The sequence below is a fragment of the Lagopus leucura genome, unplaced genomic scaffold, assembly GCF_019238085.1.
Source record: "Lagopus leucura isolate 7727_CA_CO unplaced genomic scaffold, USGS_WTPT01 Super-Scaffold_100015, whole genome shotgun sequence".
Lineage (NCBI taxonomy): Eukaryota > Metazoa > Chordata > Aves > Galliformes > Phasianidae > Lagopus > Lagopus leucura.
Genome location: NW_024962269.1, coordinates 2,616,117 through 2,677,064, shown reverse-complemented (window position 1 = coordinate 2,677,064; position 60,948 = coordinate 2,616,117). Strand labels below are relative to the sequence as shown.

The window sequence follows — 60,948 nt, the reverse complement described above, 5'->3', positions numbered from 1 at the left end:
CCTCTGTGTTCCAGCAAGAAAGTGCAAGAAAAACGCAGATCAGTTCCAGAAACCTTTTTTCACGAGAGCATCCCACTAAACTCCAACAGATCAGCTACATGCACAGCGATGCCCATGTGATTAAACACTGCAGTTTATTTCTTGATGTGTTTGCAGTACTCTATGAGATCTTCTTAGTTTGAAAGATTTAAATAGTGTTTTCACAGAGCCAGATGTGCCAATAGCCACAGGATCGCCTAATATAGGGGCACTAGACATCACAAGGAAAATCACATATTGCATTCTGAAACGCATTTTACTTGTGGTCCCTCACGTTGCAAAGATAGCCTAGGAAGTGCACATTGAGCATCATCAGTTATCAGATGGCATTCTTCAACAGCAACTGAGCGAGGGGATTCGCTGCAGTCAACGTCTGGTATATTTGATACATTCCACTTGTACAGCAGTGTGCCTCCTTTTAATGCCAGAGCTTACCATCTTCATGGGGTGTGCCTTCTGACCCCAGGACTGTCTTTGCTGTCTGAATTCTAGATAAGCATTAATTAATTTTTTTTCCCCAGACTTTTTTTTCCTGATATTCTCACATTTTTTTTGCTGATACAGGAAAAAGTTATAAAAAGAGCAGGTTTTCAAATGCCAATAAGAAAAATAAGAAATAGATGCTTTGACTTACAAGGGATGAAAATTTGTTCAGTGAAGAAATGATACAAGTATAAAAAACCTAATCCAAAAAACCCACACACAGATACTGCTAGGATCTCATTTTGCACAAACTTGAACCCGTGCTCTCAGATCATTTAGTTCTACTCAATTACTTGCCTTGCACTTCGTGAACACTGGTGTAGTTTTTCTACAGCCTATAGCAGCACAGAATAACCAATACTGAACAGTCACACCAATGTAATTACTGAATTACTATGATTACTTTTTTTCCTGAAGCTGTAGTGCCTGGCACACATGAAGGTACAGCACTTTAAAAGGTACTTATGAAGTCTTTAAATACTTGGAGTTTTGTTATGGGAATAAGCTGCATCAGAGTAAAAAAAAAAAATCATCAGATCCAGAAACATTATGGGTTTTGCTTCTGTTTGGTTGGTTTTTGCTTTTTTTAAATTAACACTTTAAATTAATCCATTATAGAGTTGCAAAAGCTGGTTGGTTTTTTGTTTGTTTGTTTGTTCTTTAAGCTAGGGAAATGGTCTAAATAAGGACTTTTTTTTTTTTAAACAACATAATTTTAATTACATTTAATTTTAAATAGGTAAACTTTTTTTTTTAGAATATGCAAAGTGAATTTTGACAGGATGATAACATACAGGTAAAAAAAATAAAGATAAGGAAATACTGACATACAGCTTTTAAGAGATAGCACAACATACACTAATGTGAAACAGAAGCAGTTTCATAGCTTTAAGAGCAATGTTAGGAGACAACCAAATTTCAGCAAGACAAAAAAAATCGGAATCATTACTGCTCATATGCTCCCTTCAAACTAAAGCCTTTCCACACAGTGATCAAATGTTAAATAGGAGAGTAGTCAGAATTGGCAAGCTGTAGAATATGTGTGCTTGAAAGAGAAAATACAGAGATGTACAACTTAATATATTATTTTAAGCCTGACCAGGATGGAAAGAGGTGGAAAATACCAGCAGAGACCCTGACAAATTTCAACAGTAGTTTAAAATGTTTCTCATTCTCTGATGGAAGGAATTTAATATATTGCACAAGGAAAATACAAACCTTTAATAAGTTTATTTTAAAACTAAATCTTTGTTCCCCAAGTTGAGGAAGTGCACAGGCACAGCCGAGCTGATTTAAATCATAAGAATGATAATCAGGGTCACTCTTCTCAAAAGCCCTTAATCGAACACTAACAAGTCCATAGCTTGAAATACCTGGCTAAGCAATTTCCTGCCTATTCCTGAAATGTGCCTTACTAGGTGCAAGCTCACACCTGGTGATCGTATGGGAAATATCTGAATCATTTCATGTTGTTCGTAGTTCAAGTAGGCACAAATTCGCAGTTCTTGCTCAATTTTCGCATATAAAGGAATCCAAGTAATGATGGGTTTCCTGGTAACAGGTGGAATTTTTTTTCAGCCAATGATACTTGCATAAAAAAGCTTAGGAAACATCATTTACTACAATGTGAGGTCTTAGAAAATCTGTTTTCAAAGTGCCATATATGCCCAGAGCATCTTTGAATGGAAATCAGTTGGTGGAAAACAAAATTGAAGAATGTCTTGTAGTGACTATAACTAGCTAATACTACCTAACTTAAAAAAATAAGGTAAAATAAAATAAAATAACTTCTTTCACACTTATTAAAAATTCTCCTGGCAAGTGTAAAAGGTAAAGTCTGTTACATTTATGTTGATGATATGCTATTTTCTCTTAGAACCTGGAACATATTAAGGAAATATTAGCTGTTATATATTACACACTATAGAATATAGATTAAATAATCCGGAAACAGATTGATTGCAGCCAGATAAGTTGTCTTTGGTTGCACCTTATCCATGCCCTGGAATATGAAACAAATCCAGCCATCTTGATTTTACACATGGGCATCATCCACACAGAGTAGCTGTCTACCTTTCAAGAGCCTCTTAATGACGTTATTGGGGCAAGAACATCCGATGAGCATAGAAACACTTAAAAAGAGCCCAGTTATCTGTGAATAAGACCTGCTGTTAAATACTTAAGAGTAGAAATACCAACAGTCTAAAAACAAATTGGTCAGATTTGAGATAATTTTGTTTCAGTACCCTGGCATCTATGAGAAAACGTTTGCTCCCCATAGTGATCTGATAACTACAGATTACAGTAACACCATATGGAAAATCCATTGCAAAAATTCTCAAGGAAGAAGTGACTGTGCATTTATAAACTACTGTTTTGTAAAATTATAGTAATCGCTGGTAAATCAAAAACTCAGGTAAACAAAGGAATTGCCTTTAGTAGAATTAACAGCCTATAGATACAGAATTGTTTTTGAGCTTTGCCAACTATCCAGTGATACCTTGACTTCTGTCCTACTGAAGTCAATATGCTCCAACAATTCAGTTAGTTTTTTAACAGAAATTTAGAAGAACATTAAACATAAGTAATAAATCCATTAAGTGCTCTGACTATCAGCAGCCACCTGATTGTCTCTGTTCTGACCCATAGGTCAGGACCGCTATCAAGCTTCTGTTTCGATCAGCATGCTCACCAGAATGCAAGCTGCTAAACGAGGTAAACGTTTGATGTTTTAGATCTGACAGTAGGGTGCTTTTTTTTTTTCCTTTTTTTTTTTTAGGGTTTAGGATAAAAGCATCCACATCAACCTCGAGGTTCATCAAGTCTTCTATGTATCATAGGTTTATCAGGTGTTTGGAAATTCACAGAATCACAGTACCTTAGGGGTTGTCATTAAGTACTCTAACAGAGTGAGCCTGCTGTACCCCAGGATTGCATTCCCATAATAAATTTTGGGAAAAATACAAACAAACTACCTCAAGAAAAGCCTAAAACAAATATACAATGCCATAGTGGTGTTAGGAATGGTGACTTAATAACAGCAGCGTAGACCACTGGCTCTCCTGTCTCCCACCAGCACTCAAGTCAGATTCAAGATGTATTTCAAACATGTTATAGAAACAGCAACAAATACAAATCCAGCTCCAACTGTCACAAGAAACAAATCGAAAGAACATTATCTTTACTGACAACTATCCCAATGGGAATCCCTCTGAGGAGAGGGCATGCTAAAGTCTTCCCTGAGCTGAGAACCGTGGGACCAAAGAATCAGTGACTCCTGGAAGCAATTAATAAACGCCCTCCATCTCCAGACCACAAATAAGTAACACAGATTTAGAATGAGGAAGCAGAAAGAAAATTGAGCAGTGCATGTAGGAGCTTCCAGATTTTGTCCTTACTGAGATGAAGTTAGGAATGAATGGATGATACATTGGTATAAGAGCCAGGAACTACAGTGCTCCTAGGGTAGCAGAAGTCAGACTAACTCAGATTATTTAGCCTGTTCAATTCGTGTGCTAATTCCAATTGGAAACTAATTTGTAAATAACATAAACATGAAAACTAAATATTACACACATACTTGAAATACATTTATAAGAAAAATTCCTTTAGGGAAGAAATATATCCTGTCATACTGTTCTGAATTAATTTTCTCCCTTCTCTCCCTTCGCCCCAAAGGTCAGAACTTCCAAAGGAGAAAAAGTGCAAAGCTGTTAAGTGGTACTAATATGAAAGCTTTGGTCATCTCTCCTTTAGCAGTTACGAGAACAATGACACAGCATATATCAAAGCTTAATGTTCATTTTATAGATTTGTATCAAAAAAGAAATCAAATGAAACAATGTGTATTTGGGTTGTTATTGCTATAACTGCTTATTAAAAATATTACATCTGAAGCACAATTAATAAAATGGGAAACTCATTTCTCAAAGATACAGGGAATGAAAAACCTTTTTTCATTTTTCAGTAGTTGAAACAAGAATGTTTCATGGGTCACTGGAAAACTATTTCTGCCTAAAATCTTGATTTATTTCTTTAAAAATGGCACAGAAAGAATTAATGAAGTCTAGAATCTTTTGTAAATATTATTGTTTGTCATTTGAAACTGATTTTTAGGTGTGTAAGAAATGCTTCTTTTTATAATTGACCATAAGCATTTTAAAACATTAGCTGGATAGTTCTGACTTTTAATTAATGGTTATTACCAAAAGAATGGTAAAGTAGTAAGATGTAATTTGAGGAGCAGCAAATACACCAAATTCATAAGCAGCAGATGTTCATTGACACACGAATTGTTCAGTGTCTACTACTAAACCAGTTATAATTCCCTTGAAGTTTTTGGTTCACTATTTTTTCTCAGTGGAAATCAAGTGGACGTGGGTCTTTACAACGCACAGCAATACACCTTATGCTGCATATTTTATAATGGAACAATAGCATATTTTTATTTAATTTAAATTATGAGAAAATAGCGGACATTGGGGATTGGGCAGCAGCATTTATTTTAAGTGTAATGGCATGTTCCTTGCAGCAGTGCAGCTGATTTATCATGTAGCTAGATTTCTTAGTCCATTTAAGGCAGGCCAAAGCTATTAGAATAAAACACTTCTATTAGAATAAAACACTTCTATTTCAAGTTACATGACATAAAAGGAAAACAACAAAGAAAAAGCGAGGTTATTACTCTTCATGAAATCCTCTAGCCTGCTTTCATTTTACATAACCATTTTAGTGGAATTATAGCTATGCTTGAAGACACACTTAACCATGTACATATAAACTGATGCATCTTTCTATCAGGTCAGGACCACTATCAGTCACTGGAGAACTTCACAGTTAATGTCATCATCATTTCATCCTTTGCCAGCTGCAAAAAATTATTAAGATCTGGGGTATTTGCGGTAGGAAATATGGATAGGTTATTAGCAGAGTTGTTTGATGGCATTACAAGGAATTCTGCCTTGTGTTTAGAAGATAAATAATCTTAGAGATTTTTGTTCATGCAAAATCTGAAGGTCCTAGTTAATGAAATATTAAGTCAAATTCCAATGTTCTTAGGGGAATTTTAGGCCAAATTCAAATAGACTCCACTGGAAATCCAATCTGGGATTGTTCAGTCTGAAGAAGAGAGGCTCAGGGCAGACCTTATTGCTGTATACAACTGAAGGGAGATTGTACTGAGCTGGGGGTCGGCCTCTTCTCCCATGTAACTAGTGACAGGACTAGAGGAAATCTAGTCTAGATCTAGAAATCTAATCTAGACTAGAGGCCTCAAGTTGCATTAGGATAGAATCAGGTTGGATGTCAGGAAAAAAATTCTCTGAAAGAGTGGTCAGGCACTGGAATGGGCCGCCAAGGGAGGTGATGGAGTCGCTGCCCCTGGTGGCGTTCAAGAAGTGTTGAGATGTTGTACTGAGGGATATGGTTTAGTGAGAAATATTCCTGATAGGTGGATGTTTGGACTGGATGATCTGAGAAGTCTTTCCCAATGCTGGTGATGCTATGATTCTATGAAATGCTTGTAAAAGGGCATGATAAAACTCAGAGCGCAACACCCCCTATGCCATCTGTACCACCTGCTTGGGGGCTTAGCAGGCAGATTTCAGGTGTTAGAATGCGAGAGACAGAATGCATATGGAAGAGCAACGCTATAAAAGCTGGGAAGCTTGCCTCTTCTTTTGGAAGATAACATTAGGCAAATTTTTCATCCCTTATTGTACTAAGTCCTCCAGTGAAATCAGCTGTACCACAGACTTCTCAAAGAAGTAATCCAGATTCTAAGTCAGAAAAACAAATTTTTGCTTATTTAATTAAACACTGTGACCAGTATATGTGTGCTTATAATCAGACAAGCAGAAGTATTACAAAGTCTTAATTTCAGCCTCATTTATAAACTGAATTCTCATCCACTTCCTAAAATTAAGTCTCTCTTACGTATAAAAACGTTTCTGCCATGCTTTCAGTGGCAGTGAAGTTGGGCTTACCTGGATCTCTGGTATGATTTTGGTTTCTCATAGTTGAAGGACTGTTCATCCAGGGCATTCATACAACTCCATGCAGCAGTGCTACCTGGGCAGCCAGGATGATGGAGACAGTTGTTCTCAGGGCCCGCTGCTCAGCCACCTGTAGCCCTTTGTCCATCAGGAACTTTGTCAGCTCTAAAAGTAGTAAAATCAAGTATTAGGTGATGCCTGGCACTAGGCTCCACAAACATTGTGAGAATTTGTGTTATGGTAGATCAGTTTTCAGCAGCTGAAGTAATAGTCATGCTTGTTGAATAAGCAAAATAACCCTCCAGTTCAAGTTCAAGTAGGTCTACATAGGAGGCAATTTATTAAAATACAAACAAATGTTGCTCTTTGCTGCAGCTGCCATTTCTTTTCCTCAGAGCTGTACGTTAATTCTCAGCTGAGCAGGCAGTTCTATCTTCCTTTCTCCCGATGCCTCTCCCTCCCTTACTGTATCAGCTCTGTGTTTTCTAGTACAGATATGGTCTATCAACTAGGCTTGCTTGTTTAAAGGCTAAACTTTATGCTTTCAGTGGAGTTCAACTGAGGATGGACTTTGTAATTATTTTTGTGCTACTGTTTATTGTTGCTGATCAAATAAGTACAGAAATGTGTTGTTATAATCATAATTTTATTTTTTTTTTCCAAATTAGTACATAGCCTGAGGACTTTGAGTGACATTACTGCGCTATAATAAGGACTACAAGAACTTTATTTGCACTGTTTTTCTTTTTTCTTTTAAGCTTAACGTTTGAAGTTGATATACAATCAACTTCCTACAAATGATTTCTGCCTGCAGACCTGGACATTACCTGTTGTTTTTCCAGTCACGTTCTTTACCAAGTCAAATTCTGCACTGGACAACTAGGACACAAAATAAAACTTCAGAGTTAAGTCATTGGTCTGTATAAATCCTACTACATTCAACTGAAACAGTTTTGCTATTCTGGTCCAAGGAGGTCTGGATTAAAGTTTGCTATACCACATGACAGCTTGATGCTGTAGTATAAACCTACACTTAAAGACAAATTTTTGCTAACCAAAAAATGAACACTACTTTACACACTAAGCCTCAAAGCAAGTTTTGCTTATTAAGAAAATACTATTTATGACTTTACCAAATTCTAGTCTCATTGTACAGACTAAAGATGAAAAGGGCACGCAGTCACGTGCCTGTAGGTTGTATTTCTACATTTCCTCACTGTGCAGAATGGTGATAAGGAATACTAGTAAGAGCAGAGGCTGGAGAGATGGGACCTTCTAACAAACTAATGTAAATCTACAGTAATAGAAGGCATAATCCTGTACTTGCAAATAGACACAGATTCTTTAGCACTGATCTTAAGTGGAATGTCTAGAATGTTTGCATTGGTACGGTCTTGTCTCAATCCTTAACTCTTGAAAAAGAGTTCACACAATCACTCTACGTGAGAAGAAGCTGACATTTGTATTTTCCAGCACTTGGACAAAAATGGAATTCTGAGGTCTCATTACCTTTGAATTTGACTCATAGATTCCTGTGAAGAGGACAAGTGAGCAGAATACAGTTCATCAGTGGTGTTATGAGCTGCAATTTTGAATTTTGAACTCGTCAGGGCCCTACGTTAAAAACTCAATGTAACTGGTTACTTCAAGCAGAGATAAATTTAGAATCAGGGCAGGGGAAAAAGATCATCTTAACTTAGATTAGCATAAAAGAGAAAAAATGCCCCATCACTGTTGATGGAATGCATATTCTATCAAAACTGCAGTCACATTCTGTTCTATTGAGATTAACTTTACCTGATGAATATTGTGAAATTTATACCAGTGGCCTATGACCACCATATATCAGCATCCGACCCCTATCTATATAAAACAATAAGCATGAGCTTAAGGCTGTCTTAAAGGCTGTCTGAGAGATGTATATTTACTGACATATAACCTGACTAAAGCCAAACATCATTACCCCTGTGACTGATTGGAGGGCAGCCATAACTTAACAGTTTTATTTCCCTTCTACAGCTGAGCTCCTTGACCATGCTAGCTGAGCTGACACGGCATTTCAAGTCTTGTTACCAGCTCAATGGTTCTCCTATTAAAAAAAAAAAACAGGAGTGGAAGAGCTAAGAAAAGGCACCTCTTCATTTAGCCTCTCCATCTTGATCACTGCTGATGGGCTATCAATAATTTCAACTTGATTAGGCAGCTGGCTGAAGGTTAAATAAATTCCGCCTGGCTATTTGCATGATCGTACCTGGATTCGATAATTTTAATTGGAAGGAGATTTCTTTTTGGCTACTCCCTGGGAAGTACTTATGGAGTCGCAAAACAGAATTAAAGTTGATGGAGTAAAGCTTCACACTTCAAAAACTGTGAAAGGGAATTTAAAAAGATACTGAAGTCCTCATCCTTCTGTTTAAAACCTAATGTATATACACATACATATATGTATGTATACATCCATACACCAATTTAGATGAGGAACAGAAGTCATCAGTCCTGCAGTCAAGAAAGATTTTACGCAATTGCTTTAGCAGATTGTTTTAATCTAAGAAAAGCTCTCCCACTGATTCATGAATGCATCATGATTTTAAATGAAAATAAAATGGGCCATGCCTATTGACACCAAATTATTAACCTGATACAAAACTACCCATGTCTCAACCAGTGCGGATGCCTATCTGTTAATAATGCATTCTGTGAACTCAGCATTCCTCAAACTTGTGTCAGTTTTAAGTTGAACTATTTACTTACAGGGAATATTCCTGTTGTGTTTCTTTTTTCTGTACAAGAAACTCAATATGAATCACATACAAACGTTTTCACGTTTACCTGTATTAAGGCAGTTTTAGAACAAACACACTCTTGGCTCCTCAAATTCAAGGAAAAAAAGCACTGAAACTACTCTTAATCAGAATATATTTTGACCTAAATTGCAAGCAGTGCTTTTTTTTTTAAAAAAAAAAGAGGGAATCATGGTTATGTTTTGCAAGCTCATACATAGCTGCTCTACTCCATTCAGTTTAAGTGCGTAGTCTATTTCTACATGGTAGTTGATTTTTCATGATCAGATTCCTGCACTTTCAGTAGTTTGCTACTAAAAGGTAATGAGGTAAGTTAGAAAGAAGTAGTCAGATTCAGATCACAAATCTCGACTGCAACAGCACGCACGTGTATAGTTACCCCACTCAGCAAGTGCCTCAACAGGCTTCATTCACCCTGCTTGACATGCAGGATCCCTGGTACCTACAAATAAAACATCTGAGGTTTCAAAAAAACCTGAGAAATAGTACAAGCACAGCACGTGTGTGTACAAGAAAGAGTGTGAAAAGATTTGGGAAAGTCCTTATGCATTTTCAGACACAACTGGAAAAAGCTCTGAGTAACCTGATCTGATCTCAAATGAGCCTATTTTCATCAGGTGACAATGCTATGGAGGTCCAGAGCGTCATTCCAGCAGCAGCCTGGGCTATCCTACAGTCATATGACTCTCAATGATTTCTCAGACAAATCTTGTCAAATCTTGCATCGGTTAAGGCTGATGACAGAACTTGGATCCTAAGGCAACAAATTCCAGGACTAGAATTTAGCCACCAGCAGGTTTCATCCCACTGAATGATAAATCAAGGTGGATTTCTAACATCTTTTTTTATCCAAAAAATCAAATATATTGAAAGAATTTGAAAGTCAGTTTCTTTTAAGAGAAGACCATTATATGAGCAGCAGCAGATCTCACGCAGAACACCACATAAATATCACGTTATCAAACAAGAAATGTAAATTATCATACATACTCCATAATTGAAAAACGTATTATACATTAGTGAAGTCACCCATTTATCTAATCATAATCAGTTCCAATAAAATGTCATTTAGGAAAGTTGAGAGTCGTTCAGGCTGGATGGTTAAGAGGATATCAGTTATGTGAGTATGTACTGAAACAGTTTTGAAAGCTAGTTCTCATAAGCAGAAATGCAGTTATTGCATACCTCGTATGAAAGAAACTTACACTGATGCAGACTAAAAATGTGGCATTCAGAACTAGGAAAAGAAAAATGAAGCAAGTAAACCAGATAGCTATTTTAAATAATATTTTTAGGAAACTTTTACTTAAGATTTTACATTTGCAGGAAGTCATTAGAAGAACAGCAGTGTTTAATACTAACAAGAGATGGTTCAAAAATGGAGAAAAACACCACGATAAATCATTTGAAGATTCTGATGAAGTAGAACTTGAATCCAAACCTCTCGTGCTTGGTTTTGTAGATCTGAACTCTCAGAAGGAAAAACTGACAGACTATATGTACACAGGTCTCTTACATAAAGGAAGTAAAGCATAACCATTTTCAATCACTGCAACCCCTCTACTGTAGAATCTCTAAATAAAATTGCCTCCAGATACGAACTTCTAAGCATTTTTGATTGAGCTTGTTGATGTAAAAAGACATGAAACAGCCTAATTTTGCTAACTTTCCAAACAGCACATCATTCCACCTGAACTGCAGCAAGATTTGCTCTCCCAGTTTCAACAAAAACGTCAGTGACTTAATCTGATGGTGAGCTGCAAGGACAGAACGTACATCAGGACTACAGCTAAAGAAGCGTTTCTTAGTGAATACTTAGTATGGTACCACTAACCTCATCTGAAATTAACATTAATTATTTTCTTTCCTGTTTATCCACTTATTGTGCACAGCTGCTTGCCTAATCACTCGCACAAACTTATCCTAACCTATGGATTATTTATTACACACCCATCACTCTCCAGGCAGTGGTGATGTAAGCTATGTTCTCTCCTCCACTCGTGTTCCAAAATCCTAGCTTTTTATATGGCTACTCTGCATTCCATTGTGAATATTCACATACATAGATTATTTAAAATGAGGCACAACAAGGAAGAAAACACAAGCTTGATACACCCTCATTACATTTTCGGGTAATTATTTGCTAAGCTCCAAATATAAACCTCCCTCAAATACTGCTTTTACCTCCGATTTTTTATATTGCGGCATATTTTTCTTCAAAAAATCCAATGGACTCTGGATTTATTGAAAAAAGCCATGTAAAAAAACCCAAACATTTGGACTATCCTGTTCTTACAGGTGTAGCGAGCCCTGATTTGCTCTGCTTTGGTTGGCTACGTGCATAGCCATATAGCACATGCAGTTCACTCAACTTCAATAACATGTTTGTAGACTAGGTCACTCAGAGACCTGCAATATTCAATTTGACAAAGGGTGTGAAAGACCTCACATCAACCTGCGAACATTGCTCACAATGAGAACTTTAGCACTTTCACAGTCCCTAGAGAAAATTCATTTGCAGTCTGAGCAGCATGAAAACAATATTTCATTCAAGAAAAATAATTTTACATTAGAAGAATTTTCAATGAAGTTACATTAGAAGCTAAAACCTGCTCACTGTTCTCCCTCCCCAGTTCAATACCACCTACCTTAAAACAGCAGTGAAGAATTTTGAAAGACTGGACTTTTGCCAGCTTTGTAAATGAGTGGATGTGATTTAGTTCATATTTTCAGACCCCTTATTAAATACCTCCCAGTTCCATCTTGCCTAATATTTGATCCAGCAAGTTTAATGACCATTCCTTCATTAAACATTACAAGATTTTTAAGACCTTGGCAGTGCTGCATTTCATTCAATAACCTAGTGCTGCTACAAAGTCAACACCGAGTGCCAACTTAATCCCTCGTGTCCACTAATTACGTCCAGCGCTGTAGCTTCACGGGTGAGCTTGAATCACTGGGGAAGTGCAGGATTTCCAGGCCAATGGATTCAGCACTCCAGCTATATCTCATGCCTTGACACTAGATGTCAGCGAAGGGTAATTGTTATCTCAATTTAGAGGCCAGCCAGGTAACTACTAGCAACCTCTGTTAATGTTTTATAGCAAAGGTGAAGTATAGCTTAATACAAGCATCTGACATATATTACAATAAAAAAGAATATAGTTGTCTAGTGTTTTTAAAGTCAGCCGTAAAAGATGAATAATGACACAGTTTAAAGCTAAAAGACAGCTGCCAAGCTGAATGGCCATGATCGATGTCTAAACACCCAGTGTGGAGAAAACCTGTTCCCTAGAGACCACCATCCAAAAAATTAATTACTGCGATTCAGCATCTTTAAATGTGCCACTTAATATACTGCCACCATAATTAAATTTCCAGCCCTGTGACCTTGAGACCATTTCCTGAGATAATAAATGAGATCAAGGTTTAATCGATGCAGATGCAGTGGAAGCTGTCCGAGGAAGCACAAAACCATCACGATGTAGTCAAGGTCAGGAAAGAAAAACCAAGCAAAGCTGCGAATCAACACTAATTGCTTTCTTATGATAAAAGATGTTTATTTTAATTTGCTTTATTTGCAAACAATAGTTCCATCGTGGTACTCTGACAGCAGCTTTTTAAATTCTAGCCACATATGAAGTCAGCAGAGGGCATATTTTCTTCCTTGTAGATAGCACTTTTTGTGGCTAATGAAGCCATATTCAGTAACACAATGAGATCAGATAGCCAAGCTCATCAAACAATATGAAAAGAAGAAAAAACTGACTGTTTCAGGCACATTCCTTCCCTTCTAATGCAAGAAACCAAAAGGTAGGAGAGATTTTAGTAGGGAGGTGGAGATGTGAAAGCTATTTCATGTCCTTTTGAAGTATGAGTGGCACAACAGATGTGGTCTGAGTTCTGCTGCTGAACTTCACCGACTACGAAATCAGACACTAAAGGTGAACAGAAAGCTACAAAGCAAATGAGTTCGTGGCTAAAGAAAGCAGAGCTTTTAGAAAGGCTGTATGCTGGCCAGAATTTCTCATGGCATCATTTAACCTCTTCCAAGATGGCTTCCGAAGTCCCAATGTTCAACCTGAAATAACAAAAGGATGTCTATAGAAGTAACATCTTTGTTACGCTGCAGTGGTTACATAGTTAACTACAAGTCTGAGCATGAATTCTCTTTACAGTACAGCAGCCATTACTCAACTCAGTAAGGCTGGCAGTTCACTATCACAGTGTGCCAATTACATTTTTAAGCATTGTTTACATTTAAAAAATCCGGAAGAACAGCAAATAGTGCCCACCTACATTGCCCACCACTTCTCCAACACAATGCAGTAATCTCAGAGCAAGTTCAATGATATCACTGCTCCATTTAAACAGGAGATCCCTGAATAAAATTTAATTTGCATGTGCCTTTTTACTTTTTAGATAACTCCAGGCCAAATAAGTTGCATTTGTTTAATGCACAAGACTTCCTCTAATTCTATTATTTTTAGTAGTAGAATACAGAGAAGGAAGCAGGACTCATTAAGCCCAAACTGAATACTTACGGACCAAAGTACAGAAGTCAGGCACAAAGTACATGTTTGAAGGACTGTTCATGCAGTTCTAACCATCTCAAGGACAGACCACTTTTCCCTTCAAGTCCACTCATAGATACAACCTGTACTTGAACATCTCAGTTTTCATTTGAAACAGAACTCATTTCTGCAGTGAAGTTCTTCCCATTGTGCAGTGCCACCATTCTGCATTTTCAGTCAAATCAGTACTCTGATCTGATAAAAGAACCTTAAGAGAGAAGCAATAAATTTCACTGTAAGATGCATCAGTGCTCACCTGTATCACTGTGAATGATCCCAGTAACTCAGCTTTTTCTGCTCATGCCAAAAAATGACTCATTTTCCAGGTCACATCTGAAAAGTTCCGCACTGTCCAGTGACAACTGCTACAACTAGTAAACATGGTCAACAATCGACCATGAAATAACAATGCTGGAAAACAAGTGAAATAAACCATGCTTATTATATAACAGCACTAACTAATACAAGGAAAAAATACCTGATGATTTCAATGCCATGAATTTTCTTCAGTGTATGTCAAAATTTCATCACATCACAGAAATACACCACTGGTGGTCTTGCTTAGATTCAACAGTCAGAAAACAATGGAATCAATGTATTCAGCTATCTTGAGACGAGTGGTTCCCTGACAAATCATCTGTGTTTTATGTTTTAAACAGAAAAATATATAAAAACAGGTTCTCTTCTGGCTGCTGTAATTTTAAGTGAAATAAGCATTACTGCAATTCTCATGCACTTAAGGAGTTGAAGCAAAAGGCTCACTACAGCTGGGTCAAGTCTCTTTAATCATGTGCTGTTGAAAAAAATCAGAACTAGGTGACAGCAGGATGAACATGCTTTTAAAAAATAAGATTTTCCTACCTGTCTGAAATCAACCTTGTACAGAAGCAAACTACCTTTCATTTCAAGGCATATGACAAAATAACGTGTGGAATAAATTCATATTCTTGCCCATAGAACCTCAGAGCTGTAAAAAGCATGGAAGTAATCTAAGAGAACAGAGGGATGAAACTGTGAAACAATATAGACAGTGCATCTTTAATAATACTATTTGGACATAATTTGTTGTTGCATAATTACCTGTTTTACAGTCTCTATCAATCCAGTCAACGTAGGATTGACTTACGAAGCACTGTAAATTCCAAGGTTAAAACGCAACCGAGAGACGTCTGAAAATAACATCCCAAGCAAATCAGTGGGGTTGGGGTTGTAGACCCAAGTGGCGACCAAGACTGCAGAGAATCTCAAAAATCACTCCCCAAAAGCAGGGCTAATGTAAAAAAATAATAATAATAATAATTAAAAAAAATTAAAACAAACACAGAACAGTCCATAACAGTCCATTAACTGCCAGAGACTTAAGACTGCAAGGTAGAAAAGAGCTCATAGGACATATTAAAAACTAACTAAAAATCCTCTCCTCTCCCCCAATCCCACCCCACTCCAGAAAAAAAAACCCAAACTAAAAAGGCACAAAAAACAGGTGCTGGATGCTGCTGTGATGTAACATTAACTTCACTGAATGTTCCCAGAGATAACTGTATGATCAGGACGTGTTTTCAGAACACATCACAGGACTGTGCCATACAGAGACTCAGCATTCACATTAATCCCATGCATGTGCATACACGTTTGTGAAACCTGAAGAGGAGACTTTGGGTATGATCCAGACAATTACTTGCTGGTCCAAAACTATCAGCTCTCCCTTGAGAACAGGAAAGTGTCAGTAAAACAGTCATCACGTCTTCAAAAGAATGCAACAAAATCACCTTGAGGACATAATTTTGAAGTTACAGTTCTGAAAGATAGTTAATAGCACCCTGGTGAAACAAACAAGCAAACAGCAACAAAAAGAAAGATACAGTCTCAAACAAACTCTTCCTGGGCATGGAGATAAACAGCAGTTTGTTTGATTTAGGCTGAAACAACATGCTGAAAATTAAAAACAACATTTGTTGGAACTTGTAGTTGATCTGCCTTCAGACTGATGAAATTAAATAGGGAATAAAAAAATTCTACTTAAAGCTTCCAAAAATCTACATGAACTTTTGACTATATTCTTCTCTCTGTAGGTTAGCTGGGAAATCCACTCTTCCCGAGGTGAAATGTTTCCCCCTTGTCATTCTGTACTTACCCATAGGACATTTAGGGAATGGAAGTAGAGGAAACTAATGTCCTCTCTTATCCGACAGGCTTGTGTTTGTAAACAATGCACTGTTCTAACGCCATTCTCAGTAAGAAGTCACTGCAAGCCAGATTCACTTGCATAACAACCGCCACAGAGAGCCACTACCAGCAGTTCTCAACTTTTCTTATTAAAAGACCCATTCAAATGCATCAAGACAACCTGGAGGCTACTGCTGATAAGAACAACGGGCAGTTTCAAAGCAGAACAGGCAACACCTCAATTACAAATTTTTACTTCACATTTTTTGCTTAATTTGGCCTCTTTGTGATAAACAAGATGTTTTACATGTGCCTACTAGGAATAATTGATAGTTCATGATTCTACGTGTTATACTTGTTAAAATATTTGCATTTAAAAGCAAAGTTGGACTTCTAGCTCTAGGCGGTGTATATATTTTTCCTAAGGAGTCTCAACTAGAAGAAGCATTTTGAATTATAATTGTCTTCCAAATCTTAAATTAAGAGAGACAGAGCACTGTTAACCCTTCACTTAGATCACTTATTCATGTGAAAACAAATCGTGATTTAGAAAAGTTGGGTAGCAGCCTGCTGTACTCACTTAACACCTCCTGTATATGCGATCAGTAAGATTAGACAGATGAGTAAAGATTACTTATGCCACCAAGGGTTGGAAGATCAGGCCATAGGTAATTATGGTATTAGAACACAACATGCACTTTATGGGGAGATCAATTTTATAGTTAAAAGCTTTATAGCTTGAATCAGAAAAGCAAATTACTTTAAACTTTGCAGAAAATAGTAATAGATCATGGAAGAAGTCCTGTGCTCAGAACACTTGCTGAACTTCTCACACATTTCTTACCTTAAAAAAAAGATGGGATTATGGTACTTGATAACATACCCACTACAGTGATACACAGCTGTTTTGTTTTACAGTTGTAAGTCTAACATTTGAAGGCTAAGACTTTCAGAAATGACTTGTTAGTGTTCCATTAGTGTCTCCCTTTTGCAATGTGCATGTTGAAACATCAGGAATACAGCTTTTCAAGAGGCTGAAGTGACAAATCTATTAGTTTTCCATCTTTCAGACTCTTCTAAACTAACTGAAGCTTAGTGCCACAAAACTAGAGTAAAATCATTAGTTGCTTATCAACATGCAGCTGATTTTTTTCATTTTAACACCTGATAGCAATGAATAAACACACAAAGTATCAGGATAAACCCACAGCCTAACTCACACTCAATTAAAATCTGAGCATCATAATGGCTGTTCTGATGTTATGTAAGGTTACAGCTTTTTGTAACGGCCTTCATTTGAAGCATGCACATGTGTACATAGGCATGAGATGACTCCTTTGTGCACAGCACAAGACTGTTGAGAAAGTCGTACGTGACGTTCTGTGCCCGGTTCTGAGGCAGGCAGCTGCATTCCAGCGCAGCAGCATTTGCTAAACCTTACAGCAATTTTCAGCAGCAGAACTCTCTTCCTTGCCACATTTGCATTTCTTGCAGCAGGTTTTGCACCAAATCCCAGCTCTTTTTACCTCTCTTTATTATCACCTCTTGCTACAGTAAGAAATAAGACAGGGGAAAAGCAGAAAAACGGGCTGGACTTCTTCCTTCTTCCCAAGGGAACCACTTTCTGGAGCAGAGGTAAGCAGTTGTCACATCTGTGACAGTTCTGGACTACTGGATGCCTCTGTTTGTGCTTCACTATCATCTCCATTATGAGTCTTTATGTCAATCTAGGCAGAGGCTACCAACAGCTTCAGTGTTACAAACTAGTACAACTAGAGTCTAGGTAGGAGTTGTGTTAATGCACTGATGCCATTCTATTCTGTCCTCTATTCTGCAAAGCAGTGAGATACGCCATATAATTACATGCTTTTCTATTCACCAGAAATTAGTGGTATTAAGCCTTTCACATGGCAAATGAAGCCTGTAGTATTAAAAATAACAGATTCTGTACAGTTAGTAAACATCAGCTAGAAAAAAAGTGAGGATGAAGTAATAGCTTGGCAGTTGCAAGGTGTCAGTTCTTGTGTAGCCACAGCAAGATATTATTTTGTAAGATTATTTTGAGGCATCCTGGGGAAAAAAAACCGGAATCAATGACATAGCTTGTAATATCATTCTTTTGTCAAATAAAGACAGAAATGTATACATCAGGTACTACTTCCAACCGAGGGACTTAGCAGCAGCATCCCAATTAAAAAAAAAAAAAGGAAGCAGCTTTAATTAGCTTTAAAATACTTAACTGTCCTTGATAAATATGGGCACCGACACGTCTTGCTGGAATTACAGACTTTTTATTAATAAGTTCCTGCTCCACATACAGCACTGAAGATGAGAGAACTAAGTACTTATAGTGAAACAGTAGGGAGGCTTATTAAATCAATACACATCTGTTAGATAATGGGCTCTGAGTCAAGAATGTTATTCCGAAAACCTCTCAGCAAATCTTTGCTTGTTTGGCAATGTTTTCCTTAAGCTATTCCCTCTCTGAAGGATTCCCTCCAGAGCTGACCATCTATTTTGTACTTTTTAGTTCCAAACATCTCTGCCAAACAGAAAGGATTATCCAAAAATCTCAGATATATTCTTAAGTGTGTGCCAGCAAATGATAGCAAGATGATGTAAAGTTTAAATCTGTTAATCATGGTTAAGGCATTAGGAACACTAAGTGAGATAATAAGAAGCTGTAACAGCCCAATAACAGTTGCAAAGAAGTACTAACAATTATAATGACATCTTGATATATCTGCAAAACTATACACATGTAAGCCTATAAATATATTTAATGTATTAAATGTTTTTAAAACATATCTTACGGCACGTGGATATGAGCATTGGGACAGGTCGTTCTTTTTTGAGATAGTATGATCCCAAGACTCAGGCAGCAGACATGCTGTTATTCTGCATTCTACCTTCCCCACAAAAAGAGGTTTCTTAAAAAGTCACTTCCCAGTCTGTGTCTACTGTCATTCTTTGCTATAAACTGTGTGGGGCACAAGTTACCCCTTGTAGTATCTGTGAAATATTCAGCAATTTCATCCACCACCTCTGGGCAGTGCTGCAATAAACACAAGTAATATTTACCCAGTTCAATCCATGTTATTTTACCTTTATCCCCTTAAAGTAAACACACAGCTTAATTCCTATCTAGTGTGTCTTTGTGCACACAGAATATAACAGTAAAGAAACTTAAAAATGAACACATATTTCATTAGTGTAACTGCAGTGAGTAGGAGCCTGTGCAAATAAGGTAAAATGCTCTGCAAAAGTGGTATGGAGTGCAGAAAGATCAGCCTGTGCTTATGGCACTTTGCTCACCTGTATTACTTCCATGATATGCATACACTCGGTTACTTCTGTAATATTTGAACTGAGAGTTTACACACATGTAAATATTTCTTCAACAACGGAAAACATAGAAGAGAAATATTCACATAATGCTATCGTCTATTGACTCACCATGCTAATGCCTGACACGGTGGTTTTAGAGGCAGCACTGAGCACGTGCAGAAAAATAAAAAGATGGATGATGTTTGCACACTAAACAGTGTGAATAACATGATATCAATATTAATCTATCCCTTACAAAATCTTAAGACCTTTCTATTTAATAAGATCCTGCACAACAATATAATCTGTACTTTTCCAAATTAGCCACAAACCATCTGGTCTCTCTCCAATTACTTGATTTTTTTTTTCTACATCTCTAAATGTTACTGACCTAAAAAGGATTTGATCAAAGGCTGCTGGAATCCTAACCCCTCCAGCAGCTATTAAATTGGTCCACTCTGTCCTGCGCTGACAAATCATTATACTCCAGAGTCTTACAATCCGTGATAGTATCTCAATTAGAGATAAAGACGAAGCAACAGTGTCCCAAATTCATCCATCCATCTAAAAATGACTTTATTCTCTAAAAATGTGAAAAATCTATGTGCAAGGGTTGCTCTGAAAGCAATGCCTCCTACTTTATTATGTTGGCCCACGATGTCAGAGGCAGATGTTGGTGGTATCGCAGTGCACGTTGAATCTTCCCACCTATATTCCATTTCATTTTGTTACCATGCAACAGATGGCAGCAGAGGGGCAGCTGGACAGAACGACGTCTGATGTGGAAGTACAGATCAAGCAAAAAACTAGAACTAAACTCCTCTGTGTGGAAAAAATGGAGCCCACTGATAATCACCAATGCTTGCTGAACATTCCTGGAGGCTGCACGCTGGATGGCAGTGAGTGCAGCATTTCAGCAGTGGCAACAGTGCGCCACCTCTGCTGGCAGATATTTATGAGCACAGCATGCAGGCTTTTGTTCATTGCTAGTAAAAATGCATAGGGAAGGGTAGTGGCCATGTTGAAAGAGAGTAAATCCTCAGATACAAAACACTATCAAACAGCATTATTTTGCTTTATGTACCTATTGCAGCTCCCATGGAAATAAATCAGAGATATTACTTTTGGAGCAACCCATATACAGTGATTTCTAGTTAATCATTGCTACGTTCAGTGGAAACGGTACACTGTTTCTGCAATAACTTTATCAAATGGTTCCATGTGAACAGTTTTAAGTTAGGCAGTGTCCAGCCTAAGCTAAATTACATTGAAAATAACACATTCTTCCTCTTTCCTTATGTTGTCTTCCAGTTTGCACAAAAACTGGATTTGTGCTTAACTTTTGAGCTTATATTTGTCTTGACAAGTCTACTCTTCAGTCAGTGAAGACTCACTAAATAACAGACCTGCTCAATTTTATTGATTTCTTCAGTTTTATGAACCAGTGACTCTAATATAGAGAGTCGACTGCAGCCTTTCCATCTTCAGTGCTAGCACCATTCACAGACGTACCATAAGGACCACAGAACTGATTCCCTTTGGCACTAAGATACAATATGCCATCACCTACAGCAGTTTAAGAGAAGGTTTCAGGTACACTTGGATGTGAAATGAAATTATTTCTCTTCTAAAAGACAAACTGCCTAAAGCTGAACAAGAATGACCCAAACAGTCGTAGCGATTCTCCTTTTGGTCTAACTTATAAATCCTAAATCTCAGTATGTCTAAAGAAGGCAGTGTTGTCAGTAGAAGTCACACTGAAGGAAATTGTGGCTCAATCTGCAGGGTGTTAAATAAAGACATGCCAGCAGAAAGTCATCTGGCATCTGCTGGAAGAAACAAGACTGTTGGTCCTTTGGAATGTTAGAATTTATTGTTCAGGTAACAGACATTCTGATTGTTTTCTCCATTTGGGATACTGTGAGCCAACCAACAGAAAAATGTCTTGCATTGGCAGCTCTTCCACATTGCTTAGGCATTAACATCCCCCACTTCGGTGGTCTGAATTACTTTGTGATTTTAAACACAACGTGGCTCACCAGTTGGATTCTGTATGCATCTAGATCCAACTTAGTTCCTCTGTTTTAGAGATCCAAAACTGCTCATTCTTCCATGGCGCTTTGAACCTGTTGAGATTTGTCATGTTGACATTATTTTAGTGAGTCATGAAATAATACTGGAAATGTCTTCAAGATTTTGTATCTTCCTGAGATCAATACTTGATCAAGTTTATAATTCACCTAGTTTTTATCTTGCAGATACCTCTCTATAAAAGCATCTCTAATGCAAATTAGATTTGAAACAGACAGTGTGCCATCTCATAGTGAGAATATACTAGGTATATTTCACCAGTATCTTCAATTTGGTAATCAGATTTTTGTTTCAACAAAGTCAGTGAATGTAACATTTACTGACTAGCTGATAAAGTGCTAATCTAATTACTAACTAATCTGATCTCATTAGTTACTGACAAGCTGTTGATCTAGAAGGCTACTTAACTATAGTTTTAGTTATTTCCACGCTATTCCTTTTGAAATACTACAGATGTTGATGGAATTTTTTATTTTTTTTAATCTTCAGATCAGATTCTACACATAGCATCAGAATGTAGCTAGTTGCCTAGATAAGCTATCCAGTGGGCCATTTTATGCATCTCAACCCATAATTACTTTTATCTACTATAGATAATGGTATGTCACAGCTAAAAAGGAACCAATTTATCTCCCAGTTTTTGCAATGAGGGAAAAGTTCTAACTGCAACAAACTAGTACTCTGAGTTAGAGAAATATTACTTAATTGTTTTAAAGTAAAGCATAAACTATACACGTACAACAGTGCTGACAATTTAACCAGTTTTGTACAGAAGTATTCTAGTGCTTCCTCTCTCCTTATAGTTATTCTAAGATGAGGTTGCCATCTTTACTTATCCTTAAAAGGAAAACTATTTTTTAACACTGGGATTCTCATCTGCGTAAGCTTTTCTGAGATTATTTCATGACTTATATAATGCTGTGTCGAATTTAACACTGAATTTTAGTTTTGTTTTGGTGTGTTGCTTTTTTTTTGACAGGTGTGTACAATGAAATACTCCACTGTACTCCAGTGCTATGTAACAAGAGGTCTCAAAAGACAGCTGTTCTTCTTTGGTTATCTTTTTCTCACTATAAGACTCTTAAGCTATTATCTTCCCCTCTGAAGTTCAAAACTGGTATTACTAAGAGTAATACAGTATTTCACTGCTCCCATTCTGATAGCAGCAAACAGTTACACTGAAGGCGCAAAGTTTTATCCCGAACACACTTGCCTTGCCAGACAGCTCTCAAGTCTTTGGAATAGGCCTTGATTCTGACTACAAAATTCATTTGAATTACATCACTATCTGTAAAGAACAGCATGATATCTACTATGAAATTAATATTCCTGCAGTATCAATCTTTTTTATATTTAGTATCTTAATATGATCCATGACTTAAGTCACCTTTTGTACTGCTTTCTGTTTGATTATAATTTTATCTATTAATCATGTTAATCCAATAGAATCTGCCTTAATCAAATGCAAGTCAATTACCCAGTTCGTCAAATTATATTTTTAATGAAAGACATTTTTTAAGATTGAATACCAATTAGGCGCTTGTCCAAGGAATTGTGCCTAGCTTTAGTGCATGGGAACACTTGCCTCTCCACTGAGAAGGTAGTTTTCTTACCAGCTTCCGGACTGAGTAGTTTGAAGAGCACTTCTGAATGGACACGAAACACACAGCAGATAGTTGTTGCCTAGTCAGAGTCACTGTTCCACCAAAAAAATATCTGCATGTTATCTAACCTATCTAACAACCTAATCCGCATGTTATCTAACTACAGAGAGGGATTAGGCTAGGTAGATTTTAAAGGATGGTTCAAAACTTAGCAGATAACAGTTAAAAGAAGATTACACTGGCCAATGGTAGTAAACCCAGAACATAACAAGTAAATCTACCAGCCCCAAAGATGCTGATATTCAGTGCCCTGACCCACAGAAACTTACTCAAGAAGATCTCCTTGATCTAACAGGGAATTTTCTATTCAATTAATTCCCTGCATCTAAAACTCAGAAGAGCAGCCTATGTCTTTTGTGAGTTTATTTCTAGACCTCACTTGACCATTAAATCCTTAAAGAAAATTCAAGCTATGGAAGATTACGCAAACAAAAATTCAAGATTCTGTTGGTTTTTTTGTTTGTTTAAAATCATATGCTTACACCTAAAGACGAAGTGATTGTTCTGATAGGGGAAGAATGCTGACTAGCTGATCAGTGTGGTGAATCCAACCTTGTAAACCTAACGTGTGTAAAGACCTTCACCCCTTCAATTCTCATTTCTTTGGAAGCCCTGTAGCCTCCCCTGGCACTTGCCTCCCTGGCAGCTCCAGGTGATCCTTCGAGGGCAGCTACTTAATCTGCAAGCAGGTCCTCATACCAGCTCTTTCAGAATCTGGTCATTTATTCCTCTTCTCTCAGTATTTACTCAGTACAAAATTGTCTGACTAATTAAAAACAGACACCTCTATTTTAAGTTCTATTTAAATCACATCAAGGTCCTAATGGTACCATTACACAAATACTCTCCAGGGAAGAAGGGAAAACTGATAGTATTAAAAGACAGGCATACATGAATGCAGAGAGCTTATACAAACATGGCATTGGCACCAACATCACAGATTTGGAGGTTCACTAAAACAAAGACCAAGAGAGAAAACGTGCTTTAGGTATTTACATTTACATGCAAAGTACATTCAGGACAAAAGTAACCTGAATTTGTTCTCTCAGGAAGAAGGATGACATGCTGCAGTTAACACATGCATGGTGCATCAAGAGTTGCAAACAGTCCACAAAAGGTGTGCATTTATCAGTGTAACTGAGGAACTGGGAAGAAGGATTAAAGCAAACACATCAGGGAACCAGTCAGAACAGGGAAACACTCTAATGACTTCAGTATTCACAACAGACTGACTGCTCTTGTGGCAAGCAGTCTGACTTGTGGCAATCAGTCTCAGAGGAATCTTTCATTCACACTGATTGGGTTCACAGTTTTGTGAAGCAGAAGTGATGAAAGCGTCTTGGTTTTCAACAGCCTCCACTGCCAGTTTCTTCCTCCACATTCTAATACAGTGAACATGATTCCCTGACAGAAGCTGTCACCACCCTATCTTGGGAGACCTTTGTCTCCTTACAGGAATGTCAATCTTGCAGTTAGGAGATATGTCTGTAATTCAACTACACACACGTGGACAACTTGAAGCTACGGTTCTGGAGGCAGTTACACTACATGGAAAAACATGAGGTTCTCACTTCCACCCAGCATGCTCTTAAAACACTCTGGTTGCCAGTGCAAGCACTTGGCATATGATGCAGTCGTTCTGTTGTCTAAACGGACACATCACTTAACTGAGGTCATTCAACACGGTGCGCTTTCAGAGGGCATTTTGTAAGTCCTAAGAGAGTACTATATTCTGTCTAGGGTGAATTTTAAATTTCTCAGCTTAAAAAAATTAAGCTGAAACTTAAATGATTAGATAAGTATTATTTGGAGAATGGGGCTGCTTGTTGTGAAATCGGATCATTTAAAATATTTGCTTACATAAAAAATATATTAAATTAATCCCTTTAATTACAGAGATGCCTTAGAAGACAAAACATTTGCCTTTTCTGACTTTGAATTTACATAGCAAAGCAAGCACTGACGATATAACAGACTTGGTCCAGCATTGCACAGTGCTGAGTAAGATCAGACACAAAATACATTGTTTGCAGACATACTGCAAACACAGAGGAATATTTCAACAAAAGCCATCTCTAATTAATTAAATTTTATCTTTACCATTATTGTTGACAAACACCTTAAAGCTGTTACCTTAAATTATAAGTTACAGTTACTTACATGATTATATAAATAATTGAGTTAAATTCAAAATCTATACACACTGGATATGGCTTTCCAGAACTGATCTGTCTATAAATTCATCCTTTAATCAGCATCAACTTACTTATTATAGTTAGAAGTAAAACAATGCGATTTCAAAAATATGTTTTAGCATTCTACTAAATGCATTCTCATTAAGTTTTAATTAGCTGTAAATTTCATCAAAAAACATCTAAATATTAAGCAAGAGAGACACTTGTGGCTTTTGAGAGAAGTATATCAGTCAGCCAGAGCTTAAATGTAATCATTAAACAGATTGAAGGCATGTAACATAATAAGCAATCTATTTTCTAACTGCTTGCAGCTCCATAATGTCACTGTTTTCTTGCAGTAACCGAACTCCCCATACACTGCTGACAAAGCATCACTAGGCTGGAGCCAGGCTGACCACGTAGCACCATTTTTGCAGTTTTCACTAAGGCAAAGCTCTCAGTAGAACAGATTTGTGCTGGCTGGATTAATAATAGAAAAGTCACTTAAAACGAGACTTTTAAGACTTGTGTTTTAATATTAATCTTTTAAAGTGTTCCAAGGAATATTTTAAAACCAAATTCTTTCACACTAATGAGGAATTTCTTTGTCCTTGTGAAGATCAGGACTGCACAAACTACAAATGATTCAGGGAATGATGCTATTGATTTCATAGATGTGATGATGATTTTGGTGGGAGCTGGGGTGCCTTAGCAGTGGTAAAAGATAATAAACGTAGTGAAAACCTGAGCCATACTCCTGCCAATGCATGACTTGGGAGACACCTTCCCAAGATGGGTACTCCTTGTACTGGTAAGAAAGCATGCACTTTAATAGGTCAGGCTGTGCTTAACAATTTCTGACATACCCCAGCGGTCACGAAGCATCAATACAGCCCTTTATAGCTGCTTTTACACTGGCCGCAATTCAGTATCCAAAAAGCATTTGTTACAATACCTTCAGTATCACTCACCATCCTACCTGCACATGGCTTACAATGGCTGCTAGTGAGCTAAATCCACTGAGCTTACGAGGCCCTCATAAATGGTCAAAACATTCAGTGTGCTATGAAAAAAGTTTTAAGTGCAAATCTAGGTCAGATAAAAAAAATATAATTTGCCAAAACCTTGTAATATTTAAAATCCAAACTCATCAGGTATTTTACATTTAACCCACAAATGACTTTACCTTTTACAAGCATGCCCTTGTACTGTTTTAATTTTGTAAAAAATGCACTGAAAAGCATTTGTCTGAACAGTTACCTTTGCAAACTCTTCCTTTTGCCTCCCGTAGGTCAGCTCTGATTTAGTGCAGCTGTGTCAGCTGGACTCAGTCTGCTGAGAAAAGCATTGCCAGCGCCTTCCTGGTTTGTTCTGAGCTGTGCTTTCAGCTCAGGTGAGAGCCTGAGCTATGCTGCCAGCATGCCAGCGTTCAGCCAGCGCCTCGCTGACTTGGCTTCCTGGCTGGGCCCTGCACCTGCCTCACGGCAAGCTTGCCTGAAGCCCTGCCACATTAAAATGCTTTTGGGTTTAGTCCTTTATCAAAACTGCTCAGCCTCATCAGATTGTTTAACCAGAATGACACGCTTTCCGAAGCATTAACCTCTGATGTAAGTACATGCTGATCTTCAGTTACACATTTACATCACAAAAGATATGCAAGAAATTTATACAGAAAATAAAGGATGCATATGTACATATATACATATATATACACACACACTTATATATAAGTATATGCAAAACATTATCCAGGCCTACATGTCAAACACAACACATCTCTGTTTTAATTACCTATGTTAATACTGGTACAATTAGGCACATGCTTTGTAGGATTATCATATTCTGAACCCACTCTGAATTTCAATTTTCTTAATCACACTTTAATTTTGACCAATACACCCCCACCCACACAATTTCCTAACAATTATATTCTTCTTTCTGAAGGTCTTTTTCTCAGGCAGTAGAAATGAGTGAAAACTGGTGGCATCTGTATGTGCTCTTGCAACTTATTAGCAACTTTGTTGTTCATTGCTGTGAAACTTCTAGTCACGTCCTTCTTAACCCCACTCTCACCCATCACCCTGAACTGCTCACAGGATACAGTTCTAGTCTGTACAGCTCTGGGATCCATCCCACCTTCTACCCTTTCCACCACCCCGCTGTTTGGGGATGTTCCCTTCAAACAGAAACATCTCTCTAAGTCTGAATGAACACAACCTTATCCTAGACTGATTGCCCCGTGCTTGCATTAGTAATCTAAAGTAGTTTGACTTCTCAAGTAACTGCCACACAACAAAACCTCACCTGTGGCTGCCTCCTTGAGCTGGCTGTTCCTGCCATTACAGATGGCATCTGGATGAATCTCTCTGGCACAAAAGGATATTTCCATCCTTCTTTAACCCTGGTTGAAGGTAATTAAACAACACGATTCTCTTGAGCCTGTGGCAACTTAGCGGAAGAATTTTGCATTTCCATGCCGCTCTCCTGGTGAAGCCAAGCGCCTGACTAATTCTGTGCATGTGAGTACACGACTGTGTTAACAGTTCCATTCGCATCAGTCAGACTACTCACATGCTTGGATTAATTATACATTTAAGGCAGATTTGCCAGTGATTATCATTAATTGCAACTGCAGTGATTTAGTTCCTTCCATCAGAGTTAGCATAAGGGCACGTGCCTCATTCTTCATTACTTTTTTTCCTTTTTTACTGAAGCCAAATGACCTCCTTGAATACTCAGTTTCAAACAAAAGCTAACAAACTTTAGTACCTGAAGACACAGCCGTGCTACTGCAGTCACCTTAGAATTTCCAGAGATGCATTTGTGCACAGTTCAGACTTGGCAATAGAGGTGCTATTTTCTCAACCCTTGTCAATTTGTCACAAAATAAGCAGATTATACATCCACAGGTCACTTCAGACCAATATCAGTAACGCTCAGCTTCAGCCGTCATCGCAACTGATGTTAACAGAGCAACTGCCACAGCAAGGTTTTACAGCTACGGTCCTAAATCATGAGCAAACAGATGCAGAAATGGGGCATTACTTGATTAGAACAGTAATATGCTTTACAGCCTGACACTTTTCTGATGATCCCATTGCTGAGGGTATCATGCATTCTGAGACGTAACAAGGAAAAACACATAGGTTTAGTTTTAGCAAGCCCTAATTAAAAGGTGCTGGTATTTCTTGAGTTGTCCTCAACATCTCATCTCCTGTCACAAGAGAGCCACTTCTAACGTGTGCAAGTTTCACTGGCTGAAGATTGATTGCTATTCTGGCAGTTTTTACACTGGCACTTGAAAATGATCAAATAAGTAGCTCAAGGAAGGAAGGAGAAAGTTGTACCTATTTCTCTTAGATTTTTTCCTCCTCTTTTCTTCGCCAGTGATAAAAAATGCATAGCTGAAAATTCATAACATTTCAGATCTTCGCTTCAAATAGACTGATGTGGACTTTAGGCCTATTTGTGTGTGACCATCAAGGAAGTTATACTTATTGATTACAGACATTAAAATTCAACTTTTGGCCACTAATCTGCTACGAAGCTACGTGAAATAGTTCAAGTTAGCAGAGGTTCACTTGGAAAATGAATCTGCCCTGTCCAGTGACTTAACCAACCTTATCATGGAGAAATATTTTGAAACAGCAGTGAAGATCACCAGCTCAGCACACGTAGAATTTGAATGAAGAACAGTGTGTACCTTGTGTGTATCTTTTAGATGCAATATGTGTTGCTATGTTCGCATCTGATGCTCTGTGATTATCTAAAACATACCTCAGAGTAAAAATTACTAAGATAAATTTCTATTGATAGCTACTGTTTTCATTTTCCTCCTTTGCATCCCACTAGCCATGTATCAGAATGCTTTTAATTTCTTTCCTATTTTTACATTTTGTAATTTTACGTCATGTTTCGAACAACAGTGTGAAAACAGACTTGCTTACAGTCACACAGAGACACGTATCCATAATTATATATTTAAGCGTTTCTGTTTATACCTAAGAGACATAACAAATGAGAAATGTATAGTTTATACACATAATAAAGGCAAGATAAATACCAGAGTAGTCATTTTATATTATCCTTTTGATCTATAGACTACCAGTGGAAGACATAATCTTTTATTTATATTATGTGAGGTAAAATTTTGAAACAGGATTTTCTGTGTCTGTCTTCCTGCTCACTTCATAATTAAGCCTGTAGGGCTGCATGGTTTATTTTTTAATGCTGTACTTGCCAATTTCTGTTATCACTAATTTAAAGTTCGTAGCTCCACATATGATAAAAATACGAGGACAACAATTTATACAAAAAAACATTCTGAGTTGAAAGGTTGGTTACATTTTTACATGTGTGCTTTTGGAAGATTTCATTTCAAGCAGTTATGATTTGCAAAGCCAAAGAAAGCTCTAGTGACGTGCACTTTCGTCCACATCTCCGTATCATTTCCCCTCCATCTTTCTTCCTTTTCCTTTTATATTTATCTCATTTATATCTGTATACAAATGAGATCGTTTTCCCTTCATTATTGTCGTAGCCTTTTTAAATTAGCTCCAAACTAGCAAACTCTATCAGTCCTACACTAAGATCAACTATGACACTCACTATGAAGAAAAAGCATCTCTTATTTTACACAAAACATTACAAGGTCAGAACAGCATCTTTCATCTCTTCCCACCTTCACCAGACTGAACAATAGGCAGCAATAATCCTGTGATATCCACAACTAATTTATCCAACAAGAAGACAGGTAGCACTCTGAACCGCACTGCTGCCTGAATAGGTGCAGTAAATAAGCAGCTTAATGGTAGCCTTTCAGGCAGGAGGGCAACATATCACAGCATGGCATTTTTATAATCTTCCTGGCATGCCTACAGCCAAGAGCACATAGCTGAGCGTATGTTCCCTCTTCTGTCAGGCTTAGGATGCATGTAATCGTTAGATTGTGACACATTGTGCCTTTAAGCAAGTTTAACTGTTCTATATCCCCTCTGATCTACAGCTTTGTACATCTGTTACGTTGCCTCTTAAACTTCAGTCAGCACATCTGTGGGTCTGATCTTTCTGGAGCTCATTGCACGGCTTACGTTTTGCACAGTATTTCTTTGTATCTGTGCAGTGTTTATTTGCAAGGAATACCTTTTGCATTAGTGTTCTTGCTGAGCTAGAGCAAAAGAGCAAAGCTAAATCTATATGGGATATCTTCATCTGGAAAAGAATTGAATGAGGCATTAGGAACTTATTGAAATAAATTGATTTATAATAAATTGGTGAATGGGTCCCCTTTATGTTGTTGAGCACAGGGAACATCTTTTCTCCACCCAAAAGATGTTCTCCTCTAGAGGCATAAAGGAGCCTTTATCTTTTTTTTCCACAGAGCCCTTAGGAACACTGATTAAGCAGCCCCAGTTTTGGATAGAAGAATTAATTTGCAGGTGCTCTAACTGTCCTCTCCACCTGCCACTAATGTCAGCCAGATTTCAGATACTCGCTGCAGATCAGCTAGTCTGTCAGCATGTTATCTTCTGGTAAGAAGCAGCCTTTTGCCAGCCAACATTTCCCTTAACTGTTGCACAGGGCATTCCACCCAGTGCTCGGTAGAAGACTGAGCCAGCACAACAAATAGCCCTCTGACTCCTAGAAATACTTGCAGAAGCCCTGCACAAAGCAGTATTTATCAGCCATAATTGGAGTCCTGAACATCTCTGCAGAACAGCTGATACTAAATTTTCTTAACAGCATTTTTGTTACGTATAAACTCTAAGTCAGGAGGGCCCCACAGTTTCTATCATGGAGCCATCAAAATGCAGAGGTGCTACAATAAACCTTAAAGACAGCTCCTTTAGCCTATCACCTATCTTTCTGCTCTGTTTTCATCTTTTCCTGCTTCCTCCTGGGGGAAGTTTCCCAAGTATTAGAGGAAGTATTGGATACAATGGCTTGAAAGGCTTTGGTTTACTCCCACCCTGCATCAAAAGCCGTGAATTATTCTTTTGCCAGCCAGTGAAAAGTTATGAACTACCTTCTGTAAACTGCTAATGAAACTGAAGCCTGTCTTTAGCCAACAGTAACACTGCCTGTGGGAAAGTTGTTCTTGTCCCACCCTAGGAGTCAGTACCACTGGGTCTACCTGAGCAGCTCATTAAGGGGCACTGAGCATAGCTATCACACCAGGGGAGCGCTGTCTTCCCAACCAAAATTACTGTGAGCAAGATCTTGCCTATGCTGACATCAACGACACAATTCCCTGTTATCTTTTTTAATAGGACAAGTAAGAGGATTTCAGACACTAAGTATCTACCTTACTGCAGATGGTTTCTTTTGAGATACTACTCAGATACAAATACAGTTTTCTGCCAAGACATCAGTAGAGATCACATAGCTATTTCACTTTAAAAAAAAAAAAAAAAAAACCTCCAGAAAATTACATTAAGCTACAGAAAACGTTTTTTGATAATTCTCACAGAATTTCTTCTACTCCTATGAAATATCTTCACTTCTAACCTAGAGGCCCCAAAAATGAAATAGAAGCCTTCAAATTAGTTGAGATCAAGTGAGACAGAAAGCAAGACTGAAAGAAAGCACATGCTGCTTAGAATTTGTCTGATGCAGTTCATTTTGTAAAGATGGAGCGTGCTGTTGGACTGGACAGAGTGATGAAGGAAGAGAGATACTGCTGCCTATGTTTCTTCACGAGGATCCCCTCATGCACATACTTTGGCTAACTGACAGATGCAGACCTTTGATTTATCAGTGCTGCAGGATTACTAAGAGATGTCACAACTCCCAACACAGACTTCCAGCTGCCAAAGGTCTCTTTAAACTTACACAGCTGCAATACATTGCCTAGATGACTTTCCGCCCTTTCTTAACCTGTAACACCTTTCACACTCCCTCCAAAATTATACCCTATGTTTATATATGATGAATTTTCCAGAAGAGTGAAAACAGACTTCTTAGTGCAGCATCATTACCCCCTCTCTTGGCAGAGAAGTAGCAAAAGAGCCTGTCTGAGCTGGCAACCATCAAGCTTTACAGTCCAACAAGTTCCACTACTATAATGAAAATCCAAAGACCTGGAAACAATATACAGAGCTTCCCTGACTAATTTTATTATGCAGACACACTTAATAGCTCCTGTTACAATCACATTTATAAGCAGGAAAACAGTACTGGATTGTGACTATCACACTAAATCGACATGGATTATCAGTCATTAAAAAGGAACAAAATTAGCATCAAGCAGTAATATTTTACACTTATCAAATCTAGAGCTGGTCAAGGTTCATTACAATACTGTGCAATAAAGTCAGGAAGCATTGGCTCATTCTACAGAACATTTAAATCTCTATTGTATTTGTGTAGGATATAATTTCTGATAGCAATAAAGCCTAATAAAAGTTACACCCCGATGAATAAAGTGTTAATAAATTGACCCAAGACGTTTAAATGGCTAATTATATTTGAGATAAAGGAGGATTCGCTTGTTTCTATAGATTGTTTGAAGCTGCACTCTAACCAGCTAACTAACCAACTACAAGATGATTTTATAAAAATATCTCTAATATGAAATATTAATATTTCTAGCTCCTTTTTCAATAGATTAATAATTAATTAGAATTTCCTAATACATTTCCTATTCATCAAAAGGATCATACCTCTTGTTAAAATATCTAAGCTTTGCACAACTTAACTTTCAGCTAATCCCTAGATTTTATTATACTTAAAAATATTTACAACTACTCTATTTAGCTTTTCCATTGGTTCTCTCAATGATGCAAAATAGGATACTGTGCCATTACAGAACAAATAATAGTATTACAGAAAGTATGTAAAAGGAGCCCAAACGGCACACCAAGACAGGTCATTCATACAGGATAATTGCCACAGTGGGGCCTCACAAGATCCTGGGCCTTGGGCCTAAGCTATCATCCTTCAAGACTGAATCACTTAGGGGCTCTAAGTACTTCCTAAACTACACAGTAGAGTTTCTGAATGCTTTGGTGAATCGCTTCTCCAAACTGCATCGTAGCTGATAGTTAAAATTGTAGCAGGCCCCTGACATGAAGTTACCACCAACATCACTGGGCTTTGAGATGCTGAGAAATAGTTCCAGACACTGGAGAAGGAGCGTCTTGAGTATGGAGAATGACTGGATGACCGAGATGGTACAAAGGGGTGACAAAGTGATAGAGTCAGTTCTCAAAAAGAAAACAGACCAGAAATCACTAGAATTGGCACATTAGTTGTTTTTGAGGGGAATTTTACATGGAAAAGTGAAACGGAACATGTGGTTTTCCACAGCATGAATTGAAAATTGCCAGCCATTGCTCTCTAATGCGCTTATTACTAATGTGTACCCAGGCTTTTCAGCCCCTACTTGTTGCTAGCGTGTGCTCCAGCTGTTGAAGGGGGAGAGGGGAGGTGGGCAAGAACCACAAATCCAACTGAAATGGGAATTTTCATTTTTTGAGCAGCTCAGTTTTGTTTTCCATTGAGTTTAGCTCAGAAGTCTGCTGCTGCTGATAGAATCACCATCAAAGGAGAGAAGGGAACATCTCTCTCCCGACAGCTTTCTGGTTTCTTCTTAGGTTCACTAAGGGAGTCTTTTTAGTGAGTTGACCCATACAGAGAGAACCCCTCTTTGGTCCATAATCTTTAGATGACTAGAAAACAACTATGGTGAGGATCACAATAGAGACACCAAACAAAGCAGCTGCAGTTCACAAGTTCTGTCTCTCAACACCTATTCAAAATTATGCAACTTGGAAAAAATACATTACTTGGGAAACTACACCAAACTTAGTCTCTGGAAAAATGGTATTAAACTCTTTCTAAAGGCAATCTTTACCTGCATCTGAGAGAAACAATACCAGATAACACCTTCACTTCACCACCTACTTTTAGAGGTAAATGTGTATCAGAAAGAATTGTAGACTGAAGACATTTTTTACAGTTAGTTAAAGTACTTTAAGAGCTTGGTACAAAATGTTTGAGGCTTCACAAGGAAAGAAAATGGGACCTTAAACAAAGGAAATTTCGGACAAGATTCATGCAATTTTAGCATACAATACTTTAACATATCACTTCTGCATCTAGCTGGTTCAGTTCTCCTGCCACTTTCCTCATCTACTGAGGATGAACCATTCCCTTCAGGAAAACATAAGTTCCGTAAACTACTATTATTCTACATCCTGAAAACATTTCAGAAACTTGTGGTCTTGGTCTTAGAAAGCCAGTTAGCTCCCCTTTCAGCTCCTTTTGCACTGATACTATGTTCTGCAACATCATCACATAACAGCTTTCACAATTGGTAAAAGAGAGTGGATTAAAGGAATTGTTTTACTTGCATAGCTCCAGCTGAGCTATAATGGAAAAGCTGATACTCATAACACAGGTTGGGAAGTCTTTAAATGATACAAGTCTAGATAATGTTTCCATGAATCTAGCATAGATGGAAATAGAAGAAACATGGCACTGTGTTGACTTCTGTTATTATTCAACGGTCATCAAGACAAAAAGTCAGAAGGAAGTTTATTATAATTTCTCCCAGTATCTTTGGTTCTCTTTCTTGTCATACTTATCTTCCAGCATAAGCTGCAACATCATGAATTGCTCTTTTTTTCTGGAACGTTATCTAGATTGAAGAAGTTTTGTAACTGATCCCAGGTCGATAAAGCATTTGCAAACAGGCAAATGTTCCATTACTATCACAGGACATCAGGATATTGCAAAAATCTTTGATTCACTTGTTGCCATCTTGTTTTTATATCATATCCTACATTGATACTGTTTTTTAAAAGGTCATTTTAAAGAGGCAGCTCTTTCCTACCTGAGTTCTTAGAGTTTTCATATGGTTGCATCAGATAGCCTGCACATATATGCATGTACTTTTTACAGACTTTATTTTAGCATACCCAAGAGGCCACAGTCATGACTATGCTCTGATCTGCTTTATCAAAGTGAAAGTTCAAATCATATCCATTTCCTGAAGCACTGCCAAGCTTTCCTTCTGTGAGGCCAGCTCTTCCAGGCACTGCACCAGCTACACCAAGCAGGGTAGTCAATTTTTTCTCTTCCTTTTGTTCTTGTTGCTCAAGTTCATGCTAACAAACACCCAGTTCAGAGGGATAGAGAAGCAACAACACCTGATGTGTGCCAGATTCTCCCCCTTCTGTTTTTGATTCCCTAGCCCCTACAATTTAACCAGCTTAAAATTGAATGACAGTTCAAGGTACCCTGAAGAACATAGCAAGGTAAAAATCACATGCCTTAATATGTTATAGTTAAGCTTTTACACTTCTTGAGTCATCATAACTACTGTAACAATCAGAAAGATCAACACAAAGGAATAGAGTTATGGAGATCAACAACAAGGGAACCAGCGCAATATAAAAGCGTTACAAAGAAAAAAGAAAAGTGCTCACCTGTGCCTGAAGATCCAGGCTCAGAAAGGAAACTCCACAAAGAAAGGATCTCCAACCAAACAGCGCTACCAGGGGGCGGTCAGCCCTTAAATGAGCTCTAGGAGAGGTGCAGCTGGGCTCCTCCCCTTCCAGTCACACAGATGAATTGCCTTCACCTGTGCTCCCAGGGCTGACTGGGTCCTTTTCCCACATGCTCAGTGAGTGGGTCAGGCTGGGACTCAGTTCCCATACAACTGCTATGCAACAATGAAATCGCAATATTTGAACCTCAAAAAAAAAAATTTAGCATGGATTCCTTGCTGAGCTGGAAATTCTCTAGGTGTATTGCAGTGGTGTGAAAACTTACCTTTGCAATTCTGTTGTATTAATGTTCTACATATAATATTAGAATACAGTTTGGGTATTTTTTAATACAATGAAAAATCAGCCTATGTCCTTTAGAGGAAGCATTCATACGACATGAGGTAGACTCACTAAGACCCAACAGGATGCTCACGTAAGAAAAACGTTTTCTTCAATAAGAACCTGTCAACAACTCCAAAATACTAATCCTGTTGAATTATTAGTAGACACACATATTTTACTAAAGAAAAATAGCTGATGGTGTTTGCCATTAAAAAATCTTGTGTTTTTAAAAGGAAAATACATAAATCAAAGATGGCTTAAGTTTTGATATGTTGTGCTAGCAAGGACATGAAGTATAAGTATAAAAACTTCACAAAAAGTAAAAATGCTCAGCCTGTCAATTTATCAACTAATTACTGCATTATCTTGATTTTCTAGCTCATTTGTTTCACGTATAACTGAAAGTCTAAGATCAGTAAAGGAGAACACTCCCAAAGTATCATTACTGTCACTGAAACGAGACCAACTTTCCTACATTTTCTTCAATTCAATGCAAAAAGCCTGAGTCCGCATTCAAGAGCAAATGCTTATCTTGCTAAGGAAATCTCTGTTAAAGATCCAGTTGATATTGCTGTTGTTAAATGAAATTTGAAGTGTCAATAGCTGCAAAACCAGTATTTACTTTCTTTCCTTCTTTGATGTTTTTTCAAAATTCTGTACTAAAATCCTAAAAGCCTAGGGGTGTTTGTTCTTGTTCAAAATAGCTTCAGTCTCATTGATGCACTACCTTAATTTCTTTGCATGTTGAATTTCCTTCTGAAAAATATATCTGTATTGTATGTTTTTGAAATGGATTACCAAGCAGGTGTTAGACTTGAAACGCAGCACAGAGCCCAGTGAGTTGGCTCCCATGTACTATCCTGTCTTTTGGGAGCGTTTTGACAAGCAGAAGTGGGATTCCACAGTGGAACCAGCAGGGATGTCTCAGGTTAGTCTTCTTCAGTGACAAACGTAGATTGTAGCTTTTAATATAGTGCCTTTAGTCTGCTGCTGTGTATCCTTGCAACTCTGTCCCTGGATCTCAGTACATCCACCTATATATGGGTATACCCGTACGTACTATAGGTTCAGAAATCCTTAAGAAAAGTAAATTAGGAAGGTCACTAAGGAAGTCTGAGGCTTTCTGATTCACATTAACTATCTTCTACAATGAGAGCAGAAAAATAATTCCTCCCTCCCTCAGGGCATGCAGATGTGAAAACTGCACTGTGCAGAGTACCATGAAGTACCCAGCTCTCCTGGGAAGTCTAGTGGGTTGGACATTTTCTTTGGCTCCTTTTAGGAAATATCTCTAAATTCTCCAGCAGTATTAAACTTCTTATTCACAAAGTGCATTACAGGTATTTAAGTGTATTTACAGGTATTTCGCCCCACCTACATATTAAGATTCTCCATTTTCTCCCAAGAGCTTCTGTTAATTAGCAGAATGAAACTTTACCATAGTTTCCTGTGTTTTTTAAATTAGTGGTAGAGTTCTACAAGTTACCCCAGTTTCCTTAGTCTTCAGGAAAGGTATGCTGTAAAGGTTTATTTCTTCCTGTCATTCTAACTAGTTTAAGACAGCATAATTCTATGACTATAAACAGCAGTTTGCTTTTACAAACTCTTGAAGAAGCTTATTGAAAATCACTGGGACTGTTCACAACACTTGCAAAAACCAGTGGCAGAACACGACCTTTCCTTAATCTGCCATTGTTAGCTAGCCCACACAGTCGAAGGAAGAAAAACTTGGTGTTCTAGAAGCACGACCCATGAAATGAAGGGCGAGTTCCTTTGCGAGAAGGTGTAATAACTTATGGGAAGATGGATTGGTTTGGTCCCCAAAAGACAAAATACAACATTTATTCCAAAAAGACTTTGATCTTTTCAGCTGAAGTCTTGTCACAGATTAAATTTTCCATGAATATCATACTATTTTCTTATGAAGAACAGTGGATACTGAAATTGCAAAACATCTGTTTGCACTTAAGTCGCACCCAGCCCAAATCCAGGAATTCTGCTCTAAACTGAATTAGTTTTTCTCAAGGAAAATCACCTCACTGAAGTCTTCCAGCCAATTCTGCATCTGTAACTGGGCTTCTATAGCTTTCTCTATTTGCTGCTATTCCATCGCTGTGGACAACATGTATACAAAAACATACTTGAAACAACGGGAATTCCATGTGAATATCAAAGGGAAGAAAGGGGCCAGCTGCTAGTTTAAAGTATGATCAAACATGATGAGTTTGCCTAATGTATCAATGAAAAGTGAAAAGCTCTCAGAACAGAAACCCAACAGAAGGAAGTAGAGTGGAGTAGATCTTCTGTGGGAACAGTGGTCCACAGTAGAGCAGTCAGCAGGAAGATGTATCCTTGACAAAACCAGAGCACTGCAGCAAGGCACACAACAAATATGTACACTTAAGCAAAAAATCCTCATTTGTAGCCAAACTGAATTAACTTCACTGCTGAAAAGAACGTTTTTCCATAGTTCCAGAAAACTCCTAAAACAATAGTGGTTAACTTCACAGAGTGTAATTTATAGTAACAAAGATCCACGTGTCTTAGCATTGCACAACTGCATGGTCAGCATCAAGTATGTACTTCTTAACAGCAGATATATTGCACACAGCAATTATAGCAGAGTTAGAGGAGAAAATAAGTAAGGGACAGAAGTAAAGCTCAAATGCAACAATGTTTACACACGTGATTTTTTTAGCAGCCAGTTACCATCAGTTCCCTCCACCTTGTTTCACCTCACTGTCCATCCCATCATCTTGGGATTCAAACACTGGCATTCACAGGCATGTCGTAAATACAATGCAGGTGTGCCCTGAGAATTTATCCAACTCTGCATACAGTTTGCAGATGCATTATTCCTGCAGGACATAGTTGTGAAATGAAAAAGAGTTTGGAAATGACTATGATAGTTCCAAAGTATTTGGAATTTCCGAATGTCCAGTTGAGAACAAGTTATTGCGCATTGGAACGACAGTGTTTCTGACATGGACTTCCAGTGAAGAGGTAAAAGCTGACGCTTTCTAGGGCACGCTCCATGCAGATGTTTGCCTCAACACAGTCTGGCCTCTGAGTATAACCAACAAAACAAAACGGTCTAAAAGCCATATGAGGAAACGGCAGAACAGAAAGAAATCCTATTAGGATTCCTTATGATACTACTTTGCAAATATAAACAATGAGTTTTTGAAACATGCATGATATTTCATCAGCAAGCCTCCAAGTAACTGCTAAAATACTTTCTTTTCTAAATAATCTAAACTTCATTAAAAGGAAGACTTTTGTGCAGTGTCTCTGCAGCACCCTTACTTTCAGTTTTCCTTGGGCCTCTGAGCAGGAATCAGCCTGTGAAAACACAGAGAGATTACTGAATTCTCAAGGACAGGCCATTCTCCCAAATTAAACAATATTCACTCTCTGTCAAAAGCTCAGCTTCAAAACTGTCAAAGCATGAGGAGAATGAGATTCTGCTTAGACCTTTTTGTGCATGATAGGATAAAACGCAAGACTTCTCTGCCTAAAGGAATCCTGATAATGAAATAATCTTTAATCTTTGTCCCTTCAAGGCACTCTCAACACCTGTTATCCTTGATACTGTCACGGGCAAAAAAGTGTGAGAATTCATCTCAAGGCTGGTAATTATTTCAGCTAATTATTCATTTGGATGGGGGGTGATTACCAGTGCTCCTTCAGGTGCAACGCTGGCCACTTTCCTGCTTTGTGAAATATCAGCTGGAATTAGAGTTGCTCTTCTCCCCTTCTCCAGCCTTCCAGAAAGATGAACTCCCCTGCTATTTTAAATCTGTACTGCAATGAAACAGCTTGGCCAAGTGATTAAAATAAAGTCACTGGCAATTCATTTTAAAGTTGAACACTGTTGACTTCATTCAACCTGATTATCTTCAGCAATACCTCAGTGTTCAACATCTTTCTGGACCAGTATTATCCCTATGCAACCCATTCCCAAGGCACCAGAATCACCTTTACCTCTATAATATGAACCAGATGTGTAAGTAATGCGCGTCAGTTTTTTTGTTAGATCACTGGTAGTTGCAGATCACAAATGCCTAATGGTGATGAGCAGACTGTAAACTCTTCAGAGAGTCAGGCTTTTTGTGCAGCTCCACTGAGGCACAAAAGTGTAAGAAGTTCAGTTTTATCAAGAATACCAAGACAGTGCCTTTCTTCGTATCCTCAAAACCTTTGGACAAAAACTCCTTTCTAGGTCCTTCTTGAGACAGCATGCTAAAACCAGCCCAAGCAGTGGCCTGATTAAATGCTCAGACTGCTTCTCCTTTACAGCAGGCTGTATCTTCATAGGTGCTTTACCTCTGTCAAGCCAGGCAAACACCACGCAAATGTTTGTTTCTCAGTCTTCACCCAGGGTGGCACTATATGTTTTAGAGAGGAACCACTTGTCTCAGCTCCTGATTTCTAATTTACAAGCATCCAGGTGAACCGGGGGTTGCTATACACACACCCAAATAAAGTTGAGTCTAGCTGCAAAATTATTCATGGAGACAGCTGCTCACATTTCTGAGACATGATGTTTGGTACAGACTTTTGGGGAAAACTTGGTTTTTCCAAGTTCTTGAATTCTAGTAGATACTGAATCCAGACTCTGAATGATTCCTTACGCAAGAGGAAGAGCATAAGTTTCCTCATTCAACAAACATTTTTTTCCTTCCCCAAACCCGCAGGGTAGTTTTTCAATTCAGAGCTACGATCCTATGATTGGCACACAGCTAACGTTCAGAGGAAGAAGAGCAGCAGACACAGAGGGCCTGCTGAAATTGCGTTTCTGTGCAAACAACAGCACAAGTCCTTCAACCGTGCTTTTTCTCCATAGGAGACCACACTGTAAGATTTGCATTGCTCTAAGAGAAATAAAGAAATAGTATATTCCTCATTTCTGAGAGGAAATTTCCTTAAGGATTTATTCAAAATAATAACCAAAGCATGCTTGACTGGGAAATAAAAACTTGGAAATAGCAGAAAGCAGATTTTTAAGTTTAATTTGTCTTTAGTTTTCTAAATGTTAAATTACATAAAAACACAGTACCATAAAACAATCATTTTAATGCACACTATAGCACATTGCTTTGATTTTCCTTTTTAATAATCACCACTCAGAGACTGCTCCAGGTTCTTAAATAATTGGGAAGACTACCCTAGCCCCTCAGAATCCAGTGGTCATTAGCAACTAAAGATCCTAAAAAGCTGCACTGCTCCAAGCAGCAGAGTGGTTTTATATTCTTAAAGAGGCAATTAATAATTATATATTGTTTTTTTTCTCATCAGCTAGCAAAATTTCTGTGCTGTGGTAGAAGGCATTATTTATGGTCATCTGCTATCAAGCAGGATGCTTTGCTAGCAAATGAGTTTCTTTTGATATGTCTCCTACAGAATGAGAAAGAGAAAAGTAGCAATGACTGTAGATTCTAGTTCTGTTCCCCCTAGAGAAGATCCTTTGAGACTCACCAATTGGTTGCACATCCCTTGGTCTTAAGCATCAGTGCTACATTCTCTACAGCACTTAGTTTTAGTTGGAATACAAGTCTATAAGGGTGTGACACTTCATGGTATATTTAGGCAATTAATCATATGTATATCACCCCATACATCCTATCCTCTCAAGACAGAACCTTATCTCTGCTCTTCCCATACTTCAGCTTAGCTTCTCAGAACACTGTACAAAATCCACTTCTTTCCTGCTTACTTTCTACCATATAGATTCAGTACTATTTGATCTTCCAGCCATTTAATCTATAATACAAAACACATTCGTCTCACTGTTTCTCATCATTCTAATTTTGTTCCTCATCTACTGAGTGGTCAAGTTGGAGTGAATTGTGGATACTGCCATCAACATCTGATCCTTCTTAGATCAGAAGTACCTTAGAAGTACTTAGATCAGAGTACCGCTGGGGACCCGAGATCTCTTCCTTTATTTATGGCCCTTATTCTGGTCCTATTTCTACTCATTGGCCCCCTGAAGAAGCATCTTCATCTGTACAAAGAGAAGGCCTATTAATTAAGGAAAGGCCTTTTAATTCCTTGCCAGGAAGCCTGCTCTCTTCTTTTTTTGATGCCATGACTACAAACATGATGTGCTTTCAGTTCCAGTGCCCTGCTCTGCTCTTTCCTTTCATTTTTCTTTCAAACCAATTGACATGGTTTTCTAGAATCCCATCTCTCCAGAAGTCTGCATTTTCTTTGTATCACACCTCAGAAATTGTCTCTTTTGTCTTCTTCACCTGTCAGAGATTGGGTTGGTGTCCTGTGCTGAAGCACTTCAACCTTAATACAGCTGGAAGTATCCAAATGTTCATATTAATGTTCTTCAGATACCAATTACATATGGTGTCTGACTTCATGTTACATCAGGTCTGTAATGTTATAATTTCCATATACATTACAAAGGTGTCAAGCAAAATATCATCAGCTGATGAGCCAAATAATAAAAAAAAAACATATGGAAAAACTGAAGACATTCTTCTACCTGCTAACATTTGGAAAGTATATTCATATTACAAGCACATTTTCCTTAGTTTGCTGAACAAGCATAAGGAATTCTGCCTATGGTTACTTTTCTGAATATGAAAAAGGGAAAGGAAAAAAAACACACCCAAAAGCTTATTTCAGATTACTACACATTCTCAAATGAAGACTGCAATACTCTACCTGCTCAGAGAAGTCCTTCTGTTACAAATTTACAGATATGAGATGTCACAGAATTACTACACTGACTTCTAAATAGTTGTGATAGCAAAGAACAACAACACAAACAAAAAACCCACCAGATCAAGCTGAAACATGAAAAATATTTACAACTGCTGGTATTTACTTTCAGTGTTGAAGAAATTATATAATGTAAAAACTCCTGATCCCAGCCTTTTGAAATTACCTAGCACGTCACCACTCTCATCAGATGCCACCTGCAATCAGTTCATTTAGATATACGGAAACTACTGCAGCAATACTGCTTGAATATTAAACAAAAGCAGAAACAAAAACAGAGCTGCAGCCATTTTCATATCTTGAGCTTAGTGACTGCATGTTTCTTCCCCAGCTACACTGTTTCTACTGCACAGTACCTTTAACACGGATTGAATATGCACTTCAACTTGAGCACTTAAGGGAAATTTTCTTTCTAGAACTTGTTTCTTGACTCAGCTCTCATTGCAAAGTCTCGCATCATTGTGACCGCGGTTCAACAAAGGATGCATAAGAAAAGCCTGCGCTTTCAAATACAAGAACAGTTTTCATCTCTTAGGACTTAAGCTTAGGACTCAAAGTTGTTGATTCCAGTCTGATTGTTTTACATCTGTATCCCAAACTAATATCCCAAGCAAGGCACGGGAGGATCTACAGTCCAAACAGCTTTCTTCTGTCAGATGAGAAAAGCAAAAAATCACTGGGAGAAAGAAGATTTGGAGGGGGAGAGGAAAACTAGAAAAAAAAAAAAACTAGAAAGATTTAGAAAAGAACTGAAGAACTCTGATATGCACTGAAGAGCTGGCGAGGAACAACAGCAGCTTTGAGTTTTCCTAACGTGGTAAAAGGCATTATTGGAATTAGATGAATTTGTGAACAGATGAAAATGAGAGTTTGAGCCCACTTGTTTTGCTCATAAAAGATTCTCAAAATCTCACTCATAATCAAGATAAATTTTGCTATTACTTTATTACAGTTACAAGTGGCAGATAAACTAGCAGGTGACTTCTAATCTCTTATTAGCACTGCTAACTGGAGTAAGCATTTGACAGCTCTTATTTGTCTTTTCTCCATAACATCAGCAGTTCTTGTTGCCATTGCCGCTTTAGGAAACAAAACAAAATCCAACGGAAACAGAGCAAACAAACAAGCACCCAAACAGCTCCAAAAAGATACTCACCCACCAGGCCTGTCTTTTGAGGATCACAGTAACCCACAGTTACAGGCAATTGTAAATCACCGACAGCCACAGCGTGTTGGAATATGACTGCAGCAAGGCGGCACGGCAATCTCACAGCTCAACAAACAAAGTCACAGCCGTACACTCATGGCACCACAGAAATGATTTACAGAACAGTTACTCTGCTTCTCTGCTTCTGCCAGTTCTCACAGAGGCACAGCGTGGCAGTTTCACAACTGTTTGAAATAACAGTACAGTAAGACTGACATAAGCATGTATTTTCATCAATTTAATGCAGCTTTTTAATTCCAATTGTCAAATTTTCTTAATTCCACTTCTAGCTTATTGAATTCCAGCAACTTTTTTCTTCTCATGCATCAATAGGGTCTTACTTTTCCTGGATAATGCCTATCTGTATTTATCACCCTCTCGCACTTAAATCCCTTTCTCTGGCCAGTCAATGAGCAAAAATATTATAGAGCTTTCCATTAACTATGAGACAATCTGTATGGCTCTGCCACCTTTCACAGAATTTCTGAACATGTAGACAGCTCTAAGACCATAATTATAAAACAGTAATGGCAGAAGAGGCAGAACCCAACTTGACTGTATTAATTGGGACCGACAAATACTATTATCTAATCTATAAATATTTTGAAACCAGTGCTTGTTGTTAGTGGCTCCCAAACTCATAATCAAGAAGAAAACTAGTTATTAAAAAAAGATCTTTCTAAGTCTTTTACCTTTGTAATGTATACTGAAAACTGAATGCACCACAACTTGATAACATCATATACCAATATTACAGATTAAAAATGTCTTTTTCCACTGTAATAGCTTGGTGCATAAAAATGAGTGTATTTCTACAGCATGATCCCTCAGCTCCTCACTTAAGATTTCAGCTCATTTCACAACACATGATGAAGCATCTTCCCTGCTATAATGTGACAATGGCACTACTGAGCACAACAATTTGAGTCTGAATGTGCCACTGCAAGACAGAAAAAATCTGAAGAGGCAATTCCACCTAGAACTATTCAGCGAATGCATAAGAAAGAGGGAGACAAATGATTAAAGATGCATTAGCGAAGACTGAAAAACAATGCTCTCAACAAAAGAACCCTTGGTACCTCTGGTAAAAGGGGAACAGCACAGAGATTAGCTGAACGAAAGATGGACAACGACTGTGAGAGGTTCTGACAGTCACTTTTACATACTTGAAATGTAAATGTCTCTGTTCAGACAAAAGTCAATTTTGAAACAATCTCTCTATAAAATAAATCACTTCTGAAGAGATTCTGTACATCTCAAATAAAACTTCTTCCTCATTAACCAGCTCAAGTATTAAATCTGCCATGTGGAATAACCAAAAGTGTATCAATTATAAGCCAGATGTTTTTATTTCAGGAAAATTAACACACAACATGTTGAACTTCCTTCCAACACTACTGCTTTTCTCCCCCACGGTGCTGTTACTCTCCATGTCTGGATAGCGGATTGAAACCTGTGCTGAAGTTACTTGTTGCCCCATGCCACCTCACAGCATGCAACTTCTCTTGCAGCTCCTGTATCTGGTCCCCACTGCTGATTAGAATGTCCACAAAAATCAGCAACTAGTGGGATTTTGTTTCAGCGCAGACCACATCCCTAATAAATAACACCTTCAGAGAGAATCTGCTGTTCAGATCCATTTTGTCATGCAGCAATCTTGGCTTACTTTTGTAGGTACTTTTGTAGAGACTGCCCTGAAGATGCACATAGAGACATATCTATTTTTGAGACATTAAACTTCCTTTTTTTTTTTTTTTCTGTTTTCACATCCACAATTTTCCAGAAATAAACACACTGATTCCCCACTGCTAAACAGACCAAACCATTATCTGCATTGCCAGAATGCAGGGAGAACCTGACTGGTCTTGTTAGAGAACCAATTCTGTAACCTTTATTTATATATGTGACAAGAGCTAACCATAACAATTACTGGGCTACCAGTTCCTAGCAGACCTGGTGGCAGCCTCATTACTGTTAAAGTCTCTGGTCACTGAGAAAGGAGTACCTGATGAGCTGCAGAACCAAGGTACCTTCGTAGTCTCAAAATGACACTAAGATTTTTTGGAGATTCAAATTGTGAAAAATATCTGCTGAGTTTCTATCAAGATGTAAAATAGAAGATTGTGACTAGAAGCGTACATTTAAAATCTAGTTTGAGATTTGCACATCACCCACATTAACCCAACATTTGCCTTTGCAAGGTATATGAACCCTTTTGAATGTTACTAAGCACTTGTCTGCACTACATGAAGGCGATTCTGTTTTTTAAACTGAATCTTCTTTTGATTTTGCTAACCTGAAAATCTTCCTGCCCCTCCGACTTTCTATTGTACTTTGGACATGGCCACAAGTACCTCTCTCAGTGCAAAGACACAGAACCATGCAGACTCCAAGCTCAGTCACTTAGTAAATTCTGCATCATTTACTTATGTTTTCTACAGAATTAGCTTGTAAAAAGTGTAGGAGATTTCAGAAGCAATGAACATCATAGCTATCCTGCTTCTGCTGCAGTGTATGAATGCCTGGCACCCTGGTGTTTCTCACAGGGATGCATAGCCCAAAGAAGGCAATCTGAACTGATCAAGATATTCCTGAGGGAACTCTTTATTAAATCCTAACCATTTATAACTCTAACTCTTTAAAAGAAATAATTACCATAGCAACCACTGCACACCATGCATCCACTAGTATGAACAACCGTGTGTCTTCCTGGGGGTGGAAGTGGGAAGGAAACAAGTCAAAACAAAAACTTCTACAGAGGTTCAGCATAGTCAGTGATAATTAGATAATGTTTTCCTGCAATTTCTTTTATTTTCATCAAAAGGACATTCCCTATACTATGTATACTGTTTCAAGCAAGCTGCGAACATTTCAGAATTTAAGAACAACAAAGCATGTCAACATTTCACAAGGCTTTATGCCAAAGCCCTACAGTGCTTTTACCTAAAATAGCACTTCACATACCCCCATCCAAAGACCTCACTTCTTATTTCACTTAGGATCCAAAGACAAACGAGGCTGCTAGCTGAAGACTAGAGCCTGGCTGTGGTTTTCCTGTTGTTTCATCTCTGTTTCAGAGCTCCTATGCAACTCCTGTTTTGACCTAAAAGCTCAGAAGACGTTTAGGTACCTGAGCCCCTTGGAGAACTGGGGCCTTAGAGGACTCAATCACAGAAAGCATAATACAACTTCTGATCCATAAAAATGGGAATGGCACTGCTCTAATGACTTTATTGCAAACACTCTATTGACAGTGACGTGCTTAGATGCTCAGGGCAGTGGAATCACACAAAACCACGGTAAATATTGATGCAGAACCGTGCTTATTAAGCCAGAAGTGCTGTACAAAATGAGGGCCACGGAAGTTCAGATACAGGACTGACACCTTCACTCATGACTGATAAACAGAAATAAACTGATAATAGTTGGATTGCCTTCAGCTACCTCTGCCATCATCACCAAAGTCAAAGATGTCTTTCTGCTCCTATGGAATCTCACTGCAGCTTTTATGATTACCTCCAAGTAGGCCCAAACCTGTTTTCACTGGCTGCGATTTCAAGGCTGCAAGACTAAGCACAAAAATCAAAATGAATGCCTTGTGAAATATTCAGAAGTGCTGACGGTAACTTTAACAAATCCACAAAGCTGGTCAAGCATCCACTGCTACTTTCAATGCTTAGTTATCTCAGCACTCGTAGCTGCAATGAGGCTGGAAACAAGGCCCAGGACTTGTGAGGATAGTTTTTATCACTTGCACAGGAGCTAGAACAGCTCAACTGAAGGTCACCTAGCCAGTTCAAGTGCATTTTCACGTTCTACATTTATGAGGTTTATCCAGGAAGAAATGTCAGCAAAATAATTTCAGAGGCTGTGTTCTCCAAAGGCCTAGGAAAGCTTGTTTCATCATGAAGTTACATCATGAATTACAGATGCCAAAGAAAAATAAAACTGAGGTTCTCCTACTTGTCAAGCTTTCTCTTCCTTTCTTCAGAGAAAAAAAATCACTATTCTTTTACTTCACAGGATTAAGGAAAAAAAAAAAAAAGTAAAACCCTAGGGGCTGGGAGACTTAGACTTTAAAGGACTCTGTAATGAACAGTTTCATGGTAGTTAATCACTTTAATCATTCTTCCCTTTCCTCAAAGTTTCCCTTTCTGTACTCTCCAATCCTTCTCTAATGCAGTGCCCAAGGGGTTTGAGTGTGCTTCTATGCTGGAACACTGGCCTGGGTAAAGGGCAATAAATCCTTACTCTTCTTGCTAATTTTCTTCTGAACGCATTCCTGATTACCCCATTTTAGCTCTAGCACCATGTGGAACATGTGTTGGCTAGCATTTAAAAGTTCTTTATTACATTGTTTTTCAGTCATTAGTCATCTGTGTATACCTATTTGACTCTGGATGAAATCCTGAGCTTTTTTCATGGCTGTAATTCTGTTTTAGACAAATAAGCTTGGGATAAAAAGACAAAAAACAGGTTTAAGACCCATTCCAATGGTTCAGACAAAAGGGAAGGAGAAAAAAAGGTCACATGTTCTGCGTGTTGATCCTTATGCCTTTCGGAAAAGTAAGATTCCCAGCTGCCTGCTACATGCACCTATCTGAATTAGATCATTCATGCTCTTCTGTCACATAAAAGAGGGATTCCTGACAGTAGTAGAGGCTTTTGGCCTGGTTTGACATCTTCCTGACCTGTCCTTCTGAAGGGCCTGGTTTGTACAAGGGTTGCTCCAAAACTAATGCCTCCTATTTTATTCTCCTCACCTACAATATCAGAGGCAGATGGTGGTGATATGGTAGTAGAGGTTGTACCTTCCCACCAATACTCCATTACATTTTGTTGCTATGTGACAGATGGCAGCAGAGGGGCAGTGTGACAGGATGGTATCTGACATGGAAGTGTGGATGAAGCAAAGGGATGGAACTGAATTCCACCACGTGGAAAAAATGGCATCTGCTGGCAACGACTGATACTGATGCTTGCTGAACGTTTCTGGTGACCAAACAGTGGATGTAAGCACATGGCGTGTTTCAGCAGTGGTGACAGTGATGTGAAAGACAAGCCACGTTCTGGATGGCCATGCACAGCTGTTACACCACAAAATGAAGTGCGTAACAATCAGCTCATCTGCATGAATTCATGGATTACGACCAGGGAACTGCAAATGGAGCTAAATATCAGCTTAAAAGCATTGAAAAGAATGGCAGAAATGTTAGAACATCTCATTGTGCCAGGTGGGTCCCTTGGATGCTCACAAAGAACAGAAAGAACATCATATGCAAGTTTTTCAGCATGTACTGAACCAGTGCAAGGCTGAAGGTGACAGTTTCCAGGACCACATCACTACTGGTGATGAGGTCTGGCATCACCACTATGAGCCGGACACAAAACAACAGCCTACAGAATAGAGATATGTGAATTCTGCATCAAATAAAAAGGTCAAGATACAGCCCTCAGCACATGTACTGATATGCACTCCTTTTTGATAGGACAGTGGTAATCCTTTGGGATTTCCTAGAACCTGGACAAACCATCAACTCTGAACACTATGTTGCAATGCTGACTAAGCTGAAGGGTCCAACTTCCAGAGTAAGGCCAGAGAAGACAACAACCTTTCTGTTGCAACTCAGTGACACCAGGTCCCATACCAGTTTGAAGACCTTGGAGCACTTTGCCAATCTTGGCTGAACTGTCCTACTACACTCACAGTATAGTCCAGATATGGCATCTTTTGACTTCCATCTGCTCAGGCCAATAAAAGATTGACTGCATAGGCAACATTTTCCTAGCAACAACTCTATCATAGCAGCTGTGATACAGTGGGTTACCTTTATTGGTGCAGAATTTTATGAACGTACCATGCAGGCTGCATGTAGTCCATCACTGGAGAAAACATGTAGCTAATGGTGGTGACTGTGTTGAAAGAGTGTTTTGTAGCTGATAGCTTTCTCTATCACAGTGTTCTTGTGCTCTTTATAGCTGCTGTAGTTTCCAGGGAAACAAATAGGAGGCATTACTTTTGGAGTGACCTATATAAAAAGCACAAGCTACTGTCAAGCATTTATTTGTATTAACAAGAATAAATCAGTATTAATACTGCATCTATTTATAAATCAGTAATAATCTGAGAAACTGTTTTTGAATTGTGTTTCTTTCAAATCATGCCAATCTTCAGTCCTATTTTTAAGTCTTCTTTTAGCTTATTAAGTCATTGAAATAAGTGCATTAGTTCACAATATGAAAAAGAAATAACTGTTTGCAAAGAAGAAAAGCACTGAAAGTTACAGCAATGACTTAGATCTCCTCTGCCACACTCCTCTTTGCTTCTTGCCAACTACTAACAATAAATGTAAAAGTAATCCTACTTTCTATCTGAAGCTATCTCAGTTTTAAAAGAACCTTACAGAAATGATTGATGCCACAATTTAAACCCAAAGGTAACCCCTGAAATCTGCTTTGAATAGCAACAAATGCCTAACAATATCTTGAGCGCTTGTAGCAAAGAAATCTAATCTCTGAACTCCTAAAGGTCAAGATTTACTGCCTGGTAACATGGCTCAAGTGTAAATGCTCTGTAATGCTACACTAGGTGATTGCTTTGCTCTCTAGACAATGTCAATTTTGTCCAAGTAGCTGCAGATGTGTCTAGCATTAAGTCAGAATGGTGTCAAGGGCCCTTCTTGAACAGTACTGGCTTCTCAGAGAAACTGGTCCTAAAGCCCTAGTCTATTAAGACCATACCCAAAAGACAGACATTTAAAACTTAAAGGAGGCTGGAGAATCAAGGTGTATCAGAGCTCTAATGTTTCAGAGGCAGGAAGCCCAAGAGAAGAAATTCTCTTTGTATCTGGTGATACAAATGTACATCCTCAAGTCGCACAAGTCTGCACCACAGCAGAGTAACTAAGCTAACTTACACCAGAAAACTACTTTGCTCTGAATATTCTTCTCTCCAAACTTTTTATTCTTCAGTTTCCTCATGAAGGTGTCGCAGTTCACAGTCTCCTCCTATACTTGGTACCCTTGCATGCTCCGGCTATTTTACTGAAACTGCTTACGCCCAACACACATGGCAGCTACGAAATGACACCCCAAAGCTACTTTCCTAAACTCTTCTTCATTGCTCCGAATTGTTCAAGCTACAGAGACACGATAGACAAAAATTTAATTAAATAAAATACTGTGATCTTCATCATAAATCTCATGATCCAGGGTAATAAGATGATCATGGGGAAAGCACAATCCATTTGATAACAAATAATCAGTCTGCAGAGACTTCTGTGCTCTTAGTTTGACATTGTTTAAAAAACAAACAAACAAACAAAACAGTTTCAAAAAGAACAGCGTCAGTTCCTCACGTGCCTTCCCATTTCATTGCACCAGTACCTGTAGTTGTGCTGTAGCTGCATAACGTGGCGGGTTGAAGCAGTCCAGTTCCAGCAGTCCTTTCATACACCTGATTATATCTTTTCCCACACCGGTGTTACGGAGCAGAGCAGCAACCAGCAAGATACCCAGTGGGCCTCAGGAAACAAGAAATGGGCCTGCTGTACCTCTCATGGCTGCAGTGTCTAGGAAAGATTCACGCTGAAGACTGGGACAGCTTGAAGGCTAGCATTGGCTAGCTCAAACACAAGGATAGTGTTTCCCCAGCACACTCGAGTGCCCTGGTTAGATTTGAGACCTTGGGCCTGCAGCTATTTTCTATTTATTTTTCAACCAACTCTAATTAATTGTATTGAAAGGGTTCAGCCAAGAATCTCCCTTCTGGAGATACATGGCTTTTACGAGAGTAGGTGTAAAGTAGAATGTAAATATCAGCATTTTCTGACTGCTTTCCAAAATAATTTTTCTAAGCATTTATCTGGCCCCTACCTTATTCTGCTGTAGTAGAGTTTTTAACATTCACAAGCCTTGCTAGCAATGCTCCAGTTTCTCAGCACTAGAGGCCCCTCCATCTCCTCCCTGAACACATTCTTCTACAAATCATTAAGCACCAAGTCTGACAAGAACCAAACCAAAACGAAAGACTCTGAGGAGGAGGCAAAATACCAAAATCAAACCATGCGTGGCCTGGCATGTAGCTCTGCTTCTAAACCATCATGTTCTGGATACCAGGTGTTTGGTTAGGATGGTAATTGTCCTGGACTCAGCTGGGACAAATTTTCTTCATAGTGGCTGGGATGATGCTTAAGATGATGGGAAGATGGCTGGGATGGGTTTGGCTCTAGAAGAAAAACAATGTTGATAATACACCAGTGTTTCAGTTTTGCTGAGCAGAGCTACACAGTGCAAAGGACACTTCAGCCCCACATGCTGTCCTGATAATGAGGGGACGATGGGGAGAACAAAGAGCTGTGAGGGGGCAGGACCAGGACAGCTGACCTAAACTGACCAAGGGAATGTCCTGCACCATATGGTGTCGTGTGGAACTATGAAACTGGAGGGATCTGGCAAGGGGGGCTGCCACTGCTCAGAGCTAGTGGGGAAATCTGTTACTGAGTGGTGAGCAATTATGAATGATGCACATTACTATATATACACATATATAAGTGTGTGTATGTGCATATGATCATTATTAATATTTTTCCCTTTTCTGTCTTAGTAAATTATCTCAATCCATAGGTTTCACCTTTTTTTTTTTTCCTAATTCTCTCCCTCTTCCTACTTGGAGAGGGCAGTAAGCAAACAACTGCATGGTGCTCAGCTGCCTGCCGAGTTAAAGCGCAGCAATAATAGCGGGAGAAAAGATATACCTGACCAGAGAAAGACCAATTGTGGATGGCAGAAAAGGAAGTGAACTTGGGAAACCTCACGGCCAGTCAAAGTCAACAACATCGTGAGACTTCCCTACCCTTCAGGATATATAAGCAAGTATCAGAGGAGCAAAGGAAACTCTGAGCTCCTACCACTTTCTTCCCATTCACTCAGTTTGCTGCTAAGCAAACAAAGAACACCACACTACTTTGAAAAATAAACCAAATGTAGATGTATAGTTGAACAAAAATGCCAAACTTAAACACACTTTGTAACTGAAATGCAAAAAAGGGATGAATACGTTGGGCATTTCCTTTGGCAAATTAATAAATGGCAGAGAGCCTTCCCCTGTGGCAGAGTTCCTGTCCATGAGGAGTTGTCAAGAGGCTCTTTCCTCTGTTCATCCAGTGCCAATGTTGCTGGCACTTCTTCCATTTTCTACAGGACATCAGACATTCACCTTCTCAAACATCACAGTATTCTCCACATATATTACACATAAGTCTGTCAAACTTTATACTAGTTGGCTTTCACTTAGGTGCCTACATCTTTCTCCCACCTTAGGGCCCCTGTGTTTCAACCACATTCATCACAACCTAACATGAGGAAACACCTTGTGACCCATCAAAGCTTACTTACATGGTGGAAATTTGCAAAGGTGAGAAAAAGCCGTTTTTGGAATGACTTTTCCAGATTGGCAATGCTGAATTGTACTTCCATTACCTATACCCATAAAGGCCCCAAAGGACTTGAAGCTTTGTTTTGTCTGCCAGATCCAAGTATTCCAAGCACATGTGCTTAAGCTGACCATATTAAAGTGACTGACTTTTCTACAGAAACAGTTTCTCCAACTCATTTTTCACGCTTTCTCAAGAGCTGAGAACGTTATTTCTCAAATTAAACTTTTCATGGAAGGTAATGAGAAGCCTTTTGAAAAAAAATTCAAGAAGAACAGACAGTCGTGCAGAAGTCATACTGAGGTTACTAAAAAATAAAATCAATGTAAAATTGTAGTACAAACAACAGAGTTCAAAACTAATGACACTGGTTGTGTCTCTGGCTTTAAATCATACGAGTAATTTCACCAGTGCTAGTGGTGCAGGCATTCCTGCCAGACCTCACTGTGAGCTTACTCACCTATATCATTTGAAGTAATCCTTTTGAAGTCTTATTTATGGGCGTGTGAGAAGCACGATGCCATACAGCTTCATGCTGGGCATGTTGTCATTAAGTTCTGAATGGCAGAAAATGCAATTTAACTTCTCTGAACAGCATCATTTGGAATAGGCCCAGGAAAATATAATGTAAAACTAATTTCTAGCAGCATCAGATATGTAAGTATTTACAGAGCTCTTTGTAAACACTGCTGCAATTAAAAACATTTAATAGAGAGCAAACTCATTTTACCATATGGCAAATCATCTTCAGTTAAGGCAAGAGAGTCTTCGTGTCTGACAAAGAGGGCAAGGGAGACAGACTGTAAATTCCAAGTACCTGACAGAGAAGGGGCTCCCAGAATAGCTTATCTATGTTGGAATTACAATAACAACACAGAAAAAAGTAGCCCTAGGCATCAAATCTTTGCCATGGGATACAAAGACACCTGTAAAAATCCCTGTATAGGGCCATATATCGTACATGAAAAATAATTGCTTCAAACAGCAGGAAGTATGAGTTGCAGAATTATCCCAGAACTTCACAGCCTGTTAGAGCTGTTAAGAACTACATCAGGAGATTGATGTCCATCTATGCACAGTTTTCTCTTGAGTTATAATTTTGCATGCTATGTCAGCACGGAAGGGAAAGACTAATGAATTAATCATATCATTCAATGGCTTTGGTTGGAGGAGACCTTAAAGCCCATCCAATCTCCCTGCCACTGGTGGGGTTGCCAACTACTACATCAGGCTGCCAAGGATTTCCTCCAACCTGGCCCTGAGTGCCTCCAGAGAAGGGACATCAACAAGTTCTCTGTGTGGCCTGTGCCAGCGACTCACCACCCTCTGAGTGAAAAAAAATTCTGCCCAATATCTAACCTAAATCTTCCCTTGTTTAGTTTAAAGCCATTCCCCACTGTTCTGTCACTATCAGACTAAGTAAAAAGCTGGTCCCCCTCCTGCTTGTAAGCTCCCTTCTAGTACTAAAATGCAGCAATGTGGTCTCCCTGGAGCATTCTCTTCTCCAGACTAAACAAGCCCAGCTCCCTCTGCCTTTTTCACAGAAGCAGTGTTCCTCTGAGCATATTCATGGCCCTCCTCTGGACCTGCTTCAACAGCTCTGCATCCTTCAGATACTGGGGGCCCCAGGCCTGGATGCAGTATTTCAGATAGGACCTTCCAGGGGTAGAGCATAGGGAGACAAACACCTCCCTCTCCCTGATGCTACCCATTTTTTGATACTGTTGGCTTTTTGGGCTATAAGAGCACACAACTGTCTCATGTCCAGCTTTTCAACCATCAGGGCCACCACATGTACTTCTCCACAGGGCTGCTCTCAATGAGATCTTCTCCCAGTCTGTATTCATATCTGGGATTGCCTCAACCCAAGTGCAACACCTTTCACCTGGCCTTGTTACACCTCACTAGATTCTTGCTTGCCCACTTTTTGAGCCTATACAGCATCCCGCCTTTCTACTGTGTCAACTCCACTCAGCGCCATCAGCAAACTTGCTGAGGGTACACTTGATCCCACTATCTATGTCATTGACAAAGATGTTGAAAAACAGTGGTCCCAAGATGGACTCCTGGGGGACATCACTCGCGACTGCCCTCCAACTGGACATAGAGCTGTGGACAACAACCCTCTGGCTACAACCATCCAATCAATTCTTTATCCACCTACTAGTCCAGTCTTCAAATCTGCATCTCTGGATCCCTGAATTGATCCCTATTCAAAACTCCCACAATCCTTCCTCAGAATCCGTGTTACAAGAGGAAGAAAAGGGGCCCCAACAAATCGCTCAGAAATACAGATTTTTCCATGCAAGTGTGGACTGATAATGCAGATCAGAAAAATACTGTAATACAGCAGAGGGAACAAGGACCAACCTCCTATGGGAGACAGTTGCCATCAGCAGGTCTTAAGCCAATGAAAGATGTCTCCACTTCATGCAATTGTCAGCTTGCTATAATCAAATGTTTGCAACTGCACAGAAGCACATTTGATCAAGCTGTGAGCAAGGCTTGGCACCAATGATCCTGGTGATCAAAGGCATCAGTACAAAGTCCTTTTTTTACAAGAAGTCAGATACTGGAGTTGTCAAGTCACCCAGAAACACTCAAGTAGTCTTCAGTGCGTTAGATACTTTCATAACAGGTCAAAGTTGAGTGACATTTTTAAGCTTGTGTTTGTCCTAAGAGAATTAATATGCAGAACTAATGAGATCACAAATTTTTCCCCCAGGTTATTGGTAGGTGGAGGATCAGGGGAGAGATAATAGGAAAGTAAGGCAGGAAGATGAGAGGCTACCCAAACACATGAACTGAAACTAGTTTAATCTGCAACAAAGAACGAGACCCACAACAGCAGAGAAATTATTCACTGGGATATGACGCTTGCACAGAGGATAGCTTCAGTTGTTCTGTCTGCCTAGCATTCGGGGTAGCCTGGTCTTTTTATTGTTCTAGGAAGAAACTCAAACAGAAGTTTAACAAGAAAACCACAGAGTTTCACAAACTAAAGGCAACTCTAGCTTTTTAGAAATTATAATAATAGAAAAAAGCTGTAATGTGCTCCTGTTGTAACCCAAGAACTATATATTCTTTGATATGTCATGCTTCTAAAATCACAGAGATGCAGAACTGTCTGTAATTGCAGGATGTCTGACAAGTTATGCATGTTCACACTGACTAAATTGCTACTCATACAATCTACTACAGATAAGAAATATAGAAAGCACCTTCCTGCATTAAAGCAACAATCCCTTACCTTATCTCTAACAGCAGACACCACGTATCAACAGAGGAAGACTGAAGAAATAGAAGACAGAAAAGGCAAAAAAAGCGTTCACAGAACAATGCTGCAGCTTTCTGCATTAGTTCGTATCACATACACTGAAGCATGAAACCGTCCCTTCTAAAATTCTTAATCCTTACAATTCTCTTGTTTTCTGCAAGGTGCTCAGTCCTTAGTAATAGGAACAAAGCACTTAAGAGACCAAGCTAAGGCAAAAGTACCTTCCAGGAGTAAAGCTAGAATCTGTATAATGCTAGATGATGAACTAGATTTGTTAGCTTCCATTCCTTGTCACGCAACACACCTGGTTTCATATTCCCCACGCTGACCCAAATCTTACCTTAAATGTATCGTTTCATAATAGTGCTCAAATTCTTACATTGTACCTACAAACCATTTATTTGCTTTACGCTGTGCACCACTGGCTATTAAGGATTGAAAGACCAACTTGTACCCTTAGATTTAAATTACAGAAGTGTTATAACTCCCAGCATGCTATCACAACTGAAATGAGCTAGTCCTTAATTAAACACTGGTTGAAGCTCATTCTTTAATTAAACAGATGTAAGTGCCTAATCATTCAGCTATTCTGAGCATACACTGCATATCATTTCATCTCACCACCCACATGATGAAGGCACAGTTTCATCAGACTTTACTCCAATCAAACTGTTTCAAATAAGCCAGCCTATGCTTTTAACAGAAGAATTTCTCTTAGGACTCTGAATAAGCAGGTGAAAGAAGGGTGAACGTGAATTTATTGAGAGCTGTTTCCAGTGAAGTATGTATGTGAAATGAGAATCTCTGTAAGGAGCAGGAAATAGTCTTGCAGACCTACATCTCCTGCTTCTTCTTACCCACAGAGATCATTCAAGAGGCTGCACTATGAAAGGCTTTATGTACGCCTTTCAAACAATACTACTGGAATGTATAGGATAACAAGTAGATCCTTGTTTGGGCAAGGAGAGTAATTCTACTCGGAACATTTTAAGAAGAACTTGGCTGTATGTTCACATTTATTTATGAAAGTGAATATATATAAATAATATATATAAATGTGTGAGGGTGAGGTCCTGATTGTTACCAGCTTTAGATTATGGGACGTGAATGTGGGGTGGAGGGAGGCCAGAGACAATTACTTTCCATTTATCTTTTAATATCTAGCCAGGATAGCAGAATTAGGAATCCTGATTTTCCCAGAGTCAGTAATTCAGAGATCTACAAGATGAAGCCACCTGCATGCTAGACAGACTTTTAAATGTTCAAAGCAAGATGCCTGACATTAGAGAACGCAAATACTTTCCTGTGTATGCTTCTTGTGTAGCAGTTATGAGACAGTTTTCAAAGTAAGAATGTTCACTAAAAAGATTTTTCTGATACATTAAGCAGTTGGCTTTTTTACCCATACCCAACAGATCCAAATGCTTACAAGAAGGTCCGGCGGAAGAGACCAGCACAATTCTGCAGTTTCTTCAAACCATGCATCAAAAATAGGACAGATTCCAGCATGGATTATGGAATTTCAATATAAAGTCAAATATAGTATATTTGGCTGTGAAAGGAGCTTAAGACGTGGACAGAGAAGCTATAGGTGCACTTCTGCATTTGACAGTACAGTTGCCATGATTGGACTCTGCCTCCATCCCTTGTACCAGTGACCATGACAACATACACTGAAGGTGAGCGTGCCTGAAAAAGTAGCCCTTTGTCCACCTCATCCAGTGGCTTCATTGTTAGATGTGCACTGCCAGCTGTGCTATCCCAGCAATAGAGTTCGTCAGCTGGGTGAGAGGAAAGTTTGGCTGAAAATGACTGTCCCACCCAAAAAAAAAAAAAAACAAAAAAAAACAACCAACAAGGTCCTGACCTTTTCCTACAGAAATATCCATACCTGTAAGAACACATAAAGCACAGGGAAAGTGTGAGAATTAGGAAGATTTGGAGCTTGTTTCATTTTTATAAGATACATCTATTTAGACTTAAGAATATACATCAAATTGTGGATTCACATTACTTATAACTGTGAGTATAAATTTTATAAACATAATTGTTATTTTTAAACAGTAGTTAAGTGGTTTAAAAGATAAGTGAAGAGTCCAGATCATTTCTGCAGGGTGGTTCATATGACAGAGGATAGCCTCACCATCAGTGCAGGAACAGGAGGCGAGAGTAGGAGAGCAAGAACCAATCTGGCCAAATCAATCTGAGGATTGTTAATGCAAAAGTGCCTCTGCCTACCACAGACTAAAGCCTTGACTTGAAGGTTTACATACTTGGGATTAGAGAAGCCTTAAGAAGTCTTCTGAAAGAGATAAACATGCAGACTGTTTGCTGATTTTATACAGGGAAGGATGGATCACACATCAAAGTGATAGAAGTCCCTTACAGAATCACAGAATGGCCAGGGTTGGAAGGGATTCAACCAAGGATCACGAATCTCCAACCCCCTGCCACATGCAGAGCCACCAACCTCCCCATTTAATGCCAGACCAGGCTGCCCAGAGCCCCATCCAACCTGGCCTTGAACACCTCCAAGGACGGGGCATCCACAACCTCAGCCTGTTCCAGTACCTCACCACTCCTACTAGTCAAGTATTGAGGTTGTGTAGCATAATGCATAGTCAAATGGTTCTCACACAATCCAGCAGTGAATAAATCGTGATCCCATACGGGAGAGAACGTGCAAGTGTTAATCACTTGGGTCTCTATATGCTTTTATTGCCCCTTATTTAGATCACGCTTCAGTCCTTACAAGTGTCTGTGTATTGTCTAAACCTATGAGGCTGATGACTGAAAAAACAAAAGACATCTGCAGCAATTAGTCTTCTAAAGCTATACAACAGGTAGGAAACAAAAAAGGGAACTTAAAAAGAGGAGAAGCAAAGATATTTGGAAGTTAATTGTCCTAGTTCAAGTTTTCTGTTCTTCTTAAGAACAAGGACTTATGACTTGCTGGCTTGAGTCTCTCAGCAAGAGTCTGAATTTGAGTAGGTTTCAATACAGTTGTACTGTTGGAGGTTTTTTTCTCCGATACATATAGCTTTCATAGAGAAGATCTGCCAGTTAAGAATTCTTCCACAACAGCAGGTTACAGTGTTTTGTTGTTTTAAAATTCACATCAGCCAGGGCTAGCAAATTACCTTGCACTTGCTGGTAGTCTTACAAAGAGACAGGATTACTGTTGTTAAACTTGATGATCAGCAGCACTACAATGGAACCAGTGAACTTTCCACAAAGACAGTTTTGTTCCCATAGATCTCCATACATAACCTTTACTGGTCTCAGTAGCATCATTACATCTATTAGACTGTGGACTCAGCACTGCTTTAGCTCTTAACTTTATACAACTGAGACTTAAAAAAAAAAACACAAAACTTTCCTATTGGGAAGTAGCATGTGCAATGTTAGTGATTTCTTAGATCATTCCGTAAGTAAATCAAACATTCTTTCAAGCCCAGTTATCAAAATTGTGTCCTTTGATACTACATCCTCCATCAAACTGCAGTAATCCAGATCAACACATTTTAAACCTCTGCTATCTCCCCTAATATCATTCTAGCAGATAGAGTAATTAAATTTGTACTTTTTTTTTTTTTACAAGTCGTACTCAATAAATCTGAATAAATTAACAACGCATTACTAAGGCTGCTACATTAAATTTGCATAGTGCATTTAATGAATATGCAACTGCAAGTGAAAAGGTCTGCTACTGTGAACCTTCCACATTAGCATAACTACTTCCAGCATGTTTCTTAAATAATGCACTCATTTGCACATCACTGACTTGGCTAATTCTGACTTCAGTCAGGGTAGCCTTGTAATTAAGACTCTTGCTTTAATTTTTAATGAAGTTTATGTTACATCAATCCTGACAGTAATGAGGGGACATGGAAACAAAAAGGCTGCTAATAATTAAATTCACAAACCAGTTTGAGGGATAATAATTCCTGAGGAGAAATTACATGACTAATTATTAATTAAATATTCATACTATTGCAGGGCCATCTCCCTTAACTGCTCTTCTTGTTGGTAATAACACTGAGATGTGGATGCCTTCCTGCAACCACTCTGGTTTTAAGGTCTTTGGCTAATTTTAGTGCACCATTAATCAATATGACACAAAAAATAAAATTGTTTTAATTGGT

At 38.6% G+C, this 60,948-nt stretch overlaps 1 long non-coding RNA gene across 1 annotated transcript; it reads right to left on the bottom strand.

Moving 5' to 3' along the window:
* Nucleotides 1–12,916: 12,916 nt before the first annotated feature.
* Nucleotides 12,917–35,791, bottom strand: LOC122182745. Its single transcript, XR_006179972.1, has 4 exons — nucleotides 35,743–35,791; nucleotides 14,971–15,160; nucleotides 14,147–14,301; nucleotides 12,917–13,397 (listed from the first exon to the last, which is right to left on the bottom strand). It is a non-coding gene; the product is annotated as an uncharacterized LOC122182745 (long non-coding RNA).
* Between the last annotated feature and the right edge of the window lie 25,157 nt (nucleotides 35,792–60,948).